The 60,948-nt window shown below is 33.1% G+C and overlaps 3 protein-coding genes and 2 pseudogenes across 6 annotated transcripts; 4 read left to right on the forward strand and 1 right to left on the reverse strand.

The window, feature by feature from the left end:
* LOC120173826 overlaps window positions 1-454 on the forward strand; it is a 2,363-nt pseudogene extending 1,909 nt beyond the window's left edge.
* Window positions 455-34,249: 33,795 nt separating this feature from the next.
* On the forward strand, window positions 34,250-34,794 carry LOC120173850 (uncharacterized protein At2g29880-like). The gene is made up of 2 exons (XM_039180906.1): window positions 34,250-34,336; window positions 34,435-34,794. The coding sequence occupies exons 1-2, from the start codon at window positions 34,250-34,252 to the stop codon at window positions 34,792-34,794; spliced, it is 447 nt and encodes a 148-aa protein (XP_039036837.1).
* Window positions 34,795-36,365: 1,571 nt separating this feature from the next.
* On the forward strand, window positions 36,366-41,752 carry LOC120173867 (polyadenylate-binding protein 2-like). The gene is made up of 6 exons (XM_039180917.1): window positions 36,366-36,473; window positions 36,562-36,664; window positions 37,127-37,197; window positions 40,964-41,155; window positions 41,311-41,432; window positions 41,553-41,752. The coding sequence occupies exons 1-6, from the start codon at window positions 36,426-36,428 to the stop codon at window positions 41,599-41,601; spliced, it is 585 nt and encodes a 194-aa protein (XP_039036848.1). The 5' UTR covers window positions 36,366-36,425; the 3' UTR covers window positions 41,602-41,752.
* Window positions 41,753-43,353: 1,601 nt separating this feature from the next.
* LOC120173864 (NADH:quinone reductase-like) lies at window positions 43,354-47,430 on the forward strand. 4 transcript variants are annotated; one of them, XM_039180913.1, is made up of 6 exons: window positions 43,354-43,514; window positions 44,131-44,376; window positions 45,856-45,951; window positions 46,191-46,336; window positions 46,667-46,895; window positions 47,075-47,430. In XM_039180913.1, the coding sequence occupies exons 1-6, from the start codon at window positions 43,380-43,382 to the stop codon at window positions 47,267-47,269; spliced, it is 1,047 nt and encodes a 348-aa protein (XP_039036844.1). In that variant the 5' UTR covers window positions 43,354-43,379; the 3' UTR covers window positions 47,270-47,430. The 4 variants fall into 4 exon arrangements, with proteins under 4 accessions (XP_039036844.1, XP_039036845.1, XP_039036846.1 ...); XM_039180914.1 differs by having other exon boundaries at window positions 43,356-43,514; window positions 46,676-46,895; XM_039180915.1 differs by having other exon boundaries at window positions 43,356-43,514; window positions 44,131-44,343.
* Window positions 47,431-47,441: 11 nt separating this feature from the next.
* LOC120173866 lies at window positions 47,442-50,681 on the reverse strand (annotated as a pseudogene).
* Window positions 50,682-60,948: the final 10,267 nt, after the last annotated feature.

The raw sequence follows: 60,948 nt of genomic DNA on the forward strand, positions 1-60,948 counted from the left end.
TACATTGCATGTTTCCCTTCTCCACCCCATGGCAATAATGGAGCCATTTTTTTTGGGTTTATCAATGCTTGTAGCTAGCAGGAAGTAGGGTATTGTAGAGTGGCTCAGGCTTAGGGTTTGATTTAGAGAAGCCAAGCTTGGTGAGGGTGCTGATTTCTTTATCGAAACTATTACTTGCGAATAACCATTTTTTCGGTTTGCAGGCAAGAAGGTCAGTAAAGCACCAAAACTCCAGAGGCTTGTAACTCCGTTGACCCTCCAGAGGAAGCGTGCTAGAATCGCGGATAAGAAGAGAATTGCAAAGGCCAAGGCTGAAGCAGCTGAGTACCAGAAACTGCTTGCTACTCGGTTGAAAGAGCAGAGAGAATGCCGCAGTGAGAGTTTAGCGAAGAGGAGGTCCAAGCACTCTGCTGCGTCTAAGGCTTCTGTTGCAGCCTAGATTGTGTCTTCGAAGTTTTGACAAACAATAGATCGTTTCGGTACTCTGCTCAGCCTTTTGTAGTTTTTATGCTGCAATCGTTTATTTATAGACGGCTCTCAAGTCGCCTCTCAATTTACCCATTTTAATAAAACAGTGGACAGCTTTTGAACTTCAGGGTTCAAAAATGTTTTTTTTAATATAAATTTAAAAGAATTTTTAAATTTGATTTGTAAAATTGATAAGACGAGATATTTATATAGTTTTTGGACTCGATTTATAGAATTCAAACCCATGGAAGGCATGAGCCATGAATTACACCTTCCAAAATTTGAATTTTAATTCCAGTCAAACTACATATAATATCAAAATTTTGAAAAAAGCATATTAGATCAATTGTGTTTTTTGTTTGATCAATTATATCTGTCGATTAAAATTATTACATTGGATAGAATATATTCAACTTTTGAATGACATATTTGATTTCTTCCGACAGATAAAAGTTGTATCTTATTAAATATAAAAAATATCCATAATTACAATCATAAACTAAACTCATAATAGGACATTTTTTTTAATTTAAAATCACACATACAAAGAAAACATAAAAAAACCCAATCAAATATCGATACAAATAGATCTTATCGTATCAATAAATGAATCACAAACGGAGATTAAACTATTGAAAGACCACTGATAAATTGCTAATCAGAGTCGAGCAATATGAGAAGACTATCTCCGAACACAAATTACATATCCAAATTAAATCTGAGAGTTCGAAAATAAAGAAAGACCATTATGATAACAATTAAAACATCATTTTCATCAGTCGTAACAATGTCAAATCCAATCATGATAAAATAGAATAAACCAAAAAAATATCAAACAACCGAAAACATGTTAAAAAATAAAGAAAAATATGTCACAAAAGATTTAGTAAAAAAATTTTAAAAAATAAGAATAATTGATGTCGACAACCATCATTATGGTTGATGCTGTAGTCTATCAACAACATATTTAATAAAATGTGTTTTTCTTTTATAGTCATAATAGGCTAAGAAAATGTTATTTTGATAATTAATTATTTTTAAGGTAAATTTAACAAATATTTTTTAAATGATATTATTTTGGTTAAAAATAGATAAGGTGAAAGCGACTTAACGAGTTGAATAGCTTGTGAGATGTTTAAGTTTGACTCATGTATAATTTGATCAATATTAAAATCGAGTTGATTTTATTTTAATTTGAGCTTGACTCGAGATTTTAACGAGTTGAGTCAAGTAAGGTCCAACTCGACTCGATAAGTTCACGAATAATTTATTATTTTTTTGTTTGTTATTTTTTGTAGTTATAGTAAAAAATTATTCCATTAAAAAGTCTAAATAATAATCACTAATTTGATCATAAATAATAAGAAATATGTTTGATTACTAATTACTAATTAATATTAATTTATTAATCTATTGAGTTTTTTTAATAAATAAAAAATATTAAAAAATTAATTAATAATTATTAAATGAGTTGAATCAAATCGAGTAATACATTCTTTTTAACGAGCACAAGTTTAATAAATAACGAGTCAAATTAAATAATAAACTTTTTTAACAAATATAAGGCAAGTATTATCAACTCACGGTCGACCTACTTAATAAGCACCCACGGTGAAGCGTAACCATTAGGGGGCATTTGGATCAAGGATTTTATCATTCCCGGGAGGAATATTTTTTCCTGATTAAGATACCCATGTTTGGATGGGCAAGATTCCCAAGTGAGGGTAATATCTCAATACTAATAGTAAGGTTTTTTGTGTTTATTACTCGGAATGTTATTCCCACATGTGTGTTAGATATTTTTTTATTCCCGTGCTTAAAGGCTAAAATACCCTTCCTTATCTTCTTCTCCCCGTGAGCTTGCCTCTTTTCCCAGTGAGATTCTCCTAGTAAGATTTCTTCTACACTCCCTTTCTTTTATTTTCCCAGTAATGTTACTTGGTTTCTAGTTTCTCCTTGACCTTGCTTTTGTCAAATATAAGATCGACTTTGCCTTCGAGGCTTCGCCAGCTTTTGTCTGGTGAAACCACCATCAGTCCTTCTATCAAACTCGCCTCTGAGCCCGTGAGTTATTGTTATCATTGTTGTTATCTTTACAATTTTTTACTAGTTTAATTTTTTGAGAAAAATGCTTTCGGGTAAGGGTTTATCTTAGTCTAGTACTGTTTGGTCGAACCCAATAGGGTTCTTAATTGTTACTCATTGTCATATTAATTAGTATTTTAATAATGTGCTTGTTTCTTTATGCTTCCTCTGTTAAGTTTTGGTTGTTGTATTGGACTGTTTGGCTGCTTCAATGGTTCTACTGATTGCTTCTCTGCTAATGTGCATACCTGAGAATCTTAGACACCAACATGGTTACATGAAAAAAATACTACTACATCAGTGCTTCAAAATCTTTGTCAATTGTCACATGAATTATTGGCTTATCAAAATTTATTAAAACATAAGATACCCTAAACATGATTACAACATGGTAAAGTACACGAGCATGATGCAGGTACACGCTTGTAGTATTAGTTTTGGACTTGCGACACAAATTTTATCTAACAATCAAGGCAAATTGGTATCTGTACAATATTGACTGACAGGAAGATTATTCATATCGAGTAGGATATGAGGCTTTAAAATTAACTTAAATAGACTTATTTTTTTAAATAATGCTAAAGTGGGAAATTTTAGCATGTAGTTTGTCACAGACAGTCATAATGAAACTGGTTTTGTCATATTTTTACCTGTTATATTGTAAAGTATCGATACATTTTTATAAAAAGGATCGATACTTTATAATATAACAGGTAAAAATATGACAAAATCAGTTTCATTATGACAAAACCGGTAAAATTTACCTGATATGTTGAAAGTATATATATATTTTTTTATAAAAATGTATCGATACTTTGTTGAAAGTTATGTAATTTATGTTTCAAAATTTTTTAATAGTACTTCATGTTTTCCACCTACAATATTAATTTAATAATTACATTTACACAAAAAATTATTTGATTGTTTTGATATTTTGTAAAATATTATTTAGAATTTAAATTTAACAATTTTAACCAAAGATAATAATAAATATGTAATATCTATGTATATTATTTTTAATTTAATAATAATATATACCGTAACATAAAAATAAACCATTAGACGCGTATAATTACTAAATTAATATCTTAAAACTCACTCAAAAGATAACCTTAAATTAATGTTTTCCACAGTGAAATAAATATGAACACTTATATATATGTATCGATACTTACCGATAATCAAAGTTTACCGGTTACCAAATTTTTTAATAATTTTTCATGTTTTCTACCTAAAACATTATTAGTCTGTCAACATAATAGGTAGCTCTAAACCGAATTTGTTAAATATATTTTAATGTATCCGATAATGTTGTATATTAACTGTATATTAGCCGGCTTTCCTGAATATACACATAATAGAAATAGGCATATAAAAGTAACATAAAGTAATTCTAAAAAGTCAACTGTAATGCCTCATTTGGTGACATAAGTATTAACACAAGGAAAAGCTTAATTATTACATGAGTATTAAAATAGTTTGCCATAACATAAAGTAAAATTAGTACAAATCTAAACTTGAAATTAGAAAGATTAAAAACTCAAGTAAAAAATAAGACCTCTTTGAAATAATTAAAATATTTTCCTTATCTTTGTTCCAACTAAGTCATGTGAGTGACAAAATATTGGAAGTGAAATTAGTTTTTTGCTAACTCGACTATTAAACATGAGGAAAAAAATAACAGTCCTATTAACCGTAGCATAAATGCAACACATTCCAATCTAGGGTCTTCTACTTGGATTGTACTTATGTTGAAGGGATGGATCATTTGTTCATTCATAATTATTATATGAACCGGAAACTAGACACAAGCAACTATAATAGGATATTGTTACACATGCTTCATATAGTGGAGCGTTAATATACTTCATAGAGCTTATACATGCTTCATAAAATGTTTCAACATTTGTTGTTGTTAAAGTGTTTTAGCAATTTCTGTTTTTAATTACTTAAGAAATGTTAAATTAGTGTTCAATTATTTTTATTGTGATGACAAACAATTGTTCTTGTTCAATATTATTATTTTCTAATATTAAAATGTTTGTTCATAACAACAATTATTGCTTGTTTACCAATGCGAAAGAAGACGCATAGCGCCACAATTCTTATTTTACAACTGCAAATGATGGAGATTGTGTGTCATATGCTTATGGTTATTTCAGTTATTCTTAGAAAATATAAAAATTGACCTAAAATAGCTTATGCATATGAAAGACTTCATAGACATAATATTAGATCACTTAATTTACATAAAATTGTATTTGAAAGTGATAGACAAAGTGTTGATAATTGTCGAATGGATAGGAGAGCATTTCTCAAATTGTGTCACCTATTGCAAAGTGAAGGTGGGTTAAAAGAGAGTCGATATATATCTATAGAAGAAATGGTTATTACTTTCCTTCATATTATATCCCACCATATTAAGAATAGAGTTTTAAAACGTCAAACAGTAAGATCTGGTAAAAAAATTAGTATAGTTCTACATACTGTGTTAGCTTCAGTCTTGAAACTGCATCTGATTCTTTTTAGAAAACCAGAACCGATACAAGATAATTCAACAAACGGTAGATGAAAATGGTTTAAGGTATTGTATCATAATTCTTAACTTTCTTTTAAGTTAATTAGTAATACTTAATACATAAATGGATAGTAATAATGTAATTTAACTTTATTTAATGAATATAGGGATGTTTGGGTGCTCTAAATGGAACTTGTTGAAAACATTTTGACATTTCGATATAACAAATAAAGTGTTAATGAATTTTAAGATTTTATATTCAATTTCAAAAATAATATTTGATCCAATTAATCGAATATCACATATATTACTCCAAGTTTTCAAATGTCAATATTACTCCTTACTTAAGTGAAAAATTGTGTTTCAATCTTAAAAATTTTTTGAAATAGTTTTTACAAAGTATTTCGAACCAAAATCGAGCAAAAATGAGTTTTAAATAGGGAGGTACTGATACCCTCTTAAGAGGTACCGATACCCCTCAAACATCGAATGCAAAAAGGGTATAGATACCCCATAGGGTACCGATAACCCTATATAGAGGTACTGATACCTATCCCAAAGGTACCGAACCCCTTATGTTGATTTTGGCTCCGAGAAAAATAGAATGCCCAATGGGTACCGATACCCCTTAGAGGTACTGATACCCTTGGTCTTATAACGGTCGAAATATTTGAATTTTACACAGGATTTATTGATACCCCTTGAAGATGTACCAATCCCCCTACGCTCCCAATAGCTTTTTAAAGTAGAATTCACACCACAACAGCTCTATTGACTTCACCAATGATCCCCAACATTCAGAATTGATCCAAGGTGTATTTAAACAAGTTCTTAAGCCTTTGATCATCAAGAATTACAAAGAAAAGCTAGAGAAATAAGAGAGAAAACATCAAACATCAAGTTTGTGCAATTCAAGCCAAATTCCTTTCAATATTCATTTTGCTTTCAAGAACACACTTTGTGCTCAATTGTATTTATCTTTGAGTGTTATTTCTTTGTTCTAGAATTGTGCAAAGAATCTACCTTGTGAGGTTTTTTTATAAAGTTTGCGAATTTGTAATTTTCTCTTTGGGAGAGAGTATTCTCAAGAATTTGGGGTATAATTCTTGAGGGATTTGTAAGGTTACTCTTTATCTTCAAAAGAAAGAAAAATTAGTGATTTGTGAAAAATCCTTAGTGTGGATAGCTAAGGTAGTGGACGTAGACTTTGATTGAGAAAGTTGAACCACTCTAAATTGTTGTGCAAATATTTTTAATTTTCAGTCAAAGCTTCTATTAGAGTATGCTCAAAGACCAATCATATGATGATTGTAATAATACTTTTATTTATCGATTTTATTGATTAAAGGCATTACCGCTATTATTTTCATTTATATATATGTGTTTAACATAAACTGGAAGATAATAAAGTCCATATAATGACATAATTGTTATTATTAAAAGATCCCTAGTCAAGTATTATTATGGGCATGAACAATAATAATACGCTTAAGACTAACATGTTATTGATTGATGACAATGAGTTGTCATTGACATAGAGATGTCAGAATTGATACATGATTATATTGTTAGAGAATAATGTATTGGATTGACCGACCATGAGCATATGTCTTGGATTATTATGTGACAGTCATAACATTGTTCATGGTGATGACTATATGTATGATCCTCATACTTGAGATCAATACTATCCCAACATATATTGTTGTATGTTTTGATGCAGCTAAACAAGCTCCGTAACTGGTTGCTCTATAAAGACTGTTATTGAATATATCTCAATATATGTAGTGGATGTGTATGATTAAGATAGGATTTGTCCTTCCTACATAATAGGAAACATATCACAGGCCACTTGATTGAGTAAGACTAGAAACGCATGGTCATGCTCGAATAAGTTGATATGAGATATCATAAACTATTCGTTAATTAAAGTCTACTCTAGATATCAAGAAACAATAGATGGACTATACAAGTGTGACTATTCCAAGACTTGTGCCTATTCTAGATATAAAGGACATAAGGATGTAATACATAAAAGAGTAATCACCAAGATGATATGTCAAATCATATTTTCTTGTAACTTAGGTGACAATGATATATTGCTAGATGTCACTCATTGTATGTAATATTATAATTGTTCTAATAATTACTGCTAACGTTATAAGAACCTACAAGGTCACACCCTAGGATTGAAACGAGAAAAGATGTACAATTTGTTGTACGTTACTAAAATATATATCTAGAGTTAATTAAATATATGTTTTAATAATCCTGAATATTTAATTTCAATTAATTTGAAATAATAAAATCCCCAATATGATTAGGGTAACTTGGATATAAGAGGATTATTAAATTCTAATTAATTAAATATATTTAATTAATTTGAAATAATAAAACCCTAATATGATTAGGGTAACTTGGCTATAAAAGGGCGTGTTAGGTCTAGCAGCCGTTTTTGCAACACACACACAAACCCTTCAGCCGTTTTCTCTCAAAATAGTTTTGGGGAAAACAAATATTGTTTTTAATCGGGTGAACTGAGTAGAGGCCGAGACGTGATTTCGTGGAGGCTTTCGATTTGAATCGATATACACCACCGTATTCACTACTGTTCTTACTGTTTTCAAGGAACCCACTATAAGTATTCGCATCTCTTCCTCCCTATTTCAGTTTTTCGTACTTGGATCGCTGGTGAGACCGTCGAGTTTTGTTTCCACTGCGCCATGGGGTGCGCCGACGGTCCCAACAGTGGTATCAGAGCCACTTGTACGGTCTTATTTTGGGTTAAATTTTTGGTTGATGCGATATGTATGAGATGCATGTTCTAGTTTTATCGATTTCGGTAAATATATTGATATAATTGTTCGAATCGATACCTACAACGATTAATATGTTAATTTGTTAATATGTTTTTCAATCGATTTGTTGCTAGATGATCTATGGGAGTGCGATAGCAGTTCACGTTTAGCAGTAGAACAATGGTTGTTCCGATGCAGAAAACCTTTGGGATTGAAAATCGCAAAAGCAAGATTCTATTGATAATTGTTATCAAATCGTGAAGTTTTTCATGAAAACAGAAGTATTAATTTTTTTTAAAAAACCTACCGGTGCGCTAGGGGCTCCGCCCCTTGACCCCTCATCAGCAGTACAAATTGAAGGCCCATATTAATATTTTTTTAACAAAGGCGTAACAACGTGTATATATATATGATATGTTTGTTTTGTACGGTGTTTGATATGCATAGTTATAGCCCTTGTTCAATTCACAATGGTTTATTTTGAAATACGGTCTGTGAGCCGTGCCTTTTTATATCTCTATTGTATTTCTCTTCTCATCTTACTCCCTCGTATGTAAAACGAGTTTCTTTTAAAATTATAAACCTATGAAGATTCACAAGGAGTAGAAGAATGGCGAGAAGATACCTAGAGAGTAGTCTTAGGCTTTAGGGTTCTTAGTTCTCCCATTAGTTTGGGATGGGCCACCTTAGTCATTATTTTGGGCTATAACCATTGCATCTTATTTATTGCTATATTTGTTATGTATGCAATGCATCAAATGATAAAATAAGAATAAATATTGATGAGATCAATAAGGGCCTAATATTAAAATGAATAATGATGAGATAATTACGCAAATCACTCTTTATAATCTAAGTTAACTTAACTGTCCGATATTTACCCTCGTTAAGGCTTTGATCGATATTGTGTGGGCTTTGCCAAAGCATTGGCACATAAATATATCTTGGTTAAACGCGAAGAATAAGCAAGTGATATTCACCGGTTGAAATATTGGTAATAACTTAGCTAGGTTATTCTAATAGGATTAGAAACCTAGAGGTTAAATATTTGGACAAGTCATGAGATGACTTGAACAAAAGTTGTTCAACAAAATGAGGAGTTACATAAGATGTAACTAGTAAAGTGTTACTTACCTAAATAATCACTATCCTAAAAGAAAAGTCAAAGCTGATTTAGGAAATTGATGTATTATGGATCCTCACCCACTAGAAAAATTTTCGTTGAATTTTTCGAAATTAAAACAGAGAGGGTTTTTAATTTTGAATAAAATAGTGGGAGTAATTTGTAAATAAAGTCCTATTTATAAATTTTAATTCGGTAAATTCACTTACTTTAATATTTCCATTGTTGTAGATTTAATGGCAAACAACACTTTATCACTGCGGTCACTCTTTGAGAATGATAAACTTAATGGCATAAACTTCCTTGACTGGTTTCGTAATTTGAGAATTGTTCTCAAACAGGAAAGAAATGAATATGTCATTGAGGAACCTGTTCCTGATGAACCGGCAACTAATGCTTCAAAAGCTGACAAAGAAAAATTCAAGAAACATATGGATAATATGTTAGATGTTGGATGTCTAATGCTTGCCACCATGACCCCTGAGCTTCAGAAGCAATATGAGGACATGGTTGCATATGAGATGATTCAAAATCTCAAAGAAATATATGAAGGGAAAGCACATCAAGAGAGATATGAGACCTCTAAAGCTCTATTTCAATGCAAAATGGCATAGGGAACTCCTGTAGGAGCTCATGTCATCAAGATGATGGGCTACATCCAAATGTTGGAAAAGCTGGGATTTCCTCTTAAAGATGATTTGGCTACTGATGTTATCCTGCAATCGTTGCCAGATAGCTTTAGCCAATTTGTCCTTAATTTCAACATGAATGAAATTAACAAGACTTTGTCACAGTTACTTGGCATGTTACAAACTACTGAAAGTAACATGAAAAAGGATAGACCTAAGCCCATTATGATGGTCCATAAGGACAAAGGAAAGGGAAAGAAAAAGGTAGTGGCAAAATCTAAGGGTAATGGTAAGACCAAGCCAAAAGGGAAAAATGCATTGAAACCCAAAGGGGGAGTTAGCAAAGAAGGAAAATGTTTCCATTGCGATAAGACCGGACACTGGAAGAGAAACTGCCTTGTTTACCTTGAAGAGGTCAAGAAGGCAAAAGCAAACAGAACGTTTGTTTCAGGTATTTATGTTATTAATGTTAATTTGTCAATATTTACTTCTTGAGTATTAGATACCGGTTATGGTTCTTATATTTGTACTTCTGTACAGGGACTGCAAAAGAGAAGGAATCTGGCTAAAGGAGACGTGGACCTACGAGTGGGAAATAGAGCAAGAGTTGCTGCATTATCTATAGGGACATATGTTTTATCTTTGCCTAGTGGACTTGATTTAAATTTAGAGGATTGTTATTATATGCCTAGTTTGACTAAGAACATTATTTCTATTTCTTGTTTGGACAAGATTGGCTTTGAGATTATTATTAAGAATAATTGTTGTTCTTTTTATCTCGATAGTGTTTTTTTATGGTTTAGCATAATTAGTTAATGGTCTCTATATTTTGGATCAAGATAAAACCATTTATAACATAAATACTAAGAGATCAAAAACAAATGACTCGAATCAAACTTATCTTTGGCATTGTCGTTTAGGCCATATAAGTGAGAAACGCATATCAAAACTCCATAAAGATGGATTCTTAGATTTATTTATTTTCGAACAATATGATGTATGCGAATTTTGCTTGTTAGGAAAAATGACTAAAGCTCATTTTAATAGTAAAGGTGAGCGCAAATGATTTATTGAGGTTAATACATAGTGATGTATGTGGACCAATGAATACACAAGCCAGAGGTGGATTCCATTACTTCATTACTTTTACCGATGACTTCAATCGGTATGGGTATATTTATCTTATGCTCCATAAATCTGAAGTCCTTGAAAAGTTTAAGGAATTTAAAAATGAATTACAAAATCAACTAGGAAAGAGTATTAAGGCACTTTGATCAGATCGAGGTAGAGAATACTTAAGCATAGAGTTTGATGAACTCCTAAAAGAATGTGGGATTGTCTCACAGCTTACACCACCTGGTACACCACAGTGGAATGGAGTTTCTGAAAGAAGAAATCGAACATTGTTAGACATGGTTCGATCGATGATGAGTCATAGTGATCTTTCGACTTCTTTTTGGGGACATGCACTTGAAACAGTTGCTTTCACACTAAATTGTGTTCCATCTAAATCGGTTCAAAAGACACCATATGAGATATGGACTGGGAAATGTCCTAGTATGTTTTTTATAAAGATTTGGGGTTGTGAAGCTTATGTAAAACATCATATGTCTACAAAGCTTGAACCTAAATCTCATAAGTGTATATTTGTTGGATATCCTAAAGAAACTAAGGGATACTATTTCTTCAACCCTAACAAGAACAAAGTGTTTGTTGCTCGAACAAGAGTTTTTCTCGAAAGAGAATCTCTCAAAGAAAGGGAAGTGTAGAAATATTGAACTTGGAGAAGTTCAAGAGCAACAAATAAATGAACCTGAAGTTGAGCATGCTTCACAAGTTGTTGAGGAGCATTCAACAGATTTAGAAACACAATCACTGCGTAGATCCACAAGAGAACATCGTGCACATGAGAGATTTGAATTTCTCGTTACGACACATGGAGATGTTCTTCTTATGGATCAAGATGAGCCCAGGACTTATCAAGAGGCAGTGTCTAGCCCAGACTTTGAGAAATGTCTTGAATCCATGAGATCTGAGATGAATTCCATGTCAGTAAACCAAGTATGGACTTTTGTTGAACCACCTGAAGGGGTCAAACCTATAGGGTGTAAATGGGTTTTCAAGAAGAAAACCCACATAGATGGTAATGTACAAACATACAAGGGGCGATTAGTCGCTAAAGGTTTTTGACAAGTTCATGGTGTAGACTATGACGAAACATTCTCCCCTGTAGCTATGTTTAAGTCCATCCTGATCCTGCTTGCAATAGCTGCATTCCATGATTATGAAATCTGGAAAATGGATGTCAAAACCACATTCCTTAATAGAAAACTTGAAGAGGATGTATATATGACACAACTAGAAGGTTTTGTCTTTCCAGGAAATACTGGAAAGGTTTGTAAGCTACAGAGGTCTATTTATGGACTAAAGCAAGCTTCTCGAAGCTGGAATCTTCGTTTCAATGATGCAATCAAAGAGTTTAGTTTTATCAGAAATGAAGATGAGCCTTGTGTTTATAAGAAGGCTAGTGTGAGCATTGTTTCTTTCCTAATCTTATATGTAGACGACATACTCATCATAGGAAATGATGTACATACTTTACAGTCTGTTAAGACTTGGTTAAGTAGTTGTTTTTCTATAGAGATAGATCAAGACAACTTCTAGGTCTGAGTCAAAGTACATATATAGACAAAGTGCTGAAAAGGTTCAGTATGGAAGAATCCAAGAAAGGATTTTTGCCTATGAGACATGGTATTTCTCTTTCTAAGGAAATGTGTCCTTCAACTCCACTAGAAAGAGAACGGATGAATAAGATTCCATATTCTTCGGCAATTGGTTCTATAATGTATGCCATGATATGTACTCGACCAGATGTATCGTATGCTCTAAGCATGACGAGTCGGTATAAAGCAAACCCTGGTGAAAATCACTGGGTTGCGGTTAAAAATATCCTTAAGTACTTAAGAATAACTAAGGATAAATTTATTGTCTATGGAGGGGAGGAAGAGCTTAGTATAAAAGGTTATACTGATGCCAACTTCCAAACTGGCAAGGATGACTCAAAATCGCAATTGGGTTTTGTGTTTTGTCTTAATAGAGGCTGTGAGCTGGAAAAGTTCGAAGTAAGACACAATAGTTGATTCTAAAACAGAGGCTGAATACATTGCAGCCAGTGAAGCAGCAAAAGAGGCTGTTTGGATCAAGAAGTTCATATCGAAATTAGGGGTTATTCCTAGCATATCAGATGTTAAAGAACTCCGTTGTGACAATAATAGAGCAATTGCACAAGAAAATGAGCCAAGATCTCATCAACGATCCAAACTTATTCTTAGGCGCTTTCATCTCATTAGAGAGATCATTGATCGAGGAGATGTGGAAATATGTAGAGTACACATAGATGACAACATTGTTGATCCCTTGACAAAGCCTCTTACACATCAGAGGCATGATCGTCACACTAAGTCACTCGGTATTAGATATGTGACTGATTGGTCTTAGTGCTAGTGGGAGATTATTAGAGTATGCTCAAAAACCAATCATATGATGATTGTAATAATACTTTTATTTACCGATTTTATTGATTAAAGGCATTTCCGCTATTATTTTCATTTATATATATGTGTTTAACATAAATTGGAAGATAATAAAGTCCATATAATGACATAATTGTTATTATTAAAAGATCCCTAGTCAAGTATTATTATGGGCATGGACAATAATAATACGCTTAAGACTAACATGTTATTGATTGATGACAATGAGTTGTCATTGACATAGAGATGTCAGAATTGATACATGATTATATTGTTAGAGAACAATGTATTGGATTGACCGACCATGAGCATATGTCTTGGATTATTATGTGACAGTCATAAAATTGCTCATGGTGATGACTATATGTATGATCCTCAGACTTGAGATCACTATCCCAATATATATATTGTTGTATATTTTGATGCAGCTAAACAAGCTCCGTAACTGGTTGCTCTATAAAGACTGTTATTGAATATATCTCAATATATGTAGTGGGCGTGTATGATTAAGATAGGATTTGTCCTTCCTACATAATAGGAAATATATCACATGCCACTTGATTGAGTAAGACTAGAAACGCATGGCCATGCTCGAATAAGTTGATATGAGATATCATAAACTATTCGTTAATTAAAGTCTACTCTAGATATCAAGAAACAATAGATGGACTATACAAGTGTGATTATTCCAAGACTTGTGCCTGTTCTAGATATAAAGAACATAAGGATGTAATACATAAAAGAGTAATCACCAAGATGATATGTCGAATCATATTTTCTTATAACTTAGGTGACAATGATATATTGCTAGATGTCACTCATTGTATGTAATATTAGAATTTTTCTAATAATTACTGCTAACGTTACAAGAACCTACAAGGTCACACCCTAGGATTGAAACGAGCAAAGATGTACAATTTGTTATACGTTACTAAAATATATATCTAGCGTTAATTAAATATATGTTTTAATAATCCCGAATATTTAATTTCAATTAATTAAATATAGATTTAATTAATTTGAAATAATAAAATCCCCAATATGATTAGGGTAACTTGGATATAAGAGGATTATTAAATTCCAATTAATTAAATATAGATTTAATTAATTTGAAATAATAAAACCCTAATATGATTAGGGTAACTTGACTATAAAAGGGTATGTTAGGTCTAGCATCCATTTTTGCAACACACACACACACAAACCCTTCAGTCGTTTTTTCTCAAAACAGTTTTGGGGAAAATAAATATTGCTCTCAATCGGGTGAACTGAGTAGAGACCGAGACGTTATTTCGTGGAGGCTTTTGATTCGAATCGATCTACTCTACCGTATTCACTACTGTTCTTGCTGTTTTCAAGGAACCCTCTGTAAGTATTCATATCTCTTCCTCCCGATTTCAGTTTTTGTACTTGGATCGCTGGTGAGACCGTCGAGTTTTGTTTCTACTGCGCCATGGGGTGCACCGACGGTCCCAACAACTTCCATCGAAATTTTTATTGCCAATTCACCCCCTCTTGGCCAATTCATCCGATCGTTTAACTCAGTAATTGGTATCAGAGCTACACTCATTTGAAGGTTTTACCACCTCTTGAGTAGATTCGGGAAGAGTTAAGTTGATATTCAAGTCATCAATGACCTCTACATCAAACTTCGACTTCGGTCTTGATTATCAGCTCGTAAACAATCCTCCTTTCTTCAATTGAGCTAACTATGCTTATTGGAAGAATAAGATGAGGTACTTCATTCAAGCTAGTGACATGAGAGCATGAAAAATCGTGATGAACGGATACTCTGAACCATCCACAAATCTAAATATGTGGAGTAAAGAAAAGATAAGATTATTCCAGCTCAACTCAAAGGTTATCCATATTATTTTGTGCACTTGGACTAGATGAATACGAGAGAGTATCATCTTGTACAACCGCCATGGATATATAGGACAAACTTCAAGTCACTCATTAAGGAATCAACGAGGTAAAAGAATCTAAAATTATTCTTCTTACTCATAGCTATGAAAATTTCAGGATAAAACCAGATAAAGACATCAAAGCTATGAAAGATAGATTTTATGTGATTGTCAATGGTCTCAAGGAATATGGAGAAATTATTCCAAACGAGAAGCTTGTGAGGAAGATAATTTATTCTCTTCCAAAATTATGGCAATCGAAGAAGACGACGATCATCGAAGTTAAAGACCTAAAGTCTTTAACTCTTGATGAGCTCATTGGTTCTCTCCTTACTCGTGAAATGATGATTCAAGATAAGGTAGACCTAGAGAAAAAGGATGAGACAAAGAAGGAGATGGAGAAAAAGAAGAATGTTGGAGTTGCTCTCAAATCCACAAAAGATTAGAGTGATTCTGATGATGATGTCGATGATGAAGAAATAACATTATTTGCCAAATGGTTTAGAAAATTAATGAAGCCCAACAGAGGAAGAAAATTCAAACGAAATGAAGGCTTCAAAACTGAATCAAAGGAGAAAGACCCAATCATTTGCTATGAATGCAAAAAGCCCGGGCATGTCAAATATGATTGCCCATAATTAAAGAAGAAGTGTCAATCAAAGAAGAAGCACAAGGCACACGTGGCTACTTGCAGCGATGATGAATCATCAAATGAAGAGGAACAAGAAGTAGTAAATCTGTGCTTGATGGCCACCGGGGAAGATTCTCAAGTAACCTCTAACTCATTTGATTTAGAAGATTATTCTTTTGATGAGTTATTAGAGGAATATAATGGGTTGGCTTCAGATTATGAGAAATTATTTTCAAAATACAATAAAGATATTTCAAAACTGAAAACCAAAAAAGATCTCATATCCAATACCAACATTGATCTTGAGAGTAAGATTAAAAATTTGCAAATCAAATTGGATGAGTTTGAAAAGAAAAACACTGATTTGCATAACTTACTTTCAAGAGTAAATGACGATCATCAAAAGGAAATTGATGATCTTAAATATTCTTTCAATAAAGTTGGAATAAAACGTTTTGAAAAAGGAGAAAATTCAAAATCCAACTATATTAGAAAAAATTTTAAATCTTACAATCATAGAGGTCCCCAAAGAACTTTTAATAGAAAAATCGTTATAAGTATATGAGTTCCTAAAGGACTCAATACTACTAAGGATAAGGATATCCTAAACAATTGGATACCTAAGGGGATTAGGATTTTAGGGACTAATGAATATCGACCCAAAAGAATTTGGGTATCAAAAATTAAAAATTAATCTATGTTTGTGGGAAAAGGAGCATTGCTTCAAGGCACGAAATACAAGTTCAAACTCATGGTTCCTTGATAGTGGATGCTCAAGACACATGATCGGAGACAAGAGCTGGCTTATAGAGCTTAACGAGAAAAATGGAGGAGTGGTAACCTTTGGTGACAACTCAAAAGGTTACATTGAAGATATGAGTGCTATAGGTAATAACTCTTCCATAAAAATAGAAAAAGTATTATATGTGAATGGGTTAAAGCATAATCTATTGAGTATTAGTCAATTATGTGATAAAGGATACAATGTCTTGTTTGAAACAAATGGTTGTAAAATTATTGACATTGCATATAATCGGATTATGCTATTGGTCATAGAATAGGAAACATTTACATGGTGCATTTAGATTCAATTAATATGACTAATTTATGCCTAGTTGCCAAGGATGAACATGATAGTCGGTTATGGCATTGGAGACTAGGACATACAAGTATGAGTGTTTTACAAAGATTAATTCAAGGTGATTTAGTAAGAGGGTTGCCAAAGCTAAAATTTGATAAAGATAAAATCTGTGATGTATGATCAAAAGGAAAACAAAAGAAAGTTTCCTTTAAATCCATTAATGATGTATCAACTAGTAAAGTATCACAATTGATCCATATAGATCTTTTTGGGCCACTAGCTTAGGGGAAACAATATGGATTTGTATTTGTAGATGACTATTTTAGATATACTTGGGTTCTATTTTTAAGTACTAAAGATGAAGCTTTAGAAAATTTTATCACGTTTTCAAAAGTAATCCAAAATGAAAAAGGTTACTCCATTTCAAGTGTTAGGAGTGATCATGGTACTGAATTTGAAAATCTTGGATTTACTTATTTTTGTAATTCAAGTGGAATTAGCCATAATTTTCAGCACCTATCACCCTTCAACAAAATGAATTTGTTGAGAGGAAAAATCGAACTTTAGAAGAAATGGCTAGAACCATGCTTTGTGAAAACAATTTTCCAAAATATTTTTGGGCGGAAGCCACAAATACCGCTTGTTATGTTATAGATCGAGTAATGATTAGGCCTATTTTAAAGAAAACTCCATTGAAATTTTCAAAAATAAAAAGCCTAACATTAGCTATTTTCATCATTTTGGATGTAAATGTTTTGTTTTAAACAATGATAATGACAATCTTGGTAAATTTGATGCTAAAAGTGATGAAGGTATTTTTCTGGGTTATTCCTTAAATTCTAAAGCTTATCGAGTATGTAATAAAAGAACTTTAGTGGTAGAAGAGTCTATCCACGTTGTTTTCGATGATAATCCCCTTCCGAGAAGGATTCTTGTGTTAATGATGATGTAGGTATTATAAATACATAGGACATTGGAGAACCATCATCAAAGGAAGAAATGAAGGATGAGGAAACTCAAGATGCCTTCAAGAATCTAACCATTGAAGAAAGGGAAGTCTCATACCCAAGAAAGTACAACTATGTCAAGGATGGTGAGATTTTAAGTGATCCATCCAAAGGGGTAACTACTCGATCTTCTCTTAGGGACATATGTAATTATGTTGCATTTATCTCATGCACAGAGCCTAAAAATATTAAAGAAGGATTAACCGATGAAAATTGGATTATGGCTATGCAAGAAGAGTTAAATCAATTTGAGAGAAGTAAGGTATGGACATTAGTTGAAAGGCCTAGTGATAAATCTACTATAGGTACTAAATGAGTATTTAGGAACAAACTAGATGAAAGTGGTAATATAGCAAGGAACAAGGCTAGACTTGTTGCTCAAGTCTATACTCAAGAAGAAGGAATATACTATGATGAAACATATCTCTCATAGCTAGGATAGAAGCTATTAGAATATTATTAGCATTTGTATGTTTCAATGAATTCAAATTATATCAAATGGACGTTAAAAGTGCATTTTAAATGGTTTTATAAAAGAAGAAGTGTATGTGGAACAACCTCCTGGTTTTGAAGATTCAAAACTTCCAAATCATGTTTTTAAATTGACAAAAGCTCTTTATGGTTTAAAACAAGCTCCTAGAGTTTGGTATGAAAGTTTGTCAAATTTTTTAATTGAAAAAGGTTTTTTAAAATGAAAGGTTGACACTACATTGTTTATAAAAAGAAAAGGTAAAGATTTATTAGTAGTTCAAATTTATGTTGATGATGTAATATTTGGTTCTACTATGATGATCTTTGCCAAGAATTTTCTAAGCTAATGTAGAGTGAATTTGAGATGAGAATGATGGTGGAGCTTTCATTTTTCTTGGGGCTCCAAATCAAGCAAAGAAAAGATGACATCTTCATCAATCAAGCCAAGTATGTCAAAGGTATGCTCAAGAAGTTTGGATTGGAAAATGTTAAACCCCAAGCCACTCCAATGAGCTCATCTACAAAGCTTGACAAAGATGAAGGAGGCAAATGTGTAGATGTTAAACTTTATAGGTTTATGATTGGCTCTTTGCTTTATCTCACCACAAGTAGATCGGACATCATGTTTAGTGTTTGCTTAAATGCTAGATTTCAATCATGCCCTAAGGAATCACATCTACAAGCCATTAAGAGAATCTTTAGATACCTTAAGGACACACCTAGTTTAGGACTTTGGTATCTTAGAGACTCTAGCTTTAGCTTGCATGCCTTCTCTGATGCAGAATATGGAGGATGCAAAATAGATAGGAAAAACACCTCCGGTACTTGTCAATTCCTAGGAAATATGTTGATTTCTTGGTTTTCAAAGAAACAAAATAGTGTTGCATTATCTACCACTGAAGCGGAATACATTTAAGCCGATAATTGTTGCGCACAAGTTTTATGGATGAAACAACAAATTTTAGACTATGGAATTGAAGTTGGTACCATACCTATCAAGTGTGACAATACTAGTTCTATTTGTCTCACTAAAAATCCCATCCAACACTCTAGAACTAAGCACATTGGAATTAGACATCATTTCATTAGAGATTATGTCACAAAAGGAGATGTAGTTCTAGAATTTGTAGATACTTTTCATCAAATAGCGGATAATTTTACAAAACCTTTAGACAAAGAGAGATTTTGGACACTTAGGAGAGAATTAGGTTTAACCGACCTAAATTGACTTAGTGTTTAAAATGATTTTAGCACCTTTAATTAGCAAATGAAAAATGCTTATAAAAATAACATTTTTGAATGTATTATATGCTAATAGTTAGGGGGAGTGTATGATCTTTAGTGAAAATTAATAATATGTTCAAATAAAATTTTAATTTTTTTTTGATTGATTGAACATAGTTAATTTCAAAATATGAGTTGCCAATACCACTAAAGCTCATTAATTTAGCATTCTAAGGGTTTTAAAGCATATTTTTGACATTTTTGTGCACTAGGTATCAATACCCCCATAAAAAGGTATCGATACGCCCTTACTAGGTATCGATACCCTCTTTGAATATGCACTGATACCCTCTTTGAACATGTATCAATACCCCTCTTTGCCCAAACCTTTTCTCTCAAACACTCACGCCGTTCGACCCTCTCTCACACCCAATCTCTACTTTGCTCAAAACCAACAATATTTAGTCAAAATTCGATAGTTATTCATGTTCTAAACCTGTTACATTCATCAAAATCGTGCAAACAACAACAAATCTCACTCAATCTTCAAATTTTCAAGGTAAATTTTCTAAAAACTCTATTTTCATGATTTTTTAACATAAGACTAGTGTTGGTTAGTTCTAGTTCGAAATAGATATTGGGCATTTGATATATTATAGTTTAGAACTAGAATCTACAACTAATTTCATCAAAAACACAAGATTTCTCAAAAAAATTATTTTCGAAATAAAAAAATGCTTTTGATTTTAAATTGTTGTTTTTGATTTAATTATGTTATTTTCATGAAAAGTATACATATTATGATTTTTCAAACATCGTTTTCAAAATAGTTTTCAAATTTTGCCCATTAGGATATTATTTAGAGAACCTTGAATATTGAGGACTCATATTGAGTTTTGGGATTGATTGTTGCATACATGTGTTTCTAAATTGCAAGTATCCTTATTCATGTTCTGATTTTGTAAATCATGCCTCATTCTAAAAGACGTAGGACATTGTATAGTCGATCAAACTTAAACACCAAACTCACATCTAAACCCACCTCCTATTCCACCACAAAATCTAAATGAACCCAAGATGACGATTCGAAACTCGTGCTTTAATGAACCTAGCCGTAGTGGTCTCTACACTAGGTTTGTTCACCTCTTCGAGTCTTATAAAATTCGGGAATAACGTATTCTTTCTCCTCAAGCCATGATAGATATGAATTTTAAGTATCTCCCTACCCTCCAATTATGGAAGTTTGATAAACTCTTTCAGCTCGAACCAGTTGTTTACCACCAACTAGTTTGCATTTTCTACTCCAATGCAGTATGCATTCAAAACGAGTCTCAAACCGCCACTGTAGGTATTAGGTCTTATCTCCTAGGCCAATTATTGAAAACATTTTGATGTTTCGATATAACAAATTAAGTATAAATGAATTTTAAGATTTTACAAATGATTTTATAAGTATATTCGATTTAATTACTCGAATATCAAAATATTACTCAATTCTTTCAAAGATCAATTTCAATCCTTACTAAAGTGTAAAATTGTGTTTTAATCTTAAAATATTTTTGAAACAATTTTCACAAAGTATTTCGAATAAAAAACGAGCCTAAAATCAATTTTTCAAAAGAGTGTATCGATGAACTAATCCATGCATCGATGCACAATTGAATAAATTGAACATCGAATGCATTTTATGCATTGATGCACATACCATGCATCGATGCACTCAGGTTTTATGAAAACATCGAATGCATTTTATGCATTGATGCACAGACCATGCATCGATGCACTCGAGCTTGTTTGAAACATCGAATGCACTTCATGCATCGATGCACTCTTAGTGAACCGATGCACTAAGGGTCCAACGGTCGAAATATTTGAATTTTACACATAGTGTACCGATGCACTAGCCTTATGCATCGATGCACCAGACGCTCCCAACTGTTTTATTAATTATTTTCACACTTAAACGGCTCTATTGTCTCCACTAATCATCCCCAACATTCAGAATCAATTGAAGGAGTATTTAAACAAGCTTAAAAGCCATTGATCAACAACAAGAAACAACAATTAACAAGAATTGAGAGAGAATCAAAGAGAAAGCATCAAACTCATTGTTTGAGTAATTCAAGCCTATTTTTTATTCAATATTTAGTGTGCTTTCAAGAACACCATTTGTGCTCTATTTTATTTATCCTTGAGTGTTCTTTCTTTGTTCTAGAATTGTGCAAACAATCTACCTTGTGAGGTTTTATTTGTAAGTTTGCAAATTTGTGTATTTCTCTTTGAAAAAGAGTGTGCTCAAGAATTTTGGGTATAATTCTTGAGGGAGTTGTAAGGTTACTCTTTGTCCTCAAAAGAAATAACAAATTAGTGAATTTTTTTGAAAATCCTTAGTGTGGATAGCTAAGGTAGTGGACGTAGACTTTGGTTGAGAAAGTCGAACCACTATAAATCGCTGTGCAAATATTTTCAATTTTCTGCAAAAGCTTTCACCAAAATTTTTATTGCCAATTCACCCCCTTCTTGGCCAATTCCATCGATCGATTAACTCAACAATTGGTATCATAACCTCACTCATTTGAAGGTTTAACCACCTGTTGATTCGATTCGGGAAGAGTTAAATCGATAAAGATGGCGTCCACTTCCGGTTCATTCTCCATGGAAGAATCCATACCAATTGACGTACCTCCTTACTTCAATGGAACAAATTATCATCGTTGGAAGAAGTTCATGATGATATATATCCAAGCACATGATATGGAAGCTTGGATGATAATCGAGGAAGGATATTCCTCTATTACGAAGAAGGCAAAGAAGTAAAGTGATCAAGAACGGAAGAAAGCTCAACAAAATACAAAGGCTATGCACATGTTGTGTTGTGCAATTGATCCTAATGTATATAAATGAGTTTCTTCTTGTTCAAATGCCAAGGAGATGTGGGATAAGCTTGAGAAGATCTATAGAGACAAGAAAGAAGAAGAACCAATAAAGGTGATGTCTCTATTAGCTCTCACAGAGCCAAAGGTATCTTCAAACTCAAATAGATTAAATTTAAAATCTTTTAATGAGTTACAAGATGCTTATGATGAATTATTTTCGGAGTTTGAGACCATGAACTCCAAATACAATAAATTGATTTCTAAATTTATTACTAAAAATGATCTTCTTTTAAAAGCTAAAACAGACTTGGAAAATCAAAATGAAATGTTGAGAAAGGAGTTAGAGCTTTCAAAAATAAAATCTGAAAACTTTGAAAAAGAAATTTTCAAATTAAACAAACTTCTTCTAGAAACGAAAATATATTTTGAAAATCAAAATGAAATCTTGAAGAAGGATTTAAAGCTTTCAAAAATGAAATTTGAAATTATTGAAAAAGAAAATTTCGATTTAAAAGTTAAGCTTGAATGTTTAACAAAAGAAAAATAGATCATTTTAAATAATTCATCTAGTTTAATAATGACAATATGTTCACATTGTCATTATAATGGTCATAAGGAACATACTTGTCATTTAAAGAAAGGAAAACGATTTAAAATTAGACAAGTATGGGTTCCAAAAGGTACAAGAGGCATTGAAACTAATGTTCAAGGATCCAAAGCAATTTGGATACCAAAATCTACTTAAATGTCTCTTGTAGGTGTGTGGGAGCAATGGAGATGAAGTTGGTGATATTCAAGATGCTCTAGCCACACATGAAAAATGAATGGGTAACCTCTAAACTTAATATTTTTATTTTATTTGGCTGCTCATTTAGTTTATGCATGCATGAGGTTTTAAATGTTGAATAATTCTAAATGATTATGTTTTATCTCATGTATGTTGAAAAATATTTTATGATGAACATAGTAATTTTTGGTAATGTTTTATAAACTCTAGTTCATCATATTAATTTTCGGTCAAAATTGTTTTTAAAATGTAATTGATATCACTTTAACAATTGATATCGATTTTTCAAGAACTTTGGTTTTGCAAAATTTTGACCTTAAATTTTTCTTAATGTTTATGCATAGATTTTTTTTAAATATTATAAAGTTTTAATGCATAGCATTTTCAAAAACTTTATGCATGTGCTCTTAATCTCGATAATTAACAGTGCATAATGTTTTGTATGTGAATAGATTAAAGCATAATCGATTAGATGAATTTGACAAAAGATACAGTGTCTTATTTTTAAATTAAGTGTTTGCAAAATTGATTGACATTGCATCTACTTTGGTTATGCTTATTGGTCATAGAATAAGAAACATTTACATGGTGCATTTAGATTCTATAGATTTGACTAATTTATGCCTAGTTGCTAAGGATGAGCATGATAGTTGGTTATGGCATAGGAGACTAGGACATGCTAGTATAAGTGTTTTACAATGGTTAATTCAAGGAGATTTAGTTCGAGGGTTGCCTAAACTAAAATTTGATAATGATAAAATTAATGATGCTTGTGCTAAAGGAAAACAAAAGCGAATTTCTTTTAAATCCATTAAAGACGTAACCACTAGTAGAGTATTACAATTGATCCATTTAGATCTTTTTGGGCCATCTAGAACTACTAGCTTAGGTGGAAAACAATATGCATTTGTATTGGTAGATGACTATTCTAGATATACTTGGGTTCTATTCTTAAATACTAAAGATGAAGCATTAGAAAAATTCATCACGTTTTCAAAAGTAATCCAAAATGCAAAAGGTTGCTCTATAACTAGTGTTAGGAGTGATCATGGAACTGAATTTGAAAATCCTAGATTTACTGAATTTTGTAATTCTAACGGTATTAGCCATAATTTTTCAGCACCTAGAACCCTTCAACAAAATAGAGTTTTTGAGAGGAAAAATCGAACTTTAGAAGAAATGGCTAGAACCATGCTTTGTGAAAACAATTTGCCAAAATATTTTTGGGTGGAAGCCACAAATACCGCTTGTTATGTTATTAATCGAGTAATGATTAGGCCTATTTTAAAGAAAACTCCATATGACTTTTTAAAAATAAAAAGCCTAACATTAGCTATTTTCATCATTTTGGATGTAAATGTTTTGCTTTAAACAACGGTAAAGATAATCTTGGCAAATTTGATGCTAAAAGTGATGAAGGAATTTTTCTGGGTTATTCCTTAAATTCTAAAGCTTATTGAGTATTTAATAAAAGAACTTTAGTTGTAGAAGAGTCTATACATGTTGTTTTTTATGATAATCCTTTCCCAGGAAGGATTCTTGTATGAATGATGATGTAGGGATTATAAACATAGATGACGTTGGAGAACCATCATCAAAGGAAGAAATGAAAGATAAGGAAACTCAAGATCCTCTCGAGAATCCAACCATTGAAGAAAGGGAAGTCTCTTACCCAAGGGAATACAACTATGTCAAGGATGGTGAAATAATAGGTGATCCATCCAAAGGGGTAACAACTCGATCTTCTCTTAGAAATATTTGTAATTATGTTGCATTTATCTCATGCATAGAGCCTAAGAATATTAAAGAAGCATTAAATGATTAACATTGGATTATGGCTATGAAATAAGAGTTAAATCAATTTGAGAGAAGTAAAGTATGGACATTAGTTGAAAGGCTTAGTAATAAATCTACTGTAGAACTAGATGGGTATTTAGAAATAAGCTTGATGAAAGTGGTAATATAGTGAGAAAAAGGGTAGACTTGTTGCTCAAGGGTACACTTAAGAAGAGGGCATAGACTATGATGAAACATACGCTCCAGTAGCTAGGATGGAAGCAATTAGAATGTTATTAGCATTTACATGTTTTCATGATTTAAATTATATCAAATGGATGTTAAAAGTACATTTTTAAACGGTTTTATAAAAGAAGAAGTGTTTGTGGAACAACCTCCTGGTTTTGAAGATTCAAAATTTCCAAATCATGTTCTTAAATTGACAAAAGCGCTTTATGGTTTAAAACAAGCTCCTAGAGCTTGGTATGAAAGATTGTCAAATTTTTTAATTGAAAAAGGTTTTTCAAAAGGGAAGGCTGACACTACATTGTTTTTAAAAGCATTAAGGTAAAGATTTATTAGTAGTTCAAATTTATGTTGATGATATAATTTTTGGTTCTACTAATGATGTTCTTTGCCAAGAATTTTCTAAGCTAATGCAAAGTGAATTCGAGATGAGCATGATGGGGGAGCTCTCATTTTTCTTGGGACTCCAAATCAAGCAAAGAAAAGATGGCATCTTCATCAATCAAGCTAAGTACGTCAAATATATGATTAAGAAGTTTGGACTAGAAATGAGAAACCTCATAACACTCCAATGAGCTCATCTACAAAGCTTGACAAAGATGAAGGAGGTAAATGTGTGGATGATAAATTATATAGGTCAATGATTGGATCTTTGCTTTATTTAACCGCAAGTAGATCAGACATTATGTTTAGTCTTTGCTTATGTGCTAGATTTCAATCATATCCTAAGGAATCACATTTACTAGTTGTTAAGAGAATATTTAGATACCTTAAGGACACTCCTAGTTTAGAACTTTGGTATCTTAGAGACTCTAGCTTTAGCTTTTATGACTTCTCTGATACGGATTATGGAGGTTGCAAATTAGATAGGAAAAGCACCTCCGGTACTTGCCAATTCCTTGGAAATATGCTAATTTCTTGGTTTTCAAATAAACAAAATTGTGTTGCATTATCTACCACTGAAGAGGAATACATTTCAACCGGTAGTTGTTGTGCACAAGTTTTATGGATGAAACAACAACTTTTTGATTATGGAATTGAAGTAGGTATTATTCTTATCAAGTGTGACAATACTAGTGCTATTTGTCTCACTAAAAATCCCATCCAACACTCTAGAACTAAGCATATTGAAATTAGACATCACTTCATTAGAGACCATGTCGCTAAGGAATATATAGTTCTAGAATTTTTTGATACTTTGCATCAATTAGCGGATATCTTTACAAAACCTTTAAATAAAGAAATATTTTGGACACTTAGGAGAGAATTAGGTTTAATTGACCTTTCCTCACTTAGTGTTTAAATTAATTTTATCACTTTTAAGAATAAATGAAAAATGCTTATAATAATAATAATTTTTGATTGCCTTCTTTGCTATTAGTTAGGGGGAGTTTATAATTCTAAGAGAAAATTAATTTTATGTTCAAATGTAGTTTAAAGATAAAATTGTTTGATTGAACATGATTAATTTTCAATATATGAGTTACCAATACCACTAGAGCTAATTAATTTAGCATATTGAGTGTTTTAAAATGGATTTTTGACATTTTTGTGCATAATGCATCAATACACTATGAAAGTGCATCGATGCACTATGAAAGTGCATGATGCATCCCTTTGAATGTGCATCGATACATCATGAAGATGCACCGATGCACTCCTTGAATGTGCATCGATGCACAAATCCATGCATCGAAGCATCCATTGGGTTTTTGGATAAAAACCCTATTTCTTCTTCATTTTCTCAAAACTCTCTTAAAACACTTTCACTGCTGCCGCTCCTCTCCCTCTCTTCACTCTCAAAATTGCTCCAAATCCTTAGTTTTTGATCAGAAATCTTTCATTCTTCAACTCCTAATCCTGCTTTCATCATTAAATCGTGCAAAACAACATCACATTCCTCTCAATTTGAAATTTTCAAGGTAATATTTCAAAACCTCTATTTTATTGATTTTTGAACTTAGAACTAGTTTTAATTAGTTGTAGGATGAACATTATATCAGGCATTGATTATATTATGATTCTAAACTAGATTTTACAATCAATTTCGTCAAAAACAAACAATTTTTCAAAATTGTCTTTGAATTTTCGAAATAAAAAAATGTTATTTTCGAAAATTATTGTTTTTGATTTAATTGTATTGTTTTCATATGAATTATGATATTTCTAAATGTTATTTTCTAATAGTTTTCAAAAACTTTGCCCATTAGGATTCGGTTTAGAGAACCTTGAACTATTGCGGACTCAATTGAGTTTTGGGATTGATTATTTTGCATACATGTGTTTCAAAATTGTAGGTTATATTCCTAATTTCGATTCCTTAAACCATGTCCAACCCAAAACGCCCTAGGTCCTCTTCGAGTCGTTCTAACCAACCTCCTAATTCGATTCCTCCTCAACCTCAAAATCCAAATCCGAATGACCAAAACATGACCATTATAAGTTCCTGTTTTAATATGCCTGAGCGTCGTAGAGAAGAACTCTACATAGGTGCATGGATTCCTTCCAATCTTACAAAATTCGAGAAGAACGTATTCCCTCTGTTCAAGCCATGGTAGATATCAACTTTCAATACCTACCGACTCTCAAGTCCTGGAAGTTTGATAAACTATTTCACCTTAAACCAATTGTCTATCATTAGTTAGTCCGCATTTTTTGCTCTAATGCGGTATGTATTCAAAATGAGAGTCAATGTGGGACTATAGGAATTAGATCCTACCTTTTAGGACAATATATTCATATTGACTCTGAGTCTATCGCTAGGCAATTTGGGCTAGATGACAATGGTTTAAACAATGAGAAAGAAACTGTGGTATATCCCTATCTTCCTAATGCTAGTGTTAGTACCTTACGTACTCATCACGATCGTTTTCTACATTTAATGATCTCTTGGTGGTTTCGACCATCCGGAGGTAGGTACTCCACTCTTCGTGTCAGGGATTTATGGTGGATGTATTGTATCCAGCATAATAGAAAGATAAATTTGCCACATATTATATTTAGTGAATTAGTAGATACCATAAATGTTGTCCCTTCTAAAAATGTCGAAACTTTAGTTTATGGGTGTCTACTTAGTAATCTTTTTATCAAACTTGGCCTTAGAGTCTCTCTCGACAATCACATCCCTCTCCAAAACTAAATCAATCTCACCTCGTTGAAGAAAGCTTATTGGAAACAGGACGAGGAAACTAGTCAATGGGTCTTTCGACCCAATAAGCAAACTCCGGGAGCCAGTTCTTCACGAGCTGCTCCTGGCTCTTCTCGTGCTCCTCCTCCGACACCAGCTGCTGACAACGATCCCGAGCTTCAACAGCTTATGCAAGATATCGATGATCACGTACCAGACGATGAGCCTACACCGGAACCAGCACAATAAGAGGATCAAGTGCCTTCATATTTCCGTTCATTTTTGGAGACATTTGATCTACGGTTTGCTTCCATCGAATCCCATTTAACTGCAAACAATGAAGCGGTGAATCATCGCTTAGACACTTTAGAAGCTCAACAAATAGAGTTTCAAAGGGAGATGCTTGCACGTATGGATGCTCTTACTCTTGAGATGTAAGCACGATTTCCTCCTCCTCCCGATCCTTCTATGGACGAGTAGACCTTGCTTTGTTTTTGTTTTGGTTCAACTTAGAATTTACTTGTTAAAACATTTTGAATGCTTTTGGATTGTCTTACTTTGATTGTTGGATGTTTGAATTTATTGGGATTTATATTTTGGTTGCTTTGGATAATAGATCTTAATATATATATATGTTTGGTTTGAATTTTCTTTTTGATATTTATACTTATTTTTGCATCATTAGACATATATGACCAATTATCCATTACATGTTTATGAATATTGAATATGGAAACTAATGGTTAATCTCTCTTTTGTTTCTGATCATAGCAGTTTAAGATTTAATTTTATAAAGAACAATTGGCTTATTTTTTTAAAAAAAATCTTGTTTAAAAACGTTTTAGAGTCTTTTTGATTTAACAAAAAGGGGGAGAATATAGTAAGGGGGAGTAAATTAAATTTTCCAAAATTGTTTACAAAAATTATGTTCAAAGAAAATCTTAAAATTACTCAAATGTTTTGTTATATCAAAAAGAGGGAGATTGTTGAAAATATTTTAATGTTTCGATATAACAAATTAAATATAAATGAATTTTAAGATTTTACAAATGATTTTCTAAGTATATTCGATTTAATTACTCGAATATCAAAATATTACTCCAAGTCTTTCAAAGATCAATTTCAATTCTTACTAAAGTGTAAAATTGTGTTTTAATCTTAAAATATTTTTGAAACAATTTTTACAAAGTATTTCGAACCAAAAACGAGCTTAAAATCAATTTTTCAAAAGAGTGTACCGATGCACCAATCCATGCATCGATGCATCATTGAATAAATTGAACATCGAATGCATTTTATGCATCGATGCACATACCATGCATCGATGCACTCAGGTTTTATGAAAACATCGAATGCATTTTATGCATCGATGCACAGACTGTGCATCGATGCACTCGGGCTTATTTGAAACATCTAATGCACTTCATGAATCGATGCACTCTTAGTGCACCGATGCACTAAGGGTCCAACGGTCGAAATATTTGAATTTTACACATAGTGTACCGATGCACTAGCCTTATGCATCGATGCACCAGATGCTCCCAACTGTTTTATTAATTATTTTCACACTTAAACGGCTCTATTGACTCCACTAATCATCCCCAACGTTCAAATCAATTGAAGGAGTATTTAAAAAGCTTAGAAGCCATTGATCAACAACAAGAAACAACAATTAACAAGAATTGAGAGAGAATCAAAGAGAAAGCATCAAACTCATTGTTTGAGCAATTCAAGCCTATTTTTCATTCAATATTCATTGTGCTTTTAAGAACACCATTTGTGCTCTATTGTATTTATCCTTGAGTGTTCTTTCTTTATTCTAGAATTGTGCAAACAATCTACCTTGTGAGGTTTCCTTGTAAGTTTGCAAATTTGTGTATTTCTCTTTGAAAAAGAGTGTGCTCAAGAATTTGGGGTATAATTCTTGAGGGAGTTGTAAGGTTACTATTTGTCCTCAAAAGAAAGAACAAATTAGTGAATTTGTTGGAAAATCCTTAGTGTGGATAGCTAAGGTAATGGACGTAGACTTTGGTTGAGAAAGTCGAACCACCTAAATCGATGTGCAAATATTTTCAATTTTCTGCAAAAGCTTCCACCAAAATTTTTATTGCCAATTCACCCCCTCTTGGCCAATTCCATTGATCGATTAACTCAACACCAATACATTCATATTGACTCAGACTTCATTGCTAACGTATTTGGTCTAGATAATAGCGACTTAGATAATGAGCAAGAAATAGTGGCTACTCCTTATAAAGCCAAGTTGAGTGCGAGCGTTCTAGATCATCACTACCGTTTTCTTCATCTGATCATCTCTTGGTGGTTTAGACCATCCGGAGGTAAATACTCCACTCTTAGAGCTTTAGATTTATGGTGCATACAATGTATCTAGAATAAAAAGATAATAACGTGCTACAAATTATATTTGTCGAACTCTTTGAAATCGTAAACAATGTCCCCTCTAAACGCGTAGAAACTTTATTTTAAGGCTGTCTTTTGAGTAATATGTTTATCAAAGCCAAAATTAAGGTAGAGCTTGATGTAGCCATCCCTTTTACCACCCAAATCAATCTCAAAACTTTGCGAAAATTAGGATGGAGTGGTGACAAGGATCAATGGGTTCGTTCAACTCAGAAAACTCCGGGTGCTAGCTCTTCACGAGCTGCTCTGGCTCCAGCTGATGATACAGAGCTTGACGATCTTCTACGGGATGTCGATGATCTCGTCAACCTAGCCGAGGACGAGCTAGCCCAGCAAGAAATTCAAATGCCTCCATACTTTCGATCGTTTATGAAAACATTTGATATGAGGTTCGCATCATTAGAGTCCCACTTGACTGCTATGGGGACTCAACATTTGGAGAATCAATGAGAAATTCGAGCTAACCGCGAAGCAATGGATAATCGATTCAATGCTATGGACGGGAGACTCGATGCGCTTACACGAGATGTGGCTAATATTTGGGCACATCTATCTCCTCCTGATCCTCCGATGGATGATTAACCTCGACTTGCTAAGTTTTCTTAGGTTAAAACTTGAACTCTTAATTGTTAAACATTTGATGAATTTGGATTTTGGATATTTGGTTTGATTGTTTATGTTTTGGATATATTTTGGTTTGTTTGGTTGATTATGAATGATATTTAGTCATTTGACCTTAAATTAAATTTTTTATGCTAGCTTATGCATCATCTACATCTTAGATCAATTATGACCAATTACCATTTCACATTATTTGTGAATATTGTTTATGGACTAATGGCTAATATTTCTCTTGACTTTGATCTTAGCAGCTATATTATTATAAATCAATTGGCTACTTTTCTTTAAAAACTAGTATAAACATTTTAATAGTCTTTTTTATTTAACAAAAAGGGAGAGAATATAGTAAGGGGAGTGGGAGTAAATTTTTCAAAAATATTTTTTTCAAAAGAAAATCTTAAAATTTCTAAAATGTTTTGTTATATCAAAAAGGGGGAGATTGTTGAAAACATTTTGTTGTTTCGATATAACAAATAAAGTGTTAATGAATTTTAAGATTTTATATTCAATTTCAAAAATAATATTCGATCCAATTAATCGAATATCACATATATTACTCCAAGTTTTCAAATATCAATATTACTCCTTACTTAAGTGAAAAATTGTGTTTCAATCTTAAAACATTTTTGAAATAGTTTTCACAAAGTATTTCGAACCAAAATCGAGCCAAAAATGAGTTTTTAATAGGGAGGTACTGATACCCTCTTAAGAGGTACCGATACCCCTCAAACATCGAATGTAAAAAGGGTATGGATACCCCATAGGGTACCGATACCCCATAGGGTACCGATACCTCTATACAGAGGTATCGATACCTATCCCAAATGTACTGATACCCCTTATGTTGATTTTGGCTGCGAGAAAAGCATAATGCCCAATGGGTACCTATACCCCTTAGAGGTACTAATACCCTTGGTCTTATAACGGTCGAAATATTTGAATTTTTCACAGGACGTATCGATACCCCTTGAAGATGTACCGATACCCCTACGCTCCCAAGGTGCATTTAAACAAGTTCTAAAGCCTTTGATCATCAAGAATTACAAAAAAAAGCTAGAGAAACAAGAGAGAAAGCATCAAACATCAAGTTTGAGCAATTCAAGCCAAATTCCTTTCAATATTCATTTTGCTTTCAAGAACACACTTTGTGCTCAATTGTATTTATTTTTAGTGTTATTTCCTTGTTCTAGAATTGTGCAAACAATCTACCTTGTGAGGTTTTTCTGTAAAGTTTGCAAATTTGTAATTTTCTCTTTGGGAGAGAGTGTTCTCAAGAATTTGGGGTATAATTCTTGAGGGAGTTGTAAGGTTACTCTTTGTCCTCAAAAGAAAGACAAATTAGTGAATTTGTGGAAAATCCTTAGTGTGATAGTTAAGGTAGTGGACGTAGACTTTGATTGAGAAAGTCGAACCACTCTAAATCTCTGTGCAAATATTTTTAATTTTCTGTCAAAGCTTTCACCGAAATATTTATTGCCAATTCACCCCCTCTTGGCCGATTCATCCAATCGATTAACTCGACAGAACGTATATTAAGGTCAATGTAGCTTCAATCGATAAACCTAGATACATAACAAGAAAAAATGAAATCACGACAAATGTACTTGGTATTTGCACACCAAACATGCAATTCATTTATGTTTTACCTAGGTGGGAAGGTTCTGCAGCTGATGGTAGAATATTCAGAGATGCCATTAGTAAAAGAAATGGTTTAAATGTTCCACAAGGTAAATTATTAGGTCATTAATATATATACATATATATATATATATATAAGAATGTAAAATTCTTACAAGTTTTGTATATTAACTCACTTTTTAAATTAAAGTAATATAGGGTGTTACTACTTATGTGATGCTAGATACACGAACGGAGAGGGATTTCTTGCACCATATAGAGGTCAAAGATACCACTTGAATGATTGGAGAGAAGGACACCAACCTACCACCCCTCAAGAATATTTCAACATGAAACATTCTCAAGCTAGGAATTGCATTGAGAGATGTTTTGGCATATTGAAAGCGAGATGGACAATTTTAAGGGAAAAAACATTTTATCCAGAGAAAAATCATTTTATCCAGTGAAAAACACAATGTAGACTCATTTTCGCTTGTTGTATTCTCCATAATTTCATAAGATCTGAGATACCAATTGATCCTATTGAATCTAACTATATTGAAGATAGTAGGCATGTTGAAGAGATTAATGAGGTAGAAATTATCAGACATTGTGAGCCAAACAGTGCTTGGACTGAGTGGAGAAACAAATTAGCAGAAGATATGTTTACTAGTTGGTTGGCGTCACACACTTTAGGATAGATGTTATTTTATGTTATGTATGGACTTTCACCTTCTATTTTATCTAATGTTAGTGGTCATTACTTTCATGTATTTGACATCTTTATATTTTATAGCATTAACTTTATTAAATTTTATGTTTTTCTCTTCTATAAAATTTGAATTTTATTTGTTATGGACATTCATTACTTATGTCATTCACTATATTTGATTTCTATTATATTATTATTTAAATTTCATTTATGATTAGTATTTACAATGATGACATGTTTTATGTTATGTTATACATTTTTTATATACATCTTCTTAGATTGTTTCGAAGAGCAATATGTCAAAATCAAATATGGAATCTCAAAGGGGGAAAAATGGACATCTGGAAAGATTAAGTCTTTAGTAACTAAAAGAATGTGGACTAAAGAGGAGGATGTTGCACTTGTTGAATGCTTACACATTTTGGCTGAAAACCCACATTGGAAAACTGATAATAGAACATTTAGATCAGGTTATCTATCTCATCTTGAAAAGATGTTAGAAATCAAGCTTCCGACATCATAAATTAGGGCTCATCCACATATTGAATCTAAAGTGAAGCTACTCAAAAGGCAATACAATGATTTATCTGAATGTTGAATATTGGAAGTGGATTCGGTTGGAACGAAGAAGAAAAATGTTTAACTGCACCAAATGATGTGTTTGATGATTGGGTTAGAGTAAGTATTTTAATTGAATTTATCTTCTTTCTGTACTCTTTGTTATTTATATAAGTAATTGTAAGATTTATTAAATATGCAATTTTATTGTATTGTAGAGTCATCCAACTACTGTTGGATTGAGAAACAAGTTATTTCCATTCTTTGATGACTTTGTTCATATATTTGAAAAAAAAGCTACAGGAATAGCAGCTGAGATAGCAGCTGATGCAGTGGAACATATTGATGTTGAAGACAATGCATTTATAGATGCATTACTTGAAGAAGATGGAGTAAGAGATTCTGAATCAAGAGAGGATGTTGGCGCTTCAACTTGCCAAACATCTGATGCTACTGCCTCTACCCTTACAATGAAAAAAGTAGCTAGCAAGAAAAGGTCTCGAAGTGATGATGGGTTAACCGAGCTTGTACATGAGATAAGTAAGTTTGGTGCTGCATACCGAGAAACTGCCAAATAAATTAAGGATATTATTGCTTTATTGAAAAAGGAGGCAGAAGAAAATGATCGAAGAATGTCGACTTTCACTCATGAAAATTGAAGTCATGTCCAATGATGAATGCTTACTGCAGGAGAGTATATTAACAAAGATGCGCACAATGTATATTTCTTCTTTTCTTTTCCAAAAGAATTCAAGCAAGATTATGTGATTAAGCAATTAGTTGAATGTCGTCAATTTAGACCATCCTTTTGACTGTGGTCATTCTACAATTATGTCGATCTCTTTTTTATTAGACTTTAGAATATGGTCCCAACTTTTTTGTGTAGCTTAGCCAGGTATATGTCAATCTTTTGACTTGGAGAATTTTTTGTGTATATAATATAACCAACATATATGATAAGTTTAGAATGACATGACTATTATCTTTTGTAAGTTTGAACATTATACAAACTTTTGATGGTTAATGTTATACTTCTTTTTGATATGTAGTATATGACTTGCCAGTAATGTGCTAGTTTTGGAATATGTTAATTATTTTTTTATAAATTTAAATATTATATTCGATTTAATTATTCAAATATTACAAATATTTCTCAAAGTTTTAAACTGTCAATTTTTACTTTGTACTTAATGAAAAATTGATATTCACATTAAAAATATTTTTGAAATAATTATTACTAAGTGTTTCGAACTTTAATCGATACAATGCAATAAAGTAGTACCGATACTACAAGTGTAGTACCGATACTACTCTTTTGGTTTTGACTCTAAAATTTTCCAGAATCTCAAAATGGTACGGATACCATTGTCTAGTATCGATACTACTATATATATAAGTATCGATACTCCTTGGACGGTATCGATACTACTATTTATAGAAGTATTGATACTCCTTGGACGGTATCGATACTCCTTGGATGGTATCGATACCGTTGCTTTCCAACGGTCAAAATATTTGAATTTTATACAGCTAGTATCGATACAATTAGGGATGGTACCTATACCAAGACGCTCCCAGCAGCTATTTTGTGAGGAAACATTTTCCACGGAATCATCGTCATAATCGATTCAATATCATAGTGAAAGTTAAAAATCCTTAATATTGAACATTTAATTAAATGTTGAAGTAAAATTATAATATATTTTTTAAATAAATTATGTAAAATTTAATATTAATTAAAATTAAAATAATACATTATATATTTAAATAATAAAATAATATATTATCAATGAATTTTTATATAAATAATTTTTATTTAAATATTTAGAATTTCACTTGTTAAAAAATATAGAACAAGACCAATTTGGTAAAATATACATTCCATTAATATTTTATTCCTTCAACAAAACATTGTATCTTATATTATTGCCAAACAAACCAAACACAATAATGTAACATTAATAATGTGTTAGGTAATGTTACATTCTAAAAATCTTATTTCTACCGGTAATCTTATATTCTATAAACCACCCTAATATTGAAAATGTAATTGGAAATGAAATATCCTTAGCATTATAGCCAACCCCCCAAACAGAAAATATCTGCGAAAGGATCCGTCACTGGGAGAAAGTATATTTAGTTACCACAGGAGAAAAAGCGTCAAACGCCGTGTTCTATCCTTAGATTTTATTGAAGTTTGGAAAGAAAAATGGAAGGAGACGATGTAGTTATGGAAGCTGAGGAATCCACTGAACCTGTAATTTTACTATTTTCCCTTTTGTACTTTTATTATTGTTGGGGTTTTTCCTATTTTTAGTAAACCCTAATTTTGGAGAATTTTGCAGGACCTCGATGGCATGAAAAAAAGGTTAAAAGAGATGGAGGATGAAGCCGCTGCTCTTCGTGAGATGCAAGCTAAGGTCGAGAAGGAGATGGGTTCCGTTCAAGGTACTCTGTTTTTCGTTCCATTTTCTTTCTCCAATGTGCTCATTTTCTTTTTCCTTGATGTGAGATTTTGGGTTTTATTATTATTTTTAAAAAGTTTTCGTAGTTTTTAGTTTTAAATAAAAGCGTTTGATTGGCTCTCTTTGTTTTCTTCACTCGCATTTTTTTAAATGGGCTTTTGGTACATAATGCATGATATCTGGCTAAATGATTGCAAAACTATAGGATAAATCCTTTCGTTTGCCTTATTGTCGACAAAGATTTTAAATCAGAATCAAATCCCTTATGGGTTTTTTAAGCTTATGTGATAAAAATTTCCGTTTGGTATCTTTTAGGGAACTGCTAGCTGGAATTTTGAATCCTGTTGGTATGTGTGCGTCACATAAAATGATTATCTTCTATTTCTATTCTTTAATTTTAGTTGAATGCTCTTCTTTTGTTGTTGGATTTGCTTCTATGCAATAGATCCTGCTGCTGCAGCTACCTCTCAAGTTAATCGAGAGGAAGTAGATTCCCGATCAATCTTTGTTGGAAATGTGAGGTCACTTTCCCTGCCTTACTTTTTTTCTTGTCTTTGCACCTGTCTAATGATATTCTAATGATGCAAATGTATTCGCCTCCATTGAATATAGCTAAATATCTATCAATTTGGAGTCATAAGCTACACGGGTAGTTCAATGACATGCTAACTTCTGAATCTAAACACTAACAACAAAGTAACCTTCCCCAAATTCATGGAAATGTTTAAATTGTGTATCAGGTCAAACTTATCCTATCAATTTCCCAAAGGCCCATTTTCCCCTGATACATACTTACAAGTACTTATTTTAAATAATTAATCCAGGATACACTAGTACCAGTAATTAGAACAATCGTCATAGCCAAACTTAAAATGTTGCTGTAACTCAAATCGAGTCAACTAGCTGGACAGCTTTACCAGTAGATACACTGGATTAAGAGCCACAACCCAGCCGCATCTTATTGGCTTGCTTTGGGCTCCTATTTGTGTGACACTGGAATGGAGGTGCTCCACATGCATGGAGAAACCAACTACGGGATGCTGCATGTTCCTGACATGTTTGCCTCAGTTTGGGCATGGGGAATGACGAAACAAGAAATAGAAAGTCATTTAGAAAGTTACAATAATTATTCAATAATGAGTTTTTCAATAATTATTCAAATTTCAAATTTCCAAGGGAGAGAGAAAATATGGGTGTCGTTTATACAGCCCTCACTACCGTCATCCATCATTAGTCTTCCACCTTCAGTCGCTTGTCGTCCGCCGTCCTCCGACCATCGTCCGCCGTCCTCCAACCACCGTTCGCCGTCTTCCGACCACCGTCCACCGCCGCACTCGACATCCTTTTGACGCCGTTTTTCTCAAGGATATTCGTCTACCCACAACGTTGCCTTTTTCCTGGTTATTTTTGTTAGATTCCTTTTCAATCGGAGCAAATCTACTTGCCTTTCTTCGCCGTTCTTTTCCACCACCAGCTTCCCGAGTTTCATTTTAACCGTTCCACTGTACTCGTCGGATGCTCGTGACAAAAACCCAAGTTCTCTACTGTGAATAATCATTGCTGGTCAACGGATCTTCTTGAGAAAAACTTATTTTTCCAGATCGTAGTTATTGGCTCTGGGTTTTCACGTTTGGAGGCATATCTTACCTAGCATTTTACTTCTCTGATTTTTTCGTTCAAATCTGCATTCAAAATCCAGGACAGTTTGTCAAGTCTCTAGGTGTTTTATTTCAACAGTCAGTCATCATGCCAAGTGCTGGAATCCTACCTTCTCTCAAGATGAGACCTCCGGTTCAAGTTCCTTCACCCTCTGCAGCTGCGCATTCTCTGTCATCTCACCTTTCTCATCGTGATGAGGTTCGTACTATCTTCATTATGGGTCTGCCTGAAGATGTCAAAGAGAGAGAGTTGCAGAATTTTTTGAGATGGCTTCCAGGTTTTGAAGATTCACATTTGAGCTTCAAGGGAGATAAGCCCAAGGGTTTCGCACTCTTCTCAACTGTTAAATTTGCAGTTGCTGCCAAGGATGCCCTTCAGAAAATAGTTTTTGACGCTAAGTTAAAGTCCTTCTTGCACATCGAGATGGCAAGGAAGAATCTTGTTGTTAAAAGAGTAGTTACAGATTCTGATTTTGACAAGTATGGAGGTTTTCCTGTTCCTCCAGTATTGCCATTGCCAATTCCAGCTTCTGTAGCATCTCCTAGTTTTCATGTGTCAGTTAAAGAAGTCTGCTGCGATGAAAAATCTGCAGTAAATGGTGTACACGAGGGATCCAGGAAGTCGATAACAAAGGGGTGCAGAGTTGACAAGTCTGGATGCTTCACGTTATTTGTTGAAAATTTACCAGAGAAGATTCATTGGGAGAGGTTTGGATCTCTTTTTTGCTCTCATGGTCGGGTACTTGATGCTTTTATTCCAAATAAAAGGAATTCAAAAGGAGTTCGCTTTGGTTTTATTCGCTTCGCATCAATCGAAGAAGCAAGGAGAGCAATCTCAAAAATGAATGGCTCTCGTATCGACGACAACAAAATTGGTGTTTCTTTCGCTAAATTCAAACCTCGACATTCCTATTAGAGAAAGTCCTCGACAGGCGTTCTTCGCAAGTCCGGGATGGAAGATGATTCGAGGATGAATCATTATAAAGTTGAAGGTGTTATAGATGAAGAAAAACTTCAGGTGTTGAGCAATTGTCTAGTGGGGTGGTGCAAGGACTTTGTCAAAATTGGTCATCTCGCTAGACAAATGCAAGCGAAGGGCCTCACTGGCTTCACCTGAATGAGAGCTGCTGGTAATGCGATTTTAATGATTTTCGAAGACAATGCTTCACTGAGAAGTGTAAAGAACGATAAATCAAAGATTCTCGCAGAGTGGTTCTCCTTAGTCGAAGCTTGGTCAGAGAGTTTGGTAATGGAGTGTCGTCGAGTATGGTTAGTTTGCGAGGGTGTTCCTTTTCACACATGGAATTGGAATACTTTCAAGAACATTGCTGATAAGTGGGGTTTATTACTAGCTATTGACGAAAGTTGTCATTCTCCATCATCCTTTGATCGGGCCAAAATTCAAGTCCTCACAAAGGTTGATGCGAGAATTGATACGATGGTGGAATTGAAGGTTGGTGACAACTTCTTCAAGGTCATGGTGCATGAGATAGAGCCTTCATTCAAACCAAACTCTTGGGCTCCTGAAGAAGACGAGTCTCATTAGATCTTGTTTCTTCAATTGTGGTTTTGTTTTAGTTCATATGGCTGTAGGTGTTGCTTTTAATTTGCATTATGTTCTGTTGCGCTATTTTATTCCTATTGCTGGTGGTGTAATTAGAAGTAAGGTGATTAGACTGTGGCTTTGTATGAGGTTATATGAGGTTAAGGTGTTTGTTGTAATGGTGTTCATCACCATGAGAGGATATTCCGTGGTGTCTTTTGTATCGGGTATTATTATCAATAAAATTTGAGGTACTCTTTTCTTCCTTCCAATGTTCATTAACATACTTTAAGTATGTGAACGAATAAGAAGGGAGTTTTTAATGAGACCTCCAACTTCTATTAAAAAAAAACTATTTAAAGTTGACTGAAATGACAACCTTATTATCTACTCTGATTCTGGTTTTAGTTCTGATGCATGATTACACATTGAGAAAAACAAATATTAAGCATGTTTCCTATTCTAAAACACATATAAGTTCTCATAAAATACTTTCTCTTGAAATATGTGCACTTGTTTTCTTCTCTGTATTACGGAAGATATGAATGGATTTTTCTTTGTGCTTCTTCAAATGATCTTTACCCTAGTTTGGCCATGAAATGTTAATGTGATGTGGCTGTAATATGGCACTGGCCGTGGTCTGTGACTAAAATGAACTGATATATCCTTTTTTGTTCTGTCCTCTTTAAGTTTATCAAGTTGGTATATCAGAGCATTAATCAATTTGTCGGCCCTATCTATCAACAATGTCTTCCCCATGTGAATGCTAATTTCTCGAGAAGGTTTTAACTTTTAATCATTTGCTTTAGCTTAGCTCCTTATAAACACCTGAGTCCACTGGATGTTTAACGTTGTGAACTACACCCTGTTCTTTATTCAGGTTGGTCTGCCTTTTCTTAACAAGGTGATTAGTAAGCAGAAACTTGCTGCAAAGGGGACATTGTTTGTTGCTTAGTCTCTGTTTTTTCAGTTAACAGATCAAGAACTACAGCAACTTACTCCTTATTTTTATTATTTTAAAATATTATGTTCTGCACATGTTAGACTTAGTGGTTACGTATATAACATTCTGTTAATGCAGGTGGATTATTCGTGTGCACCTGAAGAAGTTCAACAGCATTTCCAATCGTGTGGGACTGTAAATAGGGTTACTATTCGTACAGATAAGTATGGCCAGCCAAAGGGTTATGCATACGTGGAGTTCCTTGAAGCTGAGGCTGTTCAAGAGGCTCTTCTTTTGAATGAATCTGAACTTCATGGCAGGCAGTTGAAGGTAAAGTTTATTGTTTTTTCTCCTCCCCTTCCATCTCTTTTGAGAAGAAAAAGAACACGGTGGCTTCTTTATTTTTTTTGTTTTTTTTTTTCCAGTTTAAAAATATCATCTATTAAACTATTTAAGCATCATGTGCTTTCTCTATATCTTTGTAGGTTACTGCTAAGCGGACCAATATACCCGGGATGAAGCCATATCGTCCACGTCGGTCCAACCCTTTTATGCAACCCAGGGACCCATTTATGGCTCCATATTTCTTTAATCCCTATGGATATGGGTACGCTAGCAGCTGTGTTTCTCATCATAATTCCTATACACACACTTTTGTGCTTTTATTTTCAGTTTTAGCAAACCTGAATAAAGGGTTTTAAACTTCGTTCTATATACTACATTGCAGGAAGGTTCCAAGGTTGAGAATGGCAACGCGATACAACCCCTATTATTAAGTACCATGGACCACAGTAGTAGTTTCAAATACTTTTGATAATGTGGCTAGTTTATGAGGTTTGTTTTTCTTTTTAATTATCAATTTGGTCGATGTGCCAAAACCATGCAAGAATTCTTGTCTGGTTTTATTGGTGTGAATCATGCAAGATCTTGCTCTGTCATGTTGAGCTGCCTGTGCCATTTGCCGTACATGTAACGAATTTTTTTCTTAAAGAATGTGTCAGTTTGTTAGTATGTGTCTAAAGTTCAAATTTGAGCATTTGTATATAATCCCTCACAAGCCATAACCTAAAGCTTTTGTCGGTAAGAAAAATGAAAGATTATTCCCGGTTTGTGGAGGTATTATGATTTTAAGAAAGAGTTTAAAATAACACATTTTTTTATTACAAAAAAAATAAGACATCTGCTAATATTAGGTCTCTGTCTCTCTCATACCCAGCGCCATCTTTCGCCTGGTTTCCAATCTGATGGCCCCTTGTTCGGTCTTGGCGGAAACTAAAAGGTCGTATTGGGTCTAGACCTAAAGGGTATAAGGCCATCTTGGTTATCAAAGCAAGCCAAAAAAATAATAGAGCTAATGTAATCTAAAGACTAGGTTCCCATGCATCGGTTCAGGTTCTGAATAGGGATGATAAGAGATAATTTGTCTTGGGGAAATTAGGGATTTAGAGTTTAAAAAGGGGAAAGTATGGATATAGCAAAAGAGCTCAAAACGACGGTGTTGAGTTTTAAGTGTGCTTCTACCATTGTGCCAACAATCATATTTGGTCGAAGGTTTACAATGTATACTGCTTATAAGTAATGCCAGAAAAAACGAAAACAAAGGAAGGGAATATAAAAGCACATAAACCATTGAAGAAAATCTAATTATCAATATGTAGTTGAATATATATTTTTTTATATATTTGAAAATGTAGTTGATATAAGATTTAAAATAAAAATGAGTTTAAGTGCAATATCGAGATTAGATTAAGTGTGGCTCAATTGGCATAGTTTCTACAAGTTTAAGTACGTGTGCTCGACCAAGAATATCCACCATGAAAGCATAATGATCAACACCTGGAGAAATCCCGAATTTGTCCTCCATGGATGCAAATATTTGACGACCTTGCTCTACCATTCTTGAATGGATACATTCTGTAAGCACTGGCAATAAATGTAACTCTGTTGGACTATGCATCCTCTACTTTCCCTCACTTTGAATACATACATATCAATCAAACCGATCCCACCACAACACAACGAGTGGGACCATCCCCAATTTTTCAACGATTTCCCGAATCCAGTTTTGAGTACGTTGCAGCACCTAGTTGTTCACAGACACAAAAATACTCCCTACCTATGCAATTGTTCGATTCTATAACATTCTATATAATTATCTTAAAGACACACTAACATTCTATATAAATCAAGTCTATTTTAAAAAAATGTTTGTTGATTGAATAATACTTTAATCATTTATAAAAGAATGATTAGGTTTGAGGGAAGTGGATCAAAACTCAATTAAAATTGGAATTTTCCTCTTAGACGTCGTTGCTTACGTTTCTCTCTTGCACCGACCTCCTATTTATTTATATAACGAAAATTGCATTACCCGTTGTTTGATTCCCTATAAATATTGAAACTACTGTTAGAAAACAACAAAATTACTAGTAGTATCAAAATACAATTTGGTGTCTCCCGACTAAAGCAGTCTGCACCCAATACTTTGGCCCATATAAATACTCTCATATGAACATATACTTTACAAGCCAGTTGAATTGAATAGAATAGAGAGATGGGGTGGAAAGGGATTCTGGGTTTTGAGTATGGAATAGTTCAAGCACCATTGGGACCTGATATTGCTGGTCCGGAGCTAGTTGCCGCTGTTGCTAACGCTGGTGGCGTTGGCCTTCTCAGAGCTCCTGATTGGGTATTCAATTTTACTCCTTTATGCTCATACTTTGTTCTTCCTTGCTAAATACTACTACTTTAGAGCTCTTCATTGGATATTGAACTCTAGTATCTACATTTTTATATGTTCATGGTTTGACCTTCCTTGGTAAATATTACTACTTTAGAGCTCTTGATTGGATACTGAAGTGTAGCATGAAACCCTAAAACTTAAGGTTTGTATAGCTTGAAAAAGTAACCATATTAAATGAAGGCAGCTAATGCATGTTTAAGGAGAAAACTTTTATTGTTTTCTTGGTTAAGCTAATATAGTCATCAATTTACAGCATTCAGTCATGATTATTTACTAATAAAGTGCATACTCTTTCTCAATCTTGAACAGCTTTCATGGTAATAAGGAGTTGTCCAAATTATGCAAATTATTTGGTCCAAGTAGATAAATTAAGGTCCTGTTTGGGCTTGTTCTTTCATTCCCACTTCCCAAATAGATTTTTCAGTTCAGGGAAGGACATCAAATATGATTTATTAATTATTTGCTTGTTTTGGTAATTCAGATAGAAAAATGTGTGCTTTTTACTTTCTAAGGTGTTTAAATATGAATACACAATTGGTTTTCCCATGCTTTGGTGTACCAGGAATCACCTGAATATGTAAAGGAGCTGATAAGGAAGACTCGAAAGTTAACCCACAAACCCTTTGGGGTTGGTGTCATTTTGGCATTTCCTCACAAGGAAAATATAAAGGCTATACTTGAAGAAAAGGTAGCAGTTTTGCAATTGTATTGGGGCGAATGCTCAAAGGAGCTTGCAATAGAAGCTCATAATGCTGGGGTCAAGGTTGTTCCCCAAGTGAGTATCATTTGTCCCTCTCTTATTTCATGGGTAAATATGCGTTGTTTGTTATTCTGGATTGTGGAATCCTGAGTCAACCAAAAACAGGCAACAAATATATAATATTACGAACTCTATAAATTAATACTCGATAAATTAATACTCTCTCTAAAATAATAATTTTTTCGGTCCTAAATTAATAATTTCGATAAACTAACAAGATACTATTTTTTTGGAAGACCTTTATATAAATTTATGGTCCTTTCAATATTATAAATTAATAATTCAATAAAATTAAAAATATAATTAAGACAACTTAGTAAAACATTATTATACCTTGACTACCTTTCAAATGAAATTTTTCATCAATTTACTGTTGCAAATCTTTTTGAATGCATGTGGGGTGATCTCTCTTATACTCATATAGTGCTTTACGCAGGGGTGGATGCACTTAGTCCCCTATTATTTCAAAATAAGTGATTAAATATAGTTCAATATATTAAAGGAAGAATAAAAAATTAAAAAAATTGCATACCCATTTTCCTGAAAAACTAAGTATTAATATTTTTGGATCCCTATTTTCAAATCTTTGGATCCACCACTGGATTTACATATTTATATGCAATGGTTGATTTTGGATACCTTTTAGATGTGAAGCCATGGCTGGTTGGTTTTGATTTGGATTGACTAATTAGGAATATTTGATGTTGTTTATATAGTGGTTGATTTCCTTACCATACATGAACTTGCATTAAGTTTTAATTAGTACTACGTGTTATAATGAACTTTGTTTTTTTAAGGGTATGCATTATATTTAATTAGTCACATTGTATATGAACATTATTCAATTAGTTAAAACAATGTATATGTTTTATTCATGAAGAATAATGTAGGTTCGTTGAATCATTTTTTTTTTAATTAATAAATTATTAATTTAATGATTAACTAATATTTCTTCAAATTAATAAAATTGCGTGGTCCCGACATTATTAATTTATAGAGATTTTACTATATATATAGATAGATAGACAGATGGAAAGTTATATGGGAAGGGGATGGGGGCAGGGAAAACTGAGAAGCATTCCCAGTACTCTATGCCACACCATTAAAATTTGAAATTACCATGTGATAGAGCGACTTGGCCTAATTAAGGTGATTCATTGAATGTCTTCATAAACTTTCATATTCATATTGCCTTTTAAGTTCAGCAATAATGTTTTCTTATGGGGTATACAACTGCGTTTATGCTCGTTTGATGAAGAAATAGCATTAGTTTTTGTCTTTTTGGGGTCTCAGAGAGATGTGGTAGGCAGAGATGAGGTTTTACTTTGTTCCGGTAGTTAACTAGCACTCATCATGTAATGGTATGCAAGACTATCATGGGAAAGTTGTGTATTGGAAACAATAATATGCATTCATTTGTGAGGCAAGCATAAGAAATGAACACTAATTTTGGGGGCTCATGTTGACATCAAATTATATGCCGGATGTACTCTGCTTTCTCTTGAGCTAAATGTGACTTCATTGAAGGTTGGGAGTTTTGAGGAAGCGAAAAAAGCAATTAACGTGGGAGTAGATGCAATCATCGTCCAAGGCCGTGAAGCAGGAGGGCATGTAATTGGACAGGTATGAGTATATCTTGAGTTTATCATCTTGCCAGTATATTAATAATTATCTTGGAGAACATTAACAACTGTGTCCCTGTACACTTGATACAATTATATTTTGAAATTAGTAAGACTTTGATCCTTATCTGCATTTCCATTTTCCATAATTATTTTGGTTCTCAGTTGTATAAAACTTGGTAAAAATGACCACTGAAATATATCAAATTCGCATTCCTTGTGATGTTATATTATTTCCAGGATGCTCTCATTTCCTTATTGCCACGAGTAGTTGATCTTGTTGGTGATCGCGATATTTCTGTTATTGCTGCCGGGGCCATTGTAGATGCTCGTGGCTACGTTGCTGCATTGGCTCTTGGTGCTAAAGGCATTTGCATGGGCACAAGGTTAGGACTGTATTAATGTAAAATAATAAGCCCACTAACAGTAATCTGGGCATTTCCGAGACGGGTGTTACTCAGATTTGTTTAAGTGCATATGAAGTTATCACATCTCTGTTTCATTGAATTCGTAATGTTTTGCTTTTTTTTCTGTGTCAAATTCATTTGAACTCCACTTAACGTAAGTCAAGAAGTCATACGTTCATGCTTTAGTCCTAGCCAATGGAATGGGTTGAGTTGATAGTTTCTTGATTTAGGTTGAATCTTGAACATAGGATTGAAAGCCTGAAGCATTTGTGAAGTTTGTTATGTATGTATTTTCCCTCATGTATCGAGTTTTTGCAGGTTTCTCGCAACTCATGAAAGCTATGCTCACTCCACGTACAAGCAGAAACTGATTGAACTTGATAAAACCGAGTACACAGATGTGTTTGGCAGAGCAAGGTGGCCCGGTGCACCACACCGTGTCCTGCAAACACCCTTCTTCTGTGATTGGAAATCCCTTCCTGCTCAAGAAAATGAATCTAATCAGCCTATCATCGGCCGGTCAGTAATACATGGCGTGGTGAGAATCTTAAAGACTACAGATTTTGGAGATAATGTTGCATGATCTCATTTTCAACAATAGAACCGTTTGATCAGTTTAACTCCAATTCATAGGACTTCTGCTTTCAATTTCTAGTTAAATATGACTGAGATGAACTTGTGATAAGCTTCTGTTCATTTGATGATGATGTTGAATAGGAAAGAGAAATTCGACGGTTTGCCGGTACAGTTCCAAATCCGACAACAACAGGTGACATTGAAAGCATGGTGATGTATGCAGGCCAAAGTGTAGGGCTCATCAAGGAAATTATTCCTGCCGCTGAAGTTGTGAAGAGGGTCGTTGAAGGTGCAAAACTTCTCATCCACCAAACATTCAGTCTGGACTCGGTCTAAAATTGATCATGAACTAAGAGTCCAAGTTCATGTGAATGTTGTACCAATGTCGCTGAAGTTATTGCAGCAGCTTAAAGTTGTATCATGTGGACTCTTGACATATATGTAAAATACTAAAATAAGTCTCTGGAAAATAAAATATCATAATAAAAACATAAAAATCATGCTATCATAACCCCATTAATACAGTTCAACAATCTTATCAAAATTTATATAAGAAGACCCATGACATATATAGCTCACCATCTACACAGACCTAGCCTTAATGAACTTGTGAAATATTATGTCTGACAACTTAAAACAATACAACGGTTAGAGAAACGGAAAATTGCAATTTATAACCAAAACTTTTATGTGAAATACATGAATGCTCTCTTATCTCTTACCATTGAAAGTCTTGGTTTTCCCGAGGTTGGCTAGTTCTTCAACAAGCTTCCTCTCTTCATCACTTGGCTATCTTGGGATTTCAACCTGGACCTTCACTAATTGGTACCCCTCATTTTGCCTTTGTTCAGCAACGGCACACCTTTCTTTGCCATGACCAAAGTTGTTCCGGGCTGGACACTGGCAGCGATTTTAAGATCGGCCGATCCATCGACTGTTGGCACCTTCTCTGTTGTCCCCAGGATTGCATCAATGTACGGAATCTTGCATGTATAAAGAATATTAGTGTCATCCCGCTTCAATACAGGGTCTGGAATCACATCGATGACAACGAAAAGATCACCAGGGGCACCCCCTTTCTTTCCGGCATTCCCCTCTGATCTGACTCTCAGCCGACTACCGGAATCAACCCTAGCAGGCACCTTCAGGCTAATTCTTTGATTTTCTTACTCTGCCATCGCCACCACATTTGTTACAAGGAGTGAATGTTTCCCAGTCCCACTACAGGCAAAACAGGTCATCACCTGCTGAAGACACCCAGTGGAGTCCTCGACGATGAGACAACTTGCCCTTGCCCACCACGTGGTGCAAGAATATGTATCAGTCCCCGGCTTTGCACCCGAGCGATCACAGATGGTACATTTGTCAAGCCTGGACACGTCGATCTCTTTTTCCACCACAAAGACAGCTTCCTTGAAAGTCAAGACAAGATTGTAAATTAGATATTCGCCTTCTGCAGCCATATTTCTAACACCTCTATTTCCGATGTCCATGTCAAAGAATGAGCTAAATAGATCGAATGGATTGGTAAAGTCCTACAAGACCTGCACCATAGTGTCTTCTATCTTTATTGTACAAATACCTTGAACAAAAAGTACACACTAAATCCCAAGATCAACCTGGCACCAGATCCAATCACCGATGTTGAAATCAGATTAGTACCTCATAAGCTTGACTAATCTCTTTAAATTTCTGTTCAGCTCCTGCTTCCCTGAAGGCAAAGTAAATATTAGCATAGACTTAAGCAATCGCAGAAAAAAATTCAATAAAAGTAGTCATTTATGTCATGTCATGTCATGTCATGTTAGCACAAGTGCACAACATTCAAAGACTGCAAATTATTCCTTCCTTTTTTTATTACAAACTGCTTTCACAGCATTCTGTTGGTTTGAATGTTTGAGAAGCATTAATCAACAGCCACAATCTTCATAATTGTTACAAAATTTTTATTTTCAACAGGCCTTCTTGTTATCTAATCAAGGCATGACTAGCAACCACTAAATCACATCAATATGATGATTAAGCCTTCAAGTTAGCAAGTGAAATACATGATAAATTAATTATTCTTGCAAATCACTGTGGTTCAAGGTGGAGAATCACAATATGAGAAAGAATCCATTATGTCTTGGCATGAAGACTATGATTAGTTTTATCCCATTGCAGCATAAATGAACGGAAATAAATGGATACCTGGACACAGTGAATAGTTGCAAAAATTAGGAGGAACTTTAACTTGTTCATCAGGATGATAATTCCTGGCAAGCTTGCGATAAGCTGAACACGAAATGAGTATAATCAGTGCAAATAAATAAAAATCAATATTACAAAGGGATACTCTGACATAATTCAGTAAATACGGCACACTAAGCATAGTAATAGAATAAGATTTAGAGTCCAAATCATTGAAGGCAGACAGTTCAAAGTTACAATTAAAGCATTGATCTTAAATCTTTCAATAAGGATGATGGCAGTAAAGCATGCAAGTGTAGATAATGTCATGGGGGAAGGCTTCGATAAACGTAGACCTCAAAACGAAATGTGAAACACCAGCCGTCATATGCAAACCATGCCAAGTGAAAAATAAGCTTATAAGATACAATACTGAAGTGAAGAACAATCAGAGAAGTTTATTCACTGCTTTTTTATGTCTGATTTGCTGGCATTTTTGGACACTCCAAGGATGGAATAATAATCCTGCAGGTACGAATTTTTGAAAAATAATAAAACATGCAGTTAGGGAACAAATACCAGAAAGAAGAGCAAAAGAACCAGAGAAGAAATATTACAAAACCATAGTTGCTACTAATCCATCCTTAGAAGGTAAAAGGCAAATTAGAAAACACTCACCCGAGCAGCTTTGACAATCAGATGCCTTGCCAAGTGGTGACATGGAGTTTAGGTGACCATGAATTAAATAACACCTGTGCCATATTTTGAGAAAAAATGCTTGAACTTGCAAATGCTAAGCCCCGTATCTCAGTTGAAACACTGCATAAGTACATAAACACAACGCATAATTGTTGCTCTAAAGGAACGACAACATATTTTCCACAACCTAAAAGCTGCACCAACCTAATGATGATTTAAAATTTTAGCCTACTAAATGGGACATTGTTAGTAATGCTACTAATGCAAATAGTGGGACTAAACTCGGGGAGTGGGTAGCCCATATCTAAGTAGTGGCTGGAGCTAGTAGTTGTCATTTGACAATTCCAATAAAGGGATAGGCTCTCTTATTGGAAAACAGTTTTTGATGGTTCTTCCTTTCCTTGAAATATTTTGTTCAAGAAAGTAACATAAGCGGGTTTAACTTCCTCACTTCGGGTATATGAAGTTTAGAAGGCGGTTAATCACGGATTTAAATTGCGGTTAGTTTTCGATTGTGCTGTGTTTGTTACGAATGTGGACATAACGGGTGTTATTGCAGATATCATGATCATACAATAAAGGTTTTGGACGACACTGCTACCACCTCTATTCCAATAGCCAACCAACAACATCCACTTTTGAAATTATACCAACTCCGATAAAATTGCTTACAAACAAAGTAAATCCTTTGTTTTCATTTATTCACTAGTCAATACAAACGTTTTGTTTTGCAGCAGTTTTATTTCCTAAGAGCCATTTATTAAAAGAACTTAGCATATACAAGTCAACCGATTCTTAAACCTCCGTGGAGAAATTCTCACCGCACTTGAGGTATCCGCAACTTTTCGGTATTCGAGCTTGACATAAATTGAGGACGATATGTCACTGCGTTGCCACAAGGAATAGTCGTTGCCATGTGAAACTCTGTATCAAAGAATCAAGATTTATTATCATAGAAAACAAGCAATAAAATATAAATGATCACAGCTTAACTCGTAGCAAAGAGAACTAAGAGAATCCCAACAAAAACTTGAACTTGTTTATATGAGAGAAGGTACAGATTAGAAGTCTGGTCTTTTAATATCAAATGAAGTAATTACCTGAAACTACTATGTATCATGTATGGGTCTTCTTCTCAAGATATGGGGCTATGGGTTCTCTGTTTTTAGTGAATAATGAAGGGCGTGAGGCGAGTTTCGTGGCTTTGGGACAGACGGGTGGTGTAGGGAAACGTTTGGAAGCAGAGCAATGCTCTGCTTTTTGAATACACTCACATTGCTATTTAGTGCAAGAAATGAAATAAAGGCTCTCCGACACCAACCTGCGGAAGACATTAGTGTTTTCTAGAAACTTTTCACTATATATTTATAAATTAATTAATATTATTATTCAAAATCAGTTTGAGAATGCTTTTAGAGTGATTTTAACCTAAAAATTTGTATGAAAAGTGAATATTGACTTAAATTGAGAATAAAAAATAATACTTTTAAGTTTAAAAAATTCGATTGGAGAAATATTTACAAACGGAACTCATTAGTGAAATTGAAAGTTTATTTTCATTTTAAAGGAATGTTATATAATACATTAATTATTAAATGTAAATGTTTTATTGAAGGGTTGTTTATTATTTCTAGAAATTTTGAGTTTAAGTACCCGCAATTAATAAATAGTTAAGCGTTCATTATTATATGATTGAAAGTTTCAGTGTTTTTATCCAAAAATCACCCTAATAACGAAATATTACATGCCATCACATTTTCTCCATATATAACCGATCTAGCACTATTTCTAACAAAGAGCAATCATAAAATACGCTTTCGCGGGGTTCCGTTCGAGCTGCCACCACGGTGGAAAGGCATGGATCATGAGGCACGCCTTTGAGGGGTCTGTCCGAGCTGACGCCACGTTGGAAGGTGCGGATCATGAAGTGCGCCTTCGCGGGGTTCCATCCGAGCTGGCAAACGGCGCATATCATTATCTGTGTCTTTCATTTAAATCTAAATGTCCATCATAAATATAGCCCAACCATCCGTTCGCCTCCCCCCCCTATAAATACCCCTTCCTTTCAACAGTTACACCACAAACGAAAATATTATATTTCTTCCTTTTATCTATCCTTCTATAAAGTTTTAAGAATGTGTAATTATTATTTTTAGAAGCTAAATTTTTATTATATTATAATCATTTAATAGTTTATCATTTTATTATATTTTATAATAATAATTTTTATTATTTTTGTAGTTATAAAAAGGGTATGTGGATTGATGCGTTTATATGAGAATCATATATCGAGTCATTTTACTGATACGATAATAATTTAAATTCTGTTATTTTATTTATTATGAATTTTATTTAGTTATTTTTGTAGTATTAGCTTATATTTTAATTTGTATACTATTTATTTAATGAGGTGAATGTTCGTATATTAGATGCATTTATTCGTAACGTTAAGTTAGAGATCGAGTTGTGTTTGGCTGTATTTAGTCGTGGTTGGATTCGTTGACATAGAAATATGAAGGGCATTGTATGTAACACCCAAATATCGAGTCAGTGACTAAAGTGTAAGAATTCAAAATTTTGCGGTTTGATTTTGATAAATTGAAATGTTCAAGGATTGATGTGGACTTTTGTTTAGGATATATCAAAGATTGAAGGATGAAAGGACAAAGTGGTCTTTTGGCATGAAATGAATTTAAAATTCACTTTTAGTGTTATATTACATGTGGGGGGAAAGAAGAAAGGTAAAGAAATCCTAGAAACTTTCTCATCTTCCCTTATTCCTTTTCCACCGTGAACCTCATTGCTAAGGTGAGTAATCTTAAAGTTTGTTGTTCCTTCATTTTTGAATTGGTTTTGAGCTTTAGGTGGTATAGAAGCTTAATAAAGCTTAAAGATGATTAGAAACTATGAGATTGATGAGTTAATGGTGATTTGGTATAATGGGTTTTTAAGGGATTTGATGAAAATTTATTTGTATTTAGATTTTAAAGATATATTTGATTTGTCAAAGGTCTGAATAAGGTTTTGAGGTATTAGAATGGATTGGGAACATGTTTGAAGAATGGGTATAATTTTAGTTTTAAGTCTCATAATGAAAATTTTGGATGTTAAAGGGAATTTAATTGATGTAAGTTGATTGTGATGAGTGTTATTGAGTTATGGGCATGAATGGAGTTAGAAGTATGATATTTAGGTGAGTTTTGGGTCAAATTCGAAATGAAATAAGTGAATTCTAGGCAAGGTATCGGTATTGGAAGAACAATATTGATACAGGGGTATCGATACCAATAGTAAGGTACCGATACTATAATTGAAGAGGAAATTCCATAATGCAATTTGGGTATCGATAATGAGGTAGGTATCGGTACCATCGAAGGGAAGTATCGATGGATGTAGAGTACCGATACTGTTCAGCCTGAAATTTTGAATTAGGTGTTTCATTTAGTTTATGTAGATGATGTTTGTTTAACAAGTAATTGAACTCGTTATTAATCTTAGTCATGTTAACATGTAGATTTTGATCGAAGCAAGTACCAAACGAATTGACGTAATCGAGATTGAGCGAAGTGGAAAGGATTTTGCTTAGGGCTTAAGTGAGGCAAAGGTGAGTGCATACTACTTTAATGTATTAATACAAGGGAAGAAGACTTTTGATGAGTAGATTCCAACGTTTTTTAATTTAAATGTTATTAAGAGCACTATTTTGATTTCATTGCTATGAATATATGTTCTATGTGAATAAATGATAAATTGAATAATGCTATGTGAAATACTTATATGGTTAAAGCCCAAAGTATGTGCTATGAGAATTAGAGGTATAGTTGGCATGCCAAGAGTTGAGGGTTTCTACGTGGTCCTTTGGGACAAATTTTACGCGGTCATTCGGGACAATTCTATGTGGTCATTCGGGATAAATCTATGTGGCACTTCGGTGCATATTCTACGTGGCACTTCAGTGCATATTCTACGTGGCACTTCGATACAAATTCTACGCGGAAGTTTCGACTGCAATTATAGTGAACAACCTCAAAGTACTCACATACCTTGAGTTCGTAGTGAAATACGTTGGGCTATTTAAATAATTGAAAATGAATTTAACATTGAATAACAGTATATGTTATTTTTATGAAATGTATCTGTTTTCAACATTCAATGTTTCTCCTGAAATATTTAACCAAATGTTTTAATGTTGTATTATACTCATTTAGACTCACTAAGTCAAAAACTTAGTGTGCGAGTGTTCACACGTAGGTGCAAGCTAAGAGGAGAAATAGGGAGCACATCAATATCATTTTTAAAAAAAAAATCATTTATGTCACCAGAATCAGTAAGGACATCTTGTCTGTTAATTTATTTGGTAGTGGCATGTACATTAAAGAAGTTCTAGCTTCTCTGATTCGAGTCTTTTAAGATATTTTGTTTAAGTATGAATATTAGTTATTTAAATCGTAATTATTTATGATAGAAATGATTTTCAAATCAAGCAATTTTCTGACAACTTTGATTTACGATACGTTACATTATAGAATTGCCTAAATGTTATCTAAATTGATTTTAATTTTTACATTTAAATAGAATTATGATTTTATGAAATTGTTAGTTTTAAAATAAAGAAATGCATTTTTGAAATTTTAAAGAAACACATTTTTTATTGGTATTCAAATAGTAAATATTTTGTATGAATGATGTGACATCTTTGACTTGTATACGGGTACGTATATGGGTTAAGGGTGTTACAATTTTTGGTATCAGAGCTGCAGGTTTAGTCGATTCTCGACCTAAATCGAAGAGAAAATGTGTAAAAATATTTACATGCCATTGGATGACCAAATTATTGATCTGGTGTGATTAAGTGATTAGATGAATAATGTTGATTTTTTTTTATTAATATGGGGTAATATACGAGTAAATTTTATAGTGTAATGATATAATGATAAATGTCAGTGTTAGTGATATTATTTGATAACTTATAAAGGAAGATCAGGATTGTTTCTAATTTGAATAAACTAGAGGAAACTCTAGTTATATTCTAGAAAGGTTAGTGTCGTACGAAATTTCTTCATGTTGCAAAAGGAATGTTCTGTCGGCGGGTAAAGTAAATTGAGACGAGATTATAGTTCACTCAATTGGAAAACAAGGATATTAATATAGAGGAATGTCAGATTAGAATTGATTTTGGAATATAGAGTGATGGTTAAATGTTAGGTCAACAAAGGCAAGGATAAATAGCGTATAAGTCGCTATCGAGGATTTATAATAATTTCGGTTACAGATTAGATATTTTCGTTGTTAGGCCTAATAGATGGTTGTTCAAAGTAACGATTCAGAGAGGCTCGAAAGGATTTCAAGATTATGATGATTGAAAAAGAGACTTAAGAAAATGAAATATTTTATAGGAGACAATCGCGAACTATTAACTTCTATGATTAGAATGCAAAAACGATTTGTATTGATAAAGATCGCTTAATAAGGATTGGCGAGTTTCGCAGTTTAAATTATAGAAGCATTTCTTTTTAATTTCGATCGAATATTAGAATTCCAAGCAATTAATGTTAGTTTGACAAAATTTTTGAAGTTGAACTAGGTTTCGTTAATATTTATGTGTTAGGGGATCGAATTTCCAATCGTACACGAAAGTCAACGATAATTGTTTTTCTAATTATATTTCGATTTAATTAAGATAAAGGAAGGACAATTAAACTTTCTGAAAGAAGATAAAGGTGGAACGGTAGAAATTATAGTATATGTACGAGCTGTGATTGAGTAGAATTTTGAAAAGTTATTCTGAATTTGAAATCTTTTGGAACTCGCTGATTATTCAAAAGATTCATAAAGAAACTCTTGATGACCTCCTCACTAACCAAGTTATTAGTAAATGAGGCAATATTTATTTGGATCAGTAAGAAACAAGGAAATGCAAGGTATGCAATAATAAGATCAGTTGGAAATTGATAGTTTGGAAAGTAAGTCAGAGAAGTATTACAATTTTATAGAGGATATTTGAAAATGATTCTCATGTGATAAAGAAGACAAATCAAATGGGTTTCGTTGAGGTAAGAGAAAATTTATTTCGAAATGTGTATGGGATATAGGAATTTTTAATTGATAATAGGTCAGGAATTAGAACACAAGTCCTGTTCAAAGTAAATTTTGTAAACTGGATTGGAAAATCCGTCAGAAATTGTACAAGTTGAATTGGAAAAAAAAGTATTTTATATGGTTAGATATGTATTTGAATCTAGTTTCTGATGGATCAAGTGGAGAAATTTTAAGTATAAGGAATAATAAAGAATAATGTTCTTTACAATAGTGTAGATTGCCAAAGTTAGAAAGGTGTAATAAAATTTGCAATCAGTAATGATTATAAGTAGTATGATGATGCCTCTCATACCGATATGAGAAGGGTATTGGAGTACGAAGAAAAAGATGACCTATGTTACAAGGAAGTTTTCGAAAATTTTCTGAGTTATGAGTAAAAGTTAACAAATATCGTGCTTGCATGAAGATAGTGGCAAAGTGTTGGATCAATTGCATTGACAATAAAGAAGGGAAAGGTTGAAGTGTTGGCCAAATTAAGAAGTGGAAATTAAAACAAAGAGAAAGGACAACACTTTCTAAGGATTATAAGAGAGTTGTATAATTTGATATGTTACGTTGATTTTTTTCTCTATTTTGTAAGTTGTCAAATTTTTTTATTTATTAATGGAAGAAGAATATAGCACAATGAATGCAGAGGTATAGTTAAAGTTTATTCTGTTAGAAAAAAGGAAGAATTAAAAGTACATGTTAAGGATATAACATGAAATCGAGGATAAAATTGAGGATTATAGGATATGTTTAAGGTAGTAAAGAAATAAGAAAATATTTTCACTCTGGAAAGAAATAAAGATATAAGGAATTAAAATGAATGGTTTAAAGGACCAAGTATGACAAGGGTTATAAAGAAGTGTAACTTATAAGTTTGAAATGACAGTAAATTGAAAATGAGGTAATAATATCTTTGGAATGAGAGTACAATTTTCAGTTCTCAATGGAAATGGGAAAGAGTTACTATGGACTTTGTATCAGGTTTGCCATTAACACCGAAAAAAAGATTTCTATTTGGGTGATAGTTGATAGATTGATGAAGACAACACATTTTATTCATGTTTGAACAAATTATTCGATGAATAAATATTTGAATTATATCAAGGAGATTGTTCGAATTCATCGAGTGTCGAGTTCAATAGTATCTAACAGAGATCCAAGGTTCACTTCAAGGTTTTGGAAGTCTTTACATGAAGCCTTGGGTACTCGATTGAACTTTAGCACATCCTTCACCCACAAACAGATGGTCAATCTGAGAGGACTATCCTGGTTTTGGAGGATAATCTTAAGGGAGTGTGTGATTGATTTCCATAGATCATGGGAGAAGTATGTCGCTCGTTGAGTTTACGTATAATAATAGTTAACAATCGAATTTTAAATGGCACATTATGAGGCATTGTATGGAAGAAAATGCAACACCGCTTAATTGGTACGAATTAAAAAGATCGGGACGTTCTTGGTTCTGATTTAATTAAAGAAGTAGAAGAAAGGTCAGGTGTTCCAATATAACATTAAAGTGGTAGCAGACAGATAAAAGTCCTACGCGGATTTGAAAAGAAATGAGAAAGATTATTAAGTAAGAGATAAAGTGTTTTTTGAAATTCTCTCCTTAGAAAAAGTGCTTTGTTTTGGTCCAAAGGGAAAGCTCAGTCCTAGATTCATTGGCCCTTATGAGATTATAAAAGGAGTGGGACCAGTAATATATAAGTTAGCATTGCCACCAGAAGAGAGAAGATCCACAATGTTTTTCATGTTTCGATGCTCAGAAGATATCGATCGGATCCTTATCACATCATTACACCGAAAGAGATATAAGTCCAATCTGACCTCACCTATGGGGAAGAACCAGTGTAGATTTAGCACATGAAGTCAAATAACTAAGAAACAAGATTCAGTTAGTTAAAGTTCTTTGGAGAAATCACAAAGTGGAAGAGGCGACATGAGAGTGTAAAGATGACATAAAAGACAATTTCCTCATCTTTTTGTGCAGTGAAAATTCGAGGACGAATTTTCTTAAGGGGGAGAATTGTAATACCCCAAACATCTGGTCAATGACTAAAGTGTAAGGATTCAAATTTAGCGGTTTAATTTTGATAAATTGAAATGTTCAAGGACTGATGGAATTTTTTTAGGATATATTATCAAAGATTAAAGGATGGAAGGGAAATGGTCTTTTGGCATGAAATGAATTTAAAATTCATTTTTAGTGTTATATTAACATGCGGGGAAAAAAAAGAAGTTAAAGAAAAGCTTATAAACTTTCTCTTCATCTTCTCTTCTTCCTTTTTCACTGTAACCCTCATTGCTAAGTTGAGTAATCCTAAAGTTGGTTATTCCTTTCATTTTTGAATTAGTTTTGAGCTTCTGGGTGGTATAGAAGCTTAAGAAAGCTTAAAGATGATTAGAAAATATGGGATTGATGAGTTAATTGTGATTTGGTATAAGGTTTTTAAGGGATTTGATGAAAATTTATTTTTATTTGGATTTTAAAGATATATTTGACTTGTCAAAGGTCTGGATAAGGTATTTGAGGTATTAGAAAAGATTGGGAACATGTTTTAAGAATGGGTATAATTTTAAGTTTTAAGTCTCTAGTGAACATTTTGGATATTTAAGGGAATTTAATTGATGTAACTTGATTGTGTAAGTTTTATTGAGTTTAAGGGCATGAATTGAGTTAAAAGTATGAGATTTAGGTGAGTTTTGGATCAAATTCGAAATGAAATAAGTGAATTCTGGGCAAGAGTATCGGTACTGGAAGAACATTATCGATACTATATAAATCAGATGAATAGAATCGATATTGAATGAGTATTGATACTTGGGGTATCGATACCAATAGTAAGGTACCGATATTGTTATTGAAGAGGAAATTCCATAATGCAATTTGGGTATAGATATTGAGCTAGGTAATTGTACCATCGAAGGGAAGTATCGGTACTGGGTGTAGAGTATCGATACTATTCAATCTAAAATTTTAAATTAGGTGTTTCATTTAGTTTATGTATATGCTGATTGTTTAACAAGTAATTGAACTCCGTTACTAAACTTGGTCATATTAACGTGTAGATTTCGATCGAAAGAAAGTACCAAATGAATCAACGTAATAGAGATTGAGCAAAAGTGAAAAGGATTTTGCTTAGGGCTTAAGTGAGTTAACGGTGAGTGCATACTACTTTAATGTATTAATACTAGGGAAAAAGACTTGTGATGAGTCGACTTCCAATGATTTTTAACTAAAATAGAATTTTGAATAGTTATTTATATTAATTTTATGGTTATACTTAAATTGTATTTCAAAAGAACTGTTTTGAATTCATTACTATGAGTATATGTTCTCTGTGAATAAATGATAAATTGATATGTGAAATACTTTTATAGTTAAAGCCCAAAGTATGTGCTATGAGAATTAGAGGTACAGTTACCATGCCAAGAGTTGAGGGTTTTACGTGGTCATTCGGGATAAATTCTACACGGTCTTTCGGGACAAGTCTATGTGGTCCTTGGGGGAAAATCTATGTGGCACTTCAGTGCATATTCTACGTGACATTTCGATACAAATTCTACTCGCAGTTTGGACTGCAATTATAGTGCACAACCTCAAAGAACACATACCTTGAGTTCGCAGTGATATACGTTGGGCTATTTAAACAAATGAAAATGAATTTAACATTGAACATATGTTATTTTATGAAATGTATCTTGTTTTCAGCATTCAATGTTTCTCCTGAAATATTTAAGCAAATTTTTAATGTTGTATTATGCTCATTTATGCCTCACTAATTCAAAAACTTAGCGTGCGAGTACCATTTTTTAAGCAATAATATTTTTTAAAAAATTATGACTTTTATTTGAAAATTTGAATTTTTTAATTAATTTGAATTAAATTGAATAAGAGTCGCCATCGACCTTTGGGCTAGGTAGGTCGAATACCTAAAAAGTCTTTTAAACAATTTTAAGGAAAAATCATTTTTAAGGCAAAAATTGGTTTGTGATTACAAATATTCATTTAGTATCTGGAGTCGATTACGCATGGGAAATGATTAACACCCCCACAACGCCAAAATTGGTACTTAGTCGTTTATACATTCTTCAATGGTGGTCATCGTGAATTCACATCATATTTAGAATATGATCCTTTTATTGAACGTTGAATAAATTATTTTGAACTATTATCAAGGAAAATCCTTTAATTCGAAAAGAAATATCGAGATTTGCTCATCCGACGGGAAGGCTATCCCAACTATTTCTTATCTGAAAAAGAATATCCTCTCCTCAAAAATTAAATCGAATAAGAAGTTAATATCAAATTTGCATGAAATAATATGTCAAAAACATAACTCGTCAATACTTAGATTTGAATGAAATCGAATAAAAATAAGTAATATAAAAATAGAATGAAATAAACTAAGATAAAGATATCACTATAATTTAATAAATAAAAAAAAAACGCTTGAGTTATTCCAAGTTCATACTTCGTTCGAACGACATATCAATTGCACCACTTCGATCAAGCAATGCTTACCACGCCCATTCTACGAATAAGTGTTCTTGAAAATTAATTCTTGTAACATATTAAAAATATTATTAATGAACTAGAGGAGTGTAAATAATGAAATTTCTATTTTTGAAATAAATATATATAAATATACGAAAAGATCAAAATCAACAAATACCTATATAATGTACAAAGAAATAAATGAAGAACAAAATAAGTAGGTGTTTTTGAATGCATGCCTTTAATTTATAAACATTTATGTATATATATATATATATATGATACTACGAATGGTGACATGACTTGTTAAGGAAATAAACTTACCATTTGGACTAAAATGTATATACAAACATGATAACTGAAACACGATAAAAGAATCTAATCATACCTAGCGAATAAGGATTAAATAGCAAGAACAACAACTTAAGAAAAATAATAACCATATTAAAAATCATAGTTAATGTGCCAATATCATGTAACATGAGTACTAAAACAGAAATAAATCCCAAAGTGACATTTAGGACCAACATAAAACAAACCAGAAATTCATAGGGTAAATGAA

The sequence above is a fragment of the Hibiscus syriacus genome, unplaced genomic scaffold (assembly GCF_006381635.1).
Source record: "Hibiscus syriacus cultivar Baekdansim isolate YM2019G1 unplaced genomic scaffold, ASM638163v2 tig00111989_pilon, whole genome shotgun sequence".
Classification (NCBI taxonomy): domain Eukaryota; kingdom Viridiplantae; phylum Streptophyta; class Magnoliopsida; order Malvales; family Malvaceae; genus Hibiscus; species Hibiscus syriacus.

What these genes read in the sequence shown, in the direction of transcription:
- LOC120173850 (XM_039180906.1), top strand. Translation starts at nt 34,250, where the DNA reads ATGTTGAATATTGGAAGTGGATTCGGTTGGAACGAAGAAGAAAAATGT. An exon ending in TGTTTGATGATTGGGTTAGA is followed by an intron (nt 34,337 to 34,434) that starts GTAAGTATTTTA and finishes ATTGTATTGTAG; the next exon opens with AGTCATCCAACTACTGTTGG.
- LOC120173867 (XM_039180917.1), top strand. Translation starts at nt 36,426, where the DNA reads ATGGAAGGAGACGATGTAGTTATGGAAGCTGAGGAATCCACTGAACCT. An exon ending in CTGAGGAATCCACTGAACCT is followed by an intron (nt 36,474 to 36,561) that starts GTAATTTTACTA and finishes AGAATTTTGCAG; the next exon opens with GACCTCGATGGCATGAAAAA. An exon ending in GATCAATCTTTGTTGGAAAT is followed by an intron (nt 37,198 to 40,963) that starts GTGAGGTCACTT and finishes CTGTTAATGCAG; the next exon opens with GTGGATTATTCGTGTGCACC.
- LOC120173864 (XM_039180913.1), top strand. Translation starts at nt 43,380, where the DNA reads ATGGGGTGGAAAGGGATTCTGGGTTTTGAGTATGGAATAGTTCAAGCA. An exon ending in GGCATTTGCATGGGCACAAG is followed by an intron (nt 46,337 to 46,666) that starts GTTAGGACTGTA and finishes TCATGTATCGAG; the next exon opens with TTTTTGCAGGTTTCTCGCAA. An exon ending in GGTCAGTAATACATGGCGTG is followed by an intron (nt 46,896 to 47,074) that starts GTGAGAATCTTA and finishes GATGTTGAATAG; the next exon opens with GAAAGAGAAATTCGACGGTT.